At 37.5% G+C, this 72,089-nt stretch overlaps 1 protein-coding gene across 1 annotated transcript; it reads right to left on the bottom strand.

The window, feature by feature from the left end:
- Positions 1-19,952: 19,952 nt before the first annotated feature.
- On the bottom strand, positions 19,953-35,837 carry LOC113227480. The gene is made up of 7 exons (XM_026460417.1): positions 35,491-35,837; positions 34,984-35,116; positions 31,853-31,912; positions 31,106-31,193; positions 30,878-31,000; positions 22,969-23,121; positions 19,953-20,363 (listed from the first exon to the last, which is right to left on the bottom strand). Exons 1-7 carry the CDS (start codon positions 35,729-35,731, stop codon positions 20,211-20,213), a joined length of 951 nt encoding a protein of 316 aa, XP_026316202.1. The 5' UTR covers positions 35,732-35,837; the 3' UTR covers positions 19,953-20,210.
- Between the last annotated feature and the right edge of the window lie 36,252 nt (positions 35,838-72,089).

Here is a 72,089-nt window from a genome sequence, read left to right as displayed (position 1 = left end):
TTAATACATAGAACCCGGGTCGAACAAAAAAGAGGGCACAAAAAAGACTGACTATCAAAGGGTTTTTGAAAAAAGATCTGTCGGTTATTTGAAATTAAATCATGTTCAACAATACGAGGGTTTGATAATAAAAACGGGTCGAATCGCAGACTACAATGATTAATGTACCCATGGAAACGCCAGTTGCGAACGCTGAATCTAAATAATTCATCGATATCATTATTCAATTTAGTTTAAAACATTTAGGAAACATTTACCTTTACACACACGCGCAACTTACATTCGTGATGCATGTTTAGTAATGATTCAACATTAGCGACTGCATCGATACAGTCGCGCGTTTGTATCGCAGTTAAAAATCGTTGTGTGTAACCGCTTTCTAGAATAGGGGCCTATAAAGATGGCGTAATAATTTAATTATTTTAACCAATGAAAATTCTCGGAATCTCAATGGGATTCCATTCACAATAAAATTTAGCTTTTTTTTTATGACCAAGTGACGGGATGGACAAGTCGTGGTCAAAAAAAGATCAATTTTGGATTGGGCCATTATTCGTGCAATAGCAGCGACTTAGTGTAAGTAACAATTGACTTATGCGCTTGTGTTAATATTATTCTAAGTATAGAGACAATGTATAATTTACGGTATCTTCAAATTAGATGCTTGTACAAGCGCTGCAGCTGCTAACTGTGACAGCAAAAGCGGCGCGTGTCACGACAGTGGCGTTGCAACTGCGCTTGTAAATATTGTATGAAAATTATTATTGGCGATACTGCAGCGCCACAGTGGTGCCACTGTCTTCAAGGTAAGATTGGATTGCGGTATGGAGTGGCGAGTCCCTCCGGTCTGAGAATACACGCGAAACGCTGTTGGGGCTTGTCGTAGGCGTCCAAGCGCAGATGCACACCGTTTCATCACGATGGTTATGAAACATCCCCAATACACTACATCCTTGTATCATACCTAAAAATGTGTATTGTGCTAAAATTCTTTGTAAGAAATTTACACCTTACTTTGTTTACATAACATTCAAAGTAGTAGTAGGAAGATCTTTGGAAAACCGCAGATTCAGATATTCTATCTCAAAAAAGGCTTAGCTTCGCCGGCTTCAACTATCAATATACTCGTACAAAGCTATAAAAATACTAGTAAGTAAGATAAGTATTTATATACTTCAACTTACCGCAGCATTATTTACATGGCCGTATCGGTTTTCAATATACATATTTTCATGCAGAGGTTTTTTTTTGGGGAGTTTTTTAATTGCAGCTGCGAAAATATGGGTGTGTTGTGTCGAGGAGAGCTGGTTCCCGTCTTTACGTTGGAAGACCTCTTCTAGGAGTGAAATTAACTCATATCAGTAAAAGTGACAGATTGACAAACGCGGTAAATTATTTTATGGGATAATATTATTTTACCCTCAAAGATATATTTGATATTTGCATCTGAGCCTCCGTGGCCGAACTGTTACCATATCAGACTGCCACGCAGAGGTCCCAGGTTCCATTCCCGGGCCGGGAGAAATATTTGTATGGCCTACATATATTCTCATGAGTTTGGGTGTAATTTGTGGTTGTCTATGTGTACGTCCATGGCACCCGCGATACAAGGTTTCCCTGTGTGTATTATTATTGCGTTATCTATTGTAAATGTGCAGTTTCTTAAGTAAATTATATTTCTTTTTGTTTGATATAATTGTATATTATTATTTAATCTACATTAGTTGGTCTACGGATAAATTATAAATGAATTGCATTCAAGGTAACGGACACTATTATTATGTTTAAACGTACTAAATTAATATTTAGTATCAAAAAATAATAATTGATCCTCTAATTTATTATTGGTCTTTTCTTTTAACGATTGAGGACATTTATAATTATTATATATTTTGATATTGATCTCCAAATAACTCGTTTCTTGGTTGCGCCTTCCATTCAGTAGGTTAGGTTAATATAAGAAAGAACAGTACGAGCCAAAGCGAGTGTGTGGCGGCAGCGGCCGGCGAGTACCAGAAACCAAATTGCTTGCGTTTCCGAATATGTTTTCAGGTCAAATTATATTATATTTAATATAATATTAATATACAAATATTATAAACAATTACTTAGTTTTAAAAATGAGTATCTAAATTTTATTTATAATGCTCATTTGTTGTAATTTTGAGGCCCAACATAGAACTATTAAAGTTAATTTATACAAATAAGACATTTTTTACTTAGCTTAGAACATTAAAATAAAAATATCCATTGATTTTATTTAATTTATGTCTGAGAGAAAGAGGATCAATCATTGAAAAAGATGATGGTTCTGGCCAACGTGGTTCTTAAAACGTTGTATAAAAAATGTCGAAGCAAAACGCGGTTTAAAATTATTACCGTAATAAAACATTTGAAAAAATGATGTGACACGTTTCACTGGACAGACTATAAGGTTAAAATTTAATATGATGCCCAAATATGTACGTGATGAGACTGTAAATTTTCAAGTATTTGAAGAATGAATGCAAATTTTAGACTGGCTTCCTCATGCTATTTTCCTACACCGTTAATATTGACATCCTTCAAACAAATCTGAGTTGTTAGATAAATTACATAAAGTAGCAAAATGCAGCGGACTTTGGTTTCGTATTCTTTATAGGTAAACTTTATATCTTCTACTTCTCAGACAGTTTACTATCAATCCCAGTTGTAAACATTTTAAATAATTCCTGTCCGAAGAACTTTATAAAAATCTATAGAAAATATTAAGTTTATTGAATATAACATACTTATGGGTTATTTTTAACAGGGTGACGGGCGCGGTGGCAATGCCCCTTAGATCTTTGTGATTTAAAGGTCAGAAGGTCATTGCAGCTGTAAACCTGTGTCGCTTACCACCAGGCGCACGACGTGATCGTCCCGTTACTTGGTACCATAAAAAAAGAAAGAAAACTTGTTTATGGCGACTTTTTATGACGTAGCTACATTAAATTTCATTGGTTAATTAAAAGATTTAGGTGTTAGTTTGCGGAAGTCCATGTTAATAAAAACTAGTAACAAATAAATTGATTTGCTATTCCACGAAGGCGCGAACCTACTTGCGTTGAATATCTTTTTCATGCAGTGAATTTTCCCACCTTTCCCCCGCATAAAATTAATAGTACAAAACAGTACAAAGACAGATACCACCGCCAAAGAAATACCCTAATGTAGAGTATGAAAAAGATATTCAACACAAGCGCAGCTATTTTGTACAATTTAACCTCAACTGGATTCGCGGAGTAGCAAATTAATTTACTTCCATTTTTATTAAATCTCATTGTTTATCTTGTGGTGTAATTGTCATTTATTACATTTGTCTGATAATTTTTTATAGAAAATCTGATACCGTTTCCAAATAATTTAAATCAATGTTGTAAGGCTCAGGGTTTTATATGCAAACAGCGTGCACGGATTGTTCCGTCCGTCTGTCCGTTCGTCAGGCGCCGGCTAATTTGTGCTGCCCGCGATGTATGAACGCAGGTACGTGGATTTGGCATTTTATAATTTTTTTATGATACCAAGTGTCGAGACGAACAAGTCGTGCGCCTGGTGGTGAGTGACACACCTATCCATAACAGTGGTAGTGCCGCTCAGAGCTTTAAATCGCAAAGATATGTGAGTGACAATGGTAACGCCACAACAAATCGCGATCAAGGTAGTCGTCGACAGTGCAAGAGGGTAGACAGATATGTCTGTCTGCTCTTAAAGCTGTCATCTGCCGCCGTCCAGTCAACCCGTGACCATGGAGCGTGCAACCGTTCCGAAATATCGGGAAAATAAAAAGAAGTCATACCGTGGTAAGAAACCTGATATTAGTGATAATCATTTAGCGAATAACTACGAAAATCTTAAAATCTATATTGTTAATAATATCGCGTTATTATTAAAACCTCATATGCCCACTATTTTGCAATTTTTTTTGTGTAATTTAGGAGGTAAACGAGCAGACGAGCTACTTGATGAGAGGTGGTCATCGTCGCCCATGGCCATCTGCAATAATAAATGAGCTGCCTATGCGTTGCCAGCCTTTGAGAACCCTGTTGATACGCTTTTTGAAGAACCCCATGTCATAGCGCAAAGGAACTACTTCAAGAGGAAGATCATTCCACATCTTGCAGGAACGAGGAAGGTATGAAGGCACCTACTTCGCGCGCGATTGCACGCCTCAACGACTTACTCACCCAGTATCAAAATTTAGATATATTCTTTGACGGACAGTTTGTTATCGCGGGATACGTCTGACTACCTTTCAAGGACTAACACTGCGTTTTTCAGTTTAATTTTGTAATCTAATTTTTCTTAACTTTATTTTTGTTTTTTATTTTATTTTATTAAATTTAATCAGCTTGATGCGAAAGCGTTTTGGTAGTGTAAATACTTAAATACATAAATGTATTAATATGTATGTATTAATATTATTTATTATATTTATAATATTAAATATACAATAATAATAAATGTAAGCTTTCAAGCGTTTTCAATAAATAAATAAATGAATGAATGATTGAAATTGAAATTTTTCAACTTATAACGTGCAAAAAATTCAATGTTATTACAGAGATATCTGAAACATCTATATACAATTCTAAACCTCACTCTTCATCTGTCAAAAGCCTTTTCAAGATACAGTTTACCTAAGCTGTAAAATTTAAAAAACGTTGAAGTCTTTGTCCCAATCGATGGTTACTTAAGTCACCCATCAACTAAAGTACCCTATCCATTAAGTGGACCGTTCAATGTTCACGTGACACCGTTTTTGTATAAATCCTTAAAAAAACTCGTTATCCCTGGATTTCCGAGCGGTATTAGCAATTCATAACATGGACAGTCCGTCGCTGCTTCGAGGTTTTGTAAAGGACGTCATATAAACACGAATATATTTGTTAATCTCAGGAGCTGGGTGTTTATTGTATAATACTACTATTTTCGTAATATCTCTCGGCAATCCTCGTGTTTCGGCTGTCGTCGATTTCTATCAATTGCCTTTTCGCTCTCGGTGCAGACGAGACGCACTAAATTTGCTGGAAGTAGCTACTACTCATATTTTACTACTCTTTATTTTAACCATATTACGTTTTTTGAATATTAATAACCTGAAAAAGACTTTAATTACGTAAAAAAAGAAATCCAAAACTAAGCCTCACCTGAGAAGAGAGCCGTGTCCAGCAGTGGTACGTACAAATGGGTTGATAATGAAAAGAAGAACACTATAATTAGTTTATAATCTTGTTAACTTGTTTGGTGTATGATGTATAAGCACTTACTTATAAAAAGGGAAATAATTTTATAGCTCATATAGTGTATAACATTTTTTTATGCAGTTCGTTAAAAAAGCGAAATAGCCGACCCAAAGGAAAAGTTAAGGCTAGAAAAAAAAAATATGGTCGTTACAAAATTCCTTCCTTGACTGGATTAATATGACAGCCACATTTGTGAACCAAAATACGGCCCTCGGAAATATGTACACCTGTCCCAAAATGACACCGAAAGCGTTGTTATGGTCAGCATAAAAAATGTTAGATAAATATTTTTAAAAATGTCACGAAAGGCGTTTTTATTTTTGTCATTGCTGTGGCAAGTATATACTTGGCGGGCGAGGGTGACGTTAAACGAGGAACGACCGGAGTCGACGTCCATAAAATTGCGGTCGGCATGTAAGCAAGTCTATTCAAAATACTGACATCCGCACACTGCTACTAAAAACCAGAAAATATGATATGATAGTCAAATTTTCGGGCGTTCTTTTATTGCGATAAAATAGTTGTAGTAAGGATGCCTTCATGGACCGCGGTCAAAGGGAATATTTGCATGCATACAATATTGTGCTTGGAGACGTTAATGTGAATATGCGCACATGATTGGTGAACTTAAATTGATATTAAGTTCATCGAGTACATAACCAGAAATAGAGACGAAATATATTCTGCCAAATCGTTACGGTGACAACTGCGCTACGATTGGCTTGCCCGAATTCGAAACAATTGACGGGTGTCGTCAATTGTTTCACCTCAAATCTACCACTTTACACTAGCTACAATGGACGAAAATTGAAAAATTACATGAGTATGTATTACCGATTAATACTTCATTACCGATGAAATGTGAATCCTTTTGTTTTGTAATTAGATGTTTTGCTGTTTTTCCCACACCATCGAATGGAACAGCATGATATTATCTTTATTACAATAAATACTGAATATTTTTGGAATATACGGACACGTACACACAAGTCAGTTGTTGACGCTGTACTATTTCAGTTTTCTAATTTGTGATTTCAGCGCAAACAAGATTTGATAATTTAAAAGTAATGTAAGGCCCATTTGTCTGATGAGTTGCCAGGGATGAATGGCCCTTATTTCGTCTCCGTTTCTTGTCTCCGTTTCTGGTTACACACTCTATGTTTGATTTATATCGACCTTAGAGGACCGAAAAAAATAAAAGAAATATCGATAGACGTCGGTATGTCTTTTACTCAAACCACCCGACCACGCGCCCGACTCTGTAAAACTTCCTAAGGTTGTTTCGCCAAACAGCCAGGACGTCGACGACGATTCACATTTCAATGTATTTGAGAAACAAGTTTAAATAAATTAACATTTTAACACTGGCACTGAATGTTTACTAGCAGTACAACTCCTTGTAAAAGAGTTCGTCCAAGGAAGTACTGCCACTTTACCTATTTCTGCCGCCAAGCACTAATGTCAGCATTACTGTCTTCCGAATTTTCACCGGCGAGCCGAGACGAGACGAGGCGAGACGATTTTTAATACTTGTATGGTAAAATATCAATTCTCTCCTAGCGCATCTTCGGTGGAAATGGTCGGGATTGACGAGGTCGAAGAGTTGATGTAACATTGAACCATATTGCTGCCTACATAGACTATTTATTAACTCTGCAACGGAAACTCGATTCACGAAGTCTCGCGAGCTCAGATCTAAACAAATCAAATCACATTTCATTTATTCGCTATAAATAGGGTAGGTACATTATAAATATTGGTGTCAACGTTAAATTGATGAACTTAACCCTTTTTAGCCCTGTCGAAAGCAAGCAAATATAATAATAAAATACATTAGATAACTAAATCAAGATTAATATACGCATCGCTACGGATCAGTCTATAAATTTGAAAGATCGCTCGTGCTCGTGTTGAGGTTTTATTATGTATTTGTATAAAGAACAAAGAAAAAAAGAATAATACCACTCAAACATGACGTCTGAAGAATTTATTACTTAACCTTAAACGTAGTGCTTAAATTCTCTTTGCCTTATATTTAATAAACACCTAATAGATTATGGACAAAAAGGAAAAGAATACGATATAATAAAATAAAGGAGAAGAAAAGAAACGAAGAAATAAATAATATAAAAACAAAACCAGTAAAACAAGATAAAAATGGTGTCTAAACGTAGTGCTTAAATTCTCTTTGATGGTGTCGTCAAATTTTCCACAATTGAAAGCAGAAAATTTCAATAACTGATTATTCCGTGTGGAATGTATCATAAGTACCTAAATACTGTGAAGAACTGCAAAACGCCCAATGAAATATTAAACATATTAACAGAAATATTCCAAAGAAAAAGTATTATAACCGTTATACAACTAAGAAGAAAACTAATAAATTTAAAACAATCGCATCAAGAAAAGCTCGAAGACTGTTTTAAAAAATTTGACAATATCACGAGAGATACACTGGACAGCTCCAGGGGCTGCTTAACAGAACGGGATAAGATAGCGTACCTAATAACTGAACTACAAGACAAATATGATACAGTAATAATTATTTGCCATAGAGTACAACACGTATTTTCAGGTAACTCCATTAAAGTTGGAGTTTATAGGAGCAAGACTACTTGATGAGGAGCTTAAGATTCTAGAAAAAAATGTTTCGCCGACAACTGACAACCAAGAAACGACATTCATAACATATTTCAAATGTAACAAACCGGGACATATATCCAAGGACTGTCAGAGATACAACTGGCGCGGATGCAGGAGAACAAGAGGTCGATACCGAGCGTATACACGTCACTCGAAACAATACGGTTATATAGCAATAGATGAAGCAGGACGTGACAATTACACCTTCTTGACCATAGGAAACTAAATTTTCAGAAACAAACTTCCAAAAACGAATAACGAAACCATCGAGTGGGTCATTAATTCAGGATGCACCGAACATTTGATCAATGAAAACTTTGAAAAACATATGACCATCGTAACTACTTTTGAAAATCCTATCAAGATCTATATCGCCAATGGGGATATTATTAAAGATTGTTTTAATAAAAACATGTTTACAATGAGGTATGTTACAACTAACGAGAACGTAGCAGATATATTCATAAAGCCCTTAAGTGTCGCTAAACATAATTATTTCTTAGAAAAACTTAAAGTAATTTAGTAGATACGTAATATTTGTTATGCCTGTTTGACATTGAAGTGTCAATTGTTTAAGTTACTGTTCTATGAAGTCGGGAATAGTTGTGTATTATGTTTGAGAAAGTTTTATTAATCAATTTTATTGTTGGTTGTAGTTCTAATACTTTATATGTGTAATCTTAACTTAAGGAAGTTAACATTGAAAGAGGGTGTTGAGGTTTTATTATGTATTTATAAAAAGAACAAAGAAAAAAGAATAATACCACTTAAACATGACGTCTGAAGAATTTATTACTTCGCCTTGTATTTAATATATATCGTATATACCTAATAGCTCGCGATAGCTATTAATGTAATCGCGAGAATGTGGGATACAGCCGCGTGCATTGAAATGTCAACGTTGACACATTTCCGAAATTATGTAAATATTAGATATTTCAAAAAACACCATTTAAAAAAAGTTATATTATAGTATACTTTTATTTCAGAGAAAAATAAGCAAACTACAGTCAATGGAAAATACATAGCCCTGGTGTGATCCATATCATATCATAGCATGTATCCATATCATTTTCGTAAATATTTATACGATGCATATTATATATTTATAATTGCATTAAAATGTACACGACTAGGATTGTGATTTTATTATAATTATGTAACCACACACAATATAGTTGCAATATAATGTAAACATACCAGCGAAGGCTGTATGTAAACTTTTTAATGTGTATTTTGCTAGTTCGTAATATTCGCCCTGGGATAAAAGATTATATATAAAAAAAGTTATTTTCGAATAAGTTTTTTTTATTTTTATTTATTTATTTATTTTATCTTAGATGGTACAAACAGCTTATATTACAACATGATTATTTCTTCTTACAGTCTCATCTGATTCTTCTACCGTTAACATATTTAATAATAAGAATTTGCGGGACATGGTACATAAGCTGCGTGTTTATCGCTAGACGAATTGAACACAGTGCTGTGTCTTCACTATTCATAAACCTAGCGCGAGCTCGCGAGTGCTCACGCGAGAACGCGCGTACTGGTTAAATTACAGGCATATCGGACTTGTTAACTTATGTCTCAGCGTGACGGGCGCAGTGGCAGTGCTCCTCAGATCTTTATGATTTAAAGCTCTGAGTGGCACTGCAACTGTTATGGACAGGAGTGTCGCTTACAAGCGGCGGTTCGACTTGTTCGTCCCATCACCTGGTATCATAAAAAAAACTGCCCGCTTTTATCTATGCTGCGCAAACAATAGGTAAGGCAGTAAGTACTTCCCTGGATGAACTCATTAACAAGGAGCTCTATTGCTACTAAAGATTTTCCTTCATAAGCTCTGTCATGCACCAGTAGCTTCACCAGGCGTTTTCGCGTCGTCGTTCGACCTCCTTATCTTGCCTAAGAGAATCAAAGAGATTACCTAAATTTTTATAAATTGGCTTAAGTAAATATATTCGTCAACATATCATATTATTTGCACATCTACCATGATCCCACGTTTCGTGCTATTGGTCATGTTTTGGGTTTTTGACCTATTCACTGCTAATCGAACACCAAGGCTTATCGTGCTGAGTTCTTACAGCATTAGCAAGAGTTGTTTGACTATTTGGAAAAAAGGACAATATCATGGATAATATAGAAGGCTAGTTTCGTGTCACTGAGAACCATGCCTTTGTTCTTCCATGCATCTGCCAAGCTTCTAAAGACTTCTTCCGGGGTGCAGGTAATTGGGAGGTAGTGGGTCACCTTGCTTAACGCCTCTTTCTACCGGAAAGGAATGTCCCGAAGATTGTAGTCTAATATCGGTATTATTGAAATAAATAATGGTTTGTATTAGATTGATGTAAGTTGGTTCCATATCCTAATTACGTAGGGAAGCGAGAAATGCAGAGTGAATTAGGACCTGAGACGGAAGCCAGCCAGCTGAACTGGGTTGGTTCTTGGCTAGTTGTCCGCAAATGCGATACTCGATAACTTCAATAAATGCCTTATAAAGATGAGGCTAAATCGGCGATAATTGCTTACTGCGCTTCTGTCGCCTTAATGTATTCTTCAAAATTGTATTAAATAAATTAGTTATATGGCTCAATAGAATTGTAAATATATGAGAAACAAATTAAAATTAGCTCTTCTTAACAGTTATCTTCACGTAGTCACAAATTTACTGAAGAGGCAATGTATACACTTTCAAAATAATATTCCTGTTGGTATTAAAAATTTGCCATTCACAATGGTTATAACTTCTGCGTGCCTGTTTAGGTCATGTACATTATTAGCCTATCGCAGTCCACTGCTGTACGAAGACCTCTCCCACTGTGCGCATTTCGCCCGGTCCTTAGTTCTGCTCTCACCTATCTATATATCTGCTGCCACCAGCCTTTTGCATATCGTCACTTCATCTGGCCAGAGGGCGTCCTACACTGCGTTTGCCGAGCTGTAGTCTCCATTCAAGAATTCGCTAAACTCGTAGGTCACGTACTATGCTGCTAAAATCGTAACTCTACTTTTGGTTTCACCACAGTCTATCAACTAGAATTATTCATAGCTTATGTACTCTTTACTTAAAACTAGTAACTAGCCATTTACTAGTTTTTTTTTCTCTTGACAGAATGAATTTGAACATTCTTTAATTACTTCGACGTTCTTGTTTGACATTGCCTTGCTTTTATAGCTATTTATGTTTGTTTAGAGTTTTGTGAGTTTTTGATAAGATTTTCATCGATCCGCAAGGCAAATAGACAAAATGAAATTAAGGATAAAAATATTTCCCATCAATAAACAGGTTCGTATCCGAATTTGGCTGTTAACGCTTCGTCACACGGAACATGGACGTACGGACGTGAATAAAACTACATTCATGCGACGTCATACTTAAAACGCGATAATTTTATTTTGCGAAATGTCGGTTATAGAAGCCCGTACCCAGGGCCATAACCGACACGCGCCAGTTCGACTTCCGACCCGTGTATAGAATAGAACACCCAATTTATCTCGACACCCAATTTATCCTAAAGGTAGGTACAGTTCAGTGTGTCCTGACAGATGACATTCATTCATGGCTTCTATGTCATTAAAAGAAGTTCACACTGTCGTCCACCAAGACTATTTGCCACACAACCTGGGCACCAAGTCTGCAAATCTTAAATCATATCAGTTGGGTGTCGATAGTGTGTTAACGGCAGGATTTTATGCGTTTGGTATTCTGCTAAAAACGAGTAGTGGCTTCCCAGTGAGCTACTATTTCACTGTTATGCCAATTTTATGGTATTCTGCTTTTCAGTGGCGAGTCGATCGATGTCGTACTCTACTAATTTATTTGACATAAATCATTTGATTTGAGGACTAAATTCCTGTTTACAACGAGATAAAAATTAAGATACGCATAAGTAATTTCCACGGTAGGTTGAGTACGGTAACAGCGATTCGAATAATAGAGGTTTTTTGAAGACCAGAGACAGAAAGTGGAGACTGCCTTACGACAATATTTTTTAGGTTCTGGATCTTTTCGGGAATGGGGAAATCTCTTAAGTACATTAAACATTGACGTTATTTGGGATAGGTAGGTAGGTACTATATTTATCTTAACTTTTCGACGAGTTGTTGCAACACCAATTTTGCGTAATATTTAGGAAAATTCCGACAAAAAATTTTTGACAAATACTCTCTCTCCCAAATAACGTCATTTATTAATGAAGTGTTTTCCCGAATCCCGAAAAAAATCCGGGACATACAAATGTAGTTGTAAGGCAGTCTCCACTTTCTATCTGTGTTTATCGAAGTTTAGGTAAATAAACTACCTATTCCGATCACTGATCATAAGTGATTGTATGAATGAAGGCCATTAGTGACATTATGCTGCAACTGCCATTGCAACTAGATTTTAGCAGAATAACAACATATCATGATTGCAACATAATTTCAATGGGATCTCAATGATATTGCAATGATTAGTAGTTTCAAGAAAATAGCAGACTTGAAGCACTGTGATACTGACGGAAGTTGAAAACTGACCATATAAGTATACAGTATGCTCAAGCGTAGCATAGTAAGTACAGGCGTACTATATGCGACCTTTTTTCTACATTCTTATACAATTACTTTTTCTTGGACTAATGCCAAGCTTTTGTTGCCTGCAATTTCGTCTGTGTTCTGTCGAGGACGCGGACATAAATCCAAAACATTCCGTTGTACGTACACTGGAACAGTTTAAAAAAAATGTAAATCCGGGATAAGTGATTTGACGAATTAAGCAAAAATTTTATAACAAAAATATTCTGATTTGTTTATTTTATTCGTGCATTTAAATCAGGCATCAATGACATAAGCAATATATACCTTAAGGACTGACATGCACATAATTTATTATAAAAACTAAATACGTAATCTACACGAAGTGCACTTGTTGGCGACGTGTGGCGCAATCTGGTGTCAGGTAACCTGCCTCGGAATCGCCGGTATGACACCTGATAGTTTTCCCTTATTTGTTTATTTCGTGACACGAAGCGACTGCAAGATTGTGTGACGAGCTTTTGGAACCAGGTGGCATTGGCATTTCCACATGCTCCTACTGGGTGCTCCCTCCAGGTCGCTTCTTGTAATATCTTTAAATATCCATAAAATTTGAGCAACTTGCTGTCAGCCATGAGTAGGCCTCGGCTTGTATCTTCGTATTTATTCAACTTATGAAATGGTTCGAAAAAATTATTAATTTTTTTCTTAAAGCAGGTACTGAAGTTGCCCTTAATATGGCTGCTCTCGCGAAGTAGAGTAGGCAGAAATTCAAGCCAACGATCGAAAAAGAACGAAAAACAATCAGAAGAATTGCAACAACCAATTCAAGTGAAAACTTAGATTAATGTACATTGTGAAAAAAAATTTAAAACCCAAAAAAAATCTAGATTGCTAAGCTGGACAATGAAAAGTATACGAAAATATTATGTTGTTTTATTATTAAATTGCAAATCGATGCCTTACTTTCTCAAACTCGTATCTTGTAAAGAGTGATTATTCAGGAGATCGCAAAACTTCCTATTTATTTTAATTGTCTTATATCAACAAGGGGGTTAATTTGGATGCATTACTTTAAGAATAGACAAAAGCCAGTGTGTGAATATGAAGGAAATGTGATGTGAAATCAGCCTATGCAAAATTTGTTTATACAACCCATTTTTTGCATTTCTGTAACTTTGCGCTTTGAGATATGAGTTTGAGAAAATAAAGCGACGAAATCTGGTGTCCATTTTTATACTATTATTAAAATTCATTATTAAAAGCGCTAGAAAACAGCAGTAATTGGAATCCAGTTCATTTTCGACGACCACGTACAACAGCTCGAAAAGACGAGTGTTTCCCGTTGGTCAGATTGGTCTAGCCAATGGATTTTTTTTCCATACAAGTTGTAGTTGCCCGCCCAAAATCTTTAAACCCCGAACTATTATTGTTCTCATACTATTCTTCAACACAGCGACACCAAGCGGCACCATTGGTAACCACAACATTAAAATGTCCGAAATTACTTTAAATTTCAGTACTTACAACGGACAACTACAGTATTTATATATCATTACATATCATCAGTGTGTCACAATTGACTTACAAAATAACTATAATTGAATATTATAGATATTAAATTAGTAGAAAGTTCCGGAAAGAACAACTCGCGGCCTTTAGCGGTATACGTTACAACCATGAAGTCTAAATCAGTAAGTAGTAAGAATAAAACCTTGCGAACTCTTGGATCTACTGTTTTTCAAAATATCCAAATTCAAAATAATATTTATTTCATAGGTAAGCATTATTACACTTCACAACGGTTAAACTCGGTAGAGTTATGGGGAATCTGCCTTACGAATGAGCGGTAGCTCATTCGTAAGGCAGATTCCCCTGAGAAGAATGAGCAAGAAACTCTAGGGGTTGCTCTTTGTACATAACATTAGTACACGCTCAACATTTACAATATAATTTTTTTTTTGTTTTGAAACATCAGAGATCGAGACTACCTCCATGAGCTAAACGGGTTACTCTCACGGATTTTTGTCATCCAAGTACGCAGAAGTTGTATAATAACCTTTAGTATAAAGTTTGTGTTTCACTATAGTTTTAAGCCTCGTGAAAAGCAAATTTTGTGTATCAACCAGAATCTTGTTATAGAAGCGTATACATTGCCCCTTAAATGACTTTTTGACTTTGACTTTGTGAAGACGAATATCAAGAACAGCTAGTTTATTTTATTCCTCGTATTAATGTTATGTCTGTCACTGTTTTTCATAAAGAAATTATTATTTCTCTTAACATGAATTACATTTTCATAACTGTACTGTGAGGCTAGTGTAAGAATATTAATTTCCTTAAACTTATCTCTCAAAGATACCAAATTGTAAATTGCCCTAACCACACGTTTCTGCAGAACAAAGATTCTATTGATATCGGCGGCATTACCCCAAAGTAAAATGCCGTATGTCATTAGACTGTGAAAGTAGCTGAAGTAAACCAATCTAGCCTTTCAACGTCTGAAAGTTTCCGTATTTTTTAGTCGCGTACGCTGCAGAGCTAAGCCGTTTTGATAACTTACTTATATAGTGACCCCATTGCAGTTTAGCATCTAACATTATACCTAGAAAGACAACTTTATCCACAAGATTCAATTTTTCGTTTCTAACTACAATGTTTGTAACCATCACTCTAACATAAGGTAATGTAAATTTGACACAATTTGTTTTTTCTCATTAAGGAGTAGGTTATTAACAGCAAACCAATCAATTACTTTACATATAGCATTGTTAACATCGTCGTAGGAACATTGGTGCCTTTTAACTTTAAATAATAATGAAGTATCATCAGCAAACAATACTATCTCATGTTTTATACCTCCACGAGGCTAGGTAAGCCATTAATATAAACTAAAAACAAAAATGGGCCTAGAATTGAACCTTATGGGACACCCATGCTAATTGCAGACCCTAATGATCTCGTATCGTTAACATCGACCCTCTGTACCCTACCACGCAAATACGATTTAAGAGGATCGAAGTCACGTTCCGCCACACCATAATGGCGAAGTTTCCTGATAAGTGTACCATAGTGCACACAATCAAAATCCTTGGAAAGGTCACAGAATACACCAATAGCTTCCCATGCATCAAATATATGATTCATCAACTCAACATCAGCATCGGTTGTAGAGCGACCCCGAGTGAAACCAAATTGTTTAGGAGACATTAAGTTATTACTAATGGGTGTCCCAAATTGAACGCAAGATTTAAATTTGCCGCCATTCATGTAGTGAAGTGTTGACAACCAAAAAAAACAAAAACAAATCGACAGCTGAAGGTTAATATATATACATAGGTATAGCTGAAGGAAGGTTAGTAAAAATGGGCAATTTACGTTAGAAGAACGTGTCTTCATTGTTGAACAATATTTCAAAAATAATGAAAGCTTGGCGGCCGCAGTTCGAAAATTTCATACAAAATATGGTCGGAATAGTGTTTTAACTTCGTCAACTGTGAAGAGATTAGTTGAAAAATTTCGGGAGACAGGATCCGTTGGAGACGCCAAACACACTGGTCGTCCGAAAACAAGTCGTTCAAATGTCAATATCGAAGCAGTGCGTGAGAGTGTCGGTGACAATCCAGGAACCTCAATTCGGCGTCGTGGACAAGAACTGCAAATTTCAAGAAGCTCTCTGCAGCGTATACTCTCGAAAGATCTGTGTCTCCATGCTTACAAAATTCAATGAACACAACAACTGAAGCCTAATGACCATGCACAGCGAAGAGAGTTTGTTGAGTGGATTATTGAGCAGCAACAAATGGATGCTGATTTTTCGAGCAAAATCATCCTAAGCGACGAAGCACATTTTCACCTTGATGGGTTTGTTAATCGCCAAAATTGCCGCTTTTGGGGTTCTGAGAACCCACATGTGATTGTTGAAAAACAAATGCATCCACAACGTGTCACTGCTTGGTGTGGTTTTTGGGCTGGAGGCGTAATTGGACCATACTTTTTTGAAAATGAGGCTGGTCAAGCAGTGACTGTTCCTGGTTCACGATATCACGACATGATAACCCAGTTCTTTTTGCCGAAATTGGATGATATTGATGTGGCCAATATGTGGTTCCAACAAGACGGTGCCACATGCCATACAGCCCGTGAAACACTTCAATTACTCCATGAGACATTTCCAGGTCGTGTGCTCTCTCGTTTCGGTGATCAGAATTGGCCCCCTAGATCGTGTGATTTAACACCATTAGATTTATTTTTATGGGGTTATTTAAAATCACAGGTCTATGTCAACAAACCCACCACCACGTGTGCTTTAAAGGAGGAGATTCAACGTTGCATCAACGAAATTCAGCCACACTTATGCAGAATAGTTATGGAAAATTTCGACAAACGAGTGCGTATGTGTTTGGAAAGCCGCGGAGGCCATTTGCCCGATGTGTTATTCCATAAATAACCCTATCCTATGTACTTTATGATTCAATATAAAAATTACAATCAAAATACTAAAAACTGTGTTTTCTATTAAATTCAAATCTTGCGTTAATTTTGGGACACCCTTCATAAAAATGTGCACACATCTGATTTAGAATAATTTTTTCAAATATTTTACTGAGAGTTGGTACAAGACAAACCACTATCAAAAAGGAAAGATACTTTCTCACCAGATGATGTTGTCAGAGTACCTCTTGAAGCCCGGTGGTCGCATGTGTTGACCTCCTTCACAATCCCCTTTTCACGACACATCGTTGATACATGACCGGGTTTGCCACAAGAAAAGCAAGTCACTGTCGAGGTTTTATCGTTTGCATAACCAAAAGGTTTAGTTTCGGGGACCCCACCAAATTATCGAAATACTAGATCATGATCGCTATGTGTTAAAAAGCACCGAGGGTCTCGACCGCACATTTAAGTTTGCTCATGAAAACCTACGCTTAGTACCTTCTGGTCATGAAGGTTTAATTGAAATAACTTCGAGCATCATGAACAACGACGAGGCCGTGACGGCGCCAGATCATGAGCAATTACAAAATGATTATAACGATAGTTCTGATACTCTGACCGCTGCTTCGGACACTTTAATCGCTAATTCAAACACTCCGACCGTATCTTCTGGCACAGTCACGGTCGACTCTGAAACCCGGGGTCATGATTCCGATGATGAAGGTCATGCAGTTACGTTCGAAGTACAAGCTGAAGTAAATGGCGTGTAGGTGGTATTACGTTGAAAACCTGCTTAATATGTTTGTCTGTGATATTGTATTGTGTTTGTCATGTACCCACCCGATTGATTAAGTATTACGTGTGTTGGTCGAAGGGGCGGTGTTGTCCGGTCCAGTTTCTATAAGACACTGGTCGAAAGGACGCATTTGTCCGGTCCATGATATGTCGCAGATTGGTCGAAAAGACGGTGTTGTCCGGTCCACGCCTCTATAAGGCACTGGTCGAAAGGACGTATTTGTCTGGTCCATTCTGTTGGTTGAAAGGATAATGTTGTCCGGTCCAAACTTTTTATACGATTGGTCGATGGGACGCATTTATCCGGGCCATGGGTTGGTGAATGATTATTGTCTGTTTGATCTGTGCCGTTCAGTTGGCTTGGACGTCGACTTAGAGATATTCTGTGAATTATTTAGGACGTCAGAATGAACGAGCGTAACAGTAATAATCGTTTATTTTGTTGCAGTGAGTTTTCGCTCGAGGACGAGCGATTGTCGGTCCGGCCGGGACGGGGCGGCGCCGCGGCGCGTAGCCAGTGCCATTCAATTTCTTCAATGCGACCACAGACAAGAGTGACTTTTAACTGCCACTCTGGCGGAACGTCATTATTTTTTTGAAAACGGTGGCCATGATCGATCGAGACTCGCTTTCGAACGGACGTGTGTGTCTTACGAAATCTATTTTAATCGCATTAAATTCGTACTATAATTAATTATTATTTGTTGAAAACTGATTAAAGCTCTGTTGATTAAGGCTTCCAGGTCTTATGCCATAGAAATATCTCGCCCTCTTTACTCACACATGATGAACGGATTGGAGAAAGATTCTGGTCACCTATATATAACGTCTGATTTATATGTCAACATAACATGTCCTTTAGTTTCCATAGTCTCAAAGAGAATTTAAGCACTACGTTTACGTTTAATTTAAGCATAGTCTAAGCACTCTTTTTTTGATTACGTTGCAAACGTGGACAAAATGGCGGAAGAAAACATTGTAACTTTTAAAAAACAACTTTTTTTAAATAGGTTAACAAATAATATAATAAGTACATTTCCTATTTTTACATTTCCTATGTATATTTCATATTGAAAAAAGTAGCATGGTCGTTTTTTATTTCATGCTTACTTAGGTTGATTACTTTTCAGCCGCCCTTCGTATTAATTATTTTTCTTAAGGTTATGGGTATTTCAAAATCTATAGAAAATGTTCGAAAGTCGTTAAAAAAAAGCATAAAGTTTTGTGTGAACCACGACAGCATTTCGCCATAAACACAGTCCAGCTCTACACTTTAGTGGATACCGGATCTCGTTCCGTGATAAAATAAAACGAAATTCAAGAGAAAAACAAAACACACTTTAATATGAAAAAGATAGTTCTTACGCTAACATTTAATATTTCATGCACTTTTCTAATATTCCATTCTTTTGTTATTTTTAAAATTTGTTTAACGTTTTTTATAGTACGTTAAATTACTTTACAAATTTTTACTTGTTGCATAAGTAATACTTAATTAATTTATTTTTGGGGTCATTTAGACTGCGAACTGAAAGCTACGATTTGATTCACATTCAACGATATGAAAGATATAAAAAGATTGCACAAAATAGATATAGATAGGTACAAATCAAAACGTTAGTCCTTCGTTGCCAGAAAATGTTCGGAAGATTCTAAACAGTGAAAATTAGTGAATAAAAAATATTAGAAATTTCAAGCAAACAGTCAATTAACAAACATTGTAGGCTCCTATAAAACCCACGTAAACTTTACCTCACTGTGAGATAAGTGTTATTATACTTAATATGACTGCTTAGGTCAAATGGAATAAGCACCCTTGCATTGAGATAATGGTAACGGACCAATCACGTGACTTTAATATCACGTGTGATGCAATACGAAATTCTAACCAAAAAAGAAAACCGAAAACCAGCGAATCACACTGCTTAGATCTGCTTGATATGACAATTACTAAATTGAAAAATGAAGGATGGTAGCGGAGCGATGAATCGCACGTAGATAGTGCAGTCGTAGATAGTGATTTACATAATGGAATATGTAACGACAACTATGTCGGTACATAAATAAATAATATAAATATCAAAATGCAAATATCAATTTGTATAATAATGTAAATTGATACTCGGCTTGAGTTTTCAATACAAAAACATCCCTTGTACAAATTTAATTCTGATGAAAAACATTCTTTAAATATTGGGTGTCCCAAAATTTACTCAAGAAGTAATGTTGATAGAAAACACAGGTTTATAATTAAAAATTGTAATTTTTTTATTGATTCATGAAGTACATGGTATAGGGTTATGTGTGGTAAAGATGTCGGGTAAATGGCCGCACTCTTTTCATGAAATTGTCGATGACCATTTTGCATAACTGTGAATCTCGTTGATACAGCGTTCAATTCCTTCACAGTGTACTTCATGGTCAATTAAAAAAATTAAAATCTTCAATTATAAATCTGTGTTTTCTATCAAAATTACTTCTTGAGTAAATTTTGGGACACCTTTGTAATCGTTGGAGAGATATAAATATTCACGAGCTAAACTTAGGTACGTTTCAATATCTATCGAACCTAATTAGAATTTGCACTATTCGTATAAAAACATCCACTGTGGACATGAATAACATGTATCCACCCAAACAATAATCTTCGTCACTCAAGAGCAACGTTTTCATTTGGGCTATCAGTGTGAGTTCCATAGCAAGGCACTGAAAAAAAAAGACAACAATTATAACATATTAAAACAAGAATAATATATTTTTCTTAAAATTGGGAATGTAATTTTTTTTCGGACATAAATCGAGTATATTTGTTTTTTCAAATAAACCAACGTTTCAGGCCCTTTCCAGGTCCCAAAGTCGCGGTTTACTGAGAGTTAAAGTAAAAGTAACAGACTTATAACCACACTGACGAAAACAGAGTTGATACTCTTATGAGTATTTAATATTTAATACGGGGTAAAATCAGTTTTGGCTACCTCGAAATGAAATAAAATTTTTTAGAACAAAGTTTCAAATTACATACACTCTACTCTTTCAAGTAAGATATTAACGTCTCCAAATTTAAAATACTGGTCTTATTAATTTGTTTTAGTTTTTATTAGCTTAATTCGGTTTGGATTTGCTTAATTTTGCATTTGGTTTTAAGTAAGACATGGCTTCTGCTAAAATATGTTTTGCCGTAATGTGGGCATTGTTGTGTTCCGGTTTTGAAGTGCAAAGTTGAAATTACAGGCACATGGAACTTGTCAACTTATGTCTCAGGATGACGGGCGCAGTGGCAGTGCCTTTCAGATCTTTGTGATTTAAAGCTCCGAGTGGCACTGCAACTGTTATGGACAGGCGCGTTAAGCGACACCGCTTAACACCAGGCCCAAGACTAGTTCGTCCCGTCAGTTGGTAACATAAAAAAAATTCGTGTTATTTTTAAATACGAGTTCCTACGTGGTTTCACGTCGAGTGGTGTAAATTAGTGCTGCATCGAAACCGACCGGAAACATTAACGCAGCTCTAACGACTCGAAACATACGAGTCGTTAATGTGTATGGAGCAGATACAATTTATGAACGCTCTGTGCGTTTGCTTGGTGTGCCCGTGGTGCCAAGTGAAACTTTTAACCTGGTACATATGACAACTTTTCAAGAGCGAGCCTTTTTTACGCCTATAAAATCATTGGCAAATAGCTTTAAGATTGTACGAATGAAATTTGTCGATAACTTTTTTATGCTTAAATAGGAGACTTATAAAATTTCACATATACATAATTTGTTTCACGTGGTTGGCTTATGTTTTATGACTTACATTACATGTGATGAAAGCATTTTTAAGATCATTGATCAGTGCTCGCATGTTTCTTTGTTACACGAAGCGTACAAATTATGTATAGATGCTGAGTGCATATTTTGATTAAACAAAGAGTTATTTTATGAAACATTTTGTAAATTTCAATTCGTCTCTATATAACATTCAATTCTAGCAAGCGGCAATATGAATGCCTTTGAAATTAAAAGACACCCCTTTCAGGAATGACGAATGTGATAAAGGAAGGGAAACATTATCAGCAGTTATCAATATCAAAAATATCAATATCAACTGCCTCCGTGGCCGAACGGTTACCATGCCAGACTGCCATGCAGAGGTCCTGGGTTCGATTCCCAGGCCGGGAGAAATATGTGTATGGCCTACATTTATTTCTCTCATGAGTTTGGGTGTAATTTGTGGTTGTCTATGTGTGTGTCCATGGCACCCGCGACACAGGGTTTCCCTGGTGCAGGGTTATGTTGAGTGTGTGCGTTATTAAATAAAAAAAAGTTATAGAAGCAGTAGAGCTGCTTGTGGAAGAGTTCGTCCGGGGAAGAACTGCCACCTTACGTATTTCTGCCGCCAAGCAGTAGTTAAAGCGTTGCGTTCCGTTTTTGAAGGGTGCTGGTGTGAAATTACTGGGATTTATCAACTTATGTCTCAGGGTGACCACCATAGGCACGACTTGTTTGTCCCGTCACTTTGTCTCATAAAAAAAAGTGAATCAGTCGACATAACAAACCAAAGAATCAGTAAGCCGAACGCAAAAGTTTGTCGAATAACATCTATTTACGCAATTTTATTGAAATCGGTTAACGGAAAGTGGTGAAATTCAATAAGCCGTATTCATCCCACAATTTGCCCCCCTTTGAGGTGGAATATTTTCTTCAAATTTGAATGGGACCACTGAAGTACACTCTTTCCGAAGAAAGTATCATAGAAATCGTTAAAAAAAAGTACAGTTGAATTAAGAACCTCCTCCTTTCTTTGAATTCGTTTAGATATTTATCTTAGCACTAAAAACATCATGATATTAAAATTTTTATTGAATTGATATTCAATTATTTTTTATGTGAAACTACTCCACTAGTTTGTTACAATTATTAATACAAAGACAGAACACTTAGAAAAAATTCCTTCGATCCGGCCGGATTCGAACCGACGTCTTCTAGCAAACCGTGTCAGACGCTATGCCAAGTAAGCCACGGAACGAACCAGCGGACCTCACGAATTTTTCTATGTGCTTGTTGTCGTACTTGGTTTTTCAACGACTTTTTAGCCGTAACGCCATCTATGAGAAATCTGTGAAAGTATTTCGTCACCCAGTTAGACACCTTTACAGCTACCAGGCCCGACTAGAGATGTCACTATTCACTCTATTAAAATTTTTATTGAATTGACATTCAATTATTTTTTATGTGAAATTCCTCTACTAGTTTTTTATAATTATTAATACTAATATCGAATACTTAGAAAAAAATCCTTCGATCCGTCAAAAAAGGAAAACACTTACTATAGACATTGCGTTCCCCAATAGTAACGTCCACATAACTTGCAAAGGTCCGTTGAACCATCTTAATATAAACATTAGGGCTGATAACACAAAGGATCCGATGGTTGCAGCACCAGCAGTTATGAATATCAGGTAGAACCTGCGGAAGTCAAACTGAAAAACGAAATGAGTTCATCAACAAATTTAATACACTTTTTTATTATGCGATTAGCAATAAAAGATCACAATCAAAGTAATCTTTGTTTTATAGGTTACTTGAAATCGTCGCTTTGGTTAAACTCTATCGCTCATTCGTAAGGCAGATTCCTTTGAGAAGAATGAGCTAGAAACTCTTGCAAATTTTGTATACGAACCGAAATGTTGTTACAGAAGCATATACATTGCCTCGTAAATGAATTTATGATTTTGACTTTTGACTATCAAGAACAGCTAGTTTTTTTATTCCTCGTATTATTAATGTTTTTTTTTATTTATGTTAAGAAACAAACAGTCGATATACAAAAATATTTTACATTGTGAACATGTAGTGTAGACTTACAGTTTCCTTAATTCAAAATAGGTACAAATCAAACAAAATCTGCTCTAACTAACATAACTAAAAATGGACTGAAATTACAAAAACTAGAAAAATGAAGTAAATTAAATTCATTGAACATAATTACAATAAGGCTTTAATCTTAGTTTTAAATTTCGCCAACGAATTACAAAAAATATCCACATCCATGAACCTGTTGTTATATGTTCGACATGAACGTCTGATAAAACTATTACCAACAAAACGTTTTCGCGATTTCTTAATTGAGAAAAGTGTATTCCTGCGACAAGATCTTTCAATTTTACGGGGTACTCTAATGTTTATACGATTTAACAGAGATGTTGAATCAAATTTGTTATTTAATATCTTATATAAACTAATAATATCTATATAGTCACGACGACTCCTAAGCAATTCAATTTTGTGCCTGGTAGCAGAGTGCTCATAATCAATATAATCATGACCAGTCCTAATATCTAGAGCCCTAACAAATTTCTTTTGCACCCTTTCAATTTTATCGACATGGATGTTGTAGAATGGATGCCAAACAGTACAAGCGAACTCAATTTGACTACGAACAAAGCTATTGTACAAAAGTTTATATGTGAAAGGACTTTTGAACGGTTTACCCATACGTAATATGAGTCCGAGCTGCTTAAAGGATTTTTTAAGCATATTATCTATATGTGGTATGAACGTGAGCTTTGAGTCCATAATAACGCCCAAGTCACGAATCTGTGCAAGTCGAGAAAGAGGTTTACCACAGAGAATGTAATCATATTTTATTGGGTTCAATTTACGAGTAAAAGTAATAACATTGCATTTGTCAGAATTTAAGAATAAATTATTAACATTACAGAATTCCTCAAAGTTCACAATATCACTTTGCAGTTTATCGCAATCACTGCTGTTACGAATAACCTTAAAAATCTTAGTGTCATCTGCATACATTAGTAAATTAGAGAATGTAGTGATGCTAGTGATGTCGTTGATATAAAGAGTAAATAGCAGTGGCCCGAGATGTGAACCTTGAGGAATTCCGGAGGTGATACACTTATAAACAGAAACAAAACCACCATGTGCAACTGCCTGTTGCCTATTTTTAATGTATGACGTAATCCAACGCAAGAGGTCGCCGTGTATACCGAGTCGCCAGAGCTTCGCAAGTAACGTATTATGACAAATTTTGTCAAAAGCTTTAGCGAAATCGGTATACACCGCGTCCACCTGGCAGTCGTCGTCTAATGCATTCAAAATAAATTCCAAAAAGTTTAATAAATTAGTATCAACACTACGCCCTTTATAAAAACCGTGTTATTCAGGAGCAATAAAGCGATGGACTGCTGCAAATATTTGAGTTGTGACCATTTTTTCCAATATTTTACCAAACTGGCAAAGCTTTGAGATAGGACGATATTTTTCAATGTCACCACTGACACTACCTTTTGGAACAGGAGTGATCCACGCTTGCTTCCAAACATCAGGGAATATGCCTTCATTAAGAGACTGTTTGAAGATTAATGTTAAGGGCACAGAAAGAGCTGTCGCGCAATTGCGAATAAGAATAGGATGGATCTCGTCAGGGCCGGCACCTTTAGTCGTATCAATAGATTTCAAAATTTTTAAAACGGCATCTTTAGTAATATTTATACTATGTAAATTAAAAAAGCTAATCATTATTTGTGTTCAACTGAAGGGTGGGATTGGAGCTAGATTGCTCAAAAACAGAATGGAAATGGTCATTAAAACGATCACAGACATCTTGCCCATTACCGAGAGTAACACCTTTATATGTCATTGTCTGCGGAAGACGATTGTTTGAATATAATGATTTTATGTATGTCCAGAAATACTTTGGGTGTTCTTTAATACTTCCCTCAGAATATTGAATGTAATTTCTATAACACTCGGCTTCCAATTTCACGGCGCGTTTTCTGAGTAAATTAAATGTGTTGTAGTCGAGAGGATTACCGTACAGTTTCCAGAGTTTATGGTATTTTTTCTTTTCATTTAATATTTTTTTAATGGATCTACTAAACCATACAGGCAAAGTACCTGATAAAGGGAGCTGCCTAAGAGGAACAAATTTAATCATAAGTGATTTCAGCACAGAATAAAATTTACAGACACATTCTTCAACTGTTAAGCCACTAAATAATACCAACCAGTCAAATTTCTGAAGCTCACAGTTAATCGAGTCAAAATCTGCAGAACGGTAGCTATAAACTAATTTTGTTTTTGATTTTCGGGGAGGGCTATAGTCTGAAATCAAATCAATCTTAAGAGATGGGTGATAATTATCTTCAACCGTAAGCGGAGCATGGCAACGAGTGACACAACAGTCAACATTACTTAAAACATGGTCTAATATTCGATGACTACTATTACGACATGAATTTAATTGTGTAAGGTTAGATAATGCCATAAATTCGCTCAATAATTGAGACTCATAATTACTACTGTAAATCTGTTCAATTTTGTTCGCATCGGATACCGTCCACTCGGCGTGAGGTATATTGTAATCACCTAAAAATAGAAATAAATCACACGGTCGATCATTAATCAATTGACTAGCAATATCAAAGAATGCGCTTAGGTCGTCGCGATGATCGGGGCCGCTCGGAGAGTAAAAACACGCAACGTTCAGGTGCCTCTGGCGGTGGCGCGCGGCCGAGGGGCGGCGCGCTCCCGCCATCGTCATCGAGTCGTGATCGTGAAGCGGCAGAGAGACCCATATGCACTCGGTACTCGCAGCGGGCGGACATGGCCAATCACGGCGCACGGGCTGACAACTCGCGCGCACTGCGATTAGCACACCTCCGCCGGCTACGCACCCGCTGGCTGCAGCCGATCGATCGCAACGAAATACCGTATACCTACTATCAAAATATTCGTGGTCGTAGAAGTCTGACGTTAACCAGCTTTCTGAGATGCAAAGCATAATTATTTATAATTACATTAGATAAGAAACCGTGACTTTTAGTACGAAGACCCCGAACGTTCTGATAATATCCACGCAACTTAGCAAGCATTTTTAACTAATATGTAACACATCGTATGTGAATAAATGAACGGTCTGTCGCAGGTAGTACGTAAAATAATTTAAGAATAAATTATAAGTAATTTTATTGGTTGGCATCGACAACAACAGGCACAAAGTATGCGGATAGATACAGACGGATGGCGAGAAAAAGCAATTAAAACTAAACAATTTATAACGTTGCAAATACGTAGGTGTTAAACTTTCAAATAAAAGTAGGCAAAGAAACAAAAACAGAAACAGAACATGAGCGCATGTTTGTGTAAGCTTATTACATCTATAGGTTAGTATTAATAAGAAATTAAATATATACAGTCACTTTAGTTTTTCGAAGTCCTCATTTTTTATGATAAGGATCACTCTCGATTTCTTTTCATTTCTCGATTTCTCGATCACTTTTACGCATCAATATTTTTCCATCTCTAATCCAGAGATATTATTATACGTCTATCACTATTTTTCATAAAGAAATCACCATTCTTCTTAACACAAATTACATTTTCATAAATGTACTGTGACGCTAGTGTAAGAATGTTAATCTTTTTAAACTTATCTCTCAAAGACACTCTGGGGCCATATTGTAAATTTCCTAACCGCCCGTTTCTGCAGGACAAAGGTTCTATTGATGTCATTACACTGTGAAAGTAGCTGAAGTAAACCAATCGAGCGGTTTTGACGTCTGAAAGTTAAAAGTCAGTTCTCATGTGTTATATTTTCCCATTAATTTCTCGCAATTCTAAGACAGTAATATTTCTTTCTAAAGTCGAGTTAGCCTAATGGTTCGATCTACTTACTTACCTTTCAAACAGAAGCCGCAGGTTCGAACTCGCACCTCTGAGTTTCTCCGAATTCATGTGCGAAATTTAAATTGAAATTTACCATTTACCATGATGACACTTGTACTTCGAAGAAGGTTTACAGCTCTCGGAAAATGTGTGACGTCCCTAAGCCGCATTGCGCCACACGAAGAATACAATGGAGAAAAAAAATCTTCAGACCTAATCAGTACCGTAGACGGGGTGTCTATCTCCTAATTCTAACAAAGATTATTTTCTTTGTTACAAATTACTTTAAATTATTACGCACGAAATTAGTCGATGTGGTTATGTATGATGTTCTAAAATGTAAAATGATATGGTGTTTACATTTGAACAATAATGTTTTTGGTTTCTGCTTACTATAGTTTATTAACAGCCTCCGTGGCCAAACGGTTGCCACGCCGAACTGTCACGCACCGGGAGACATATTTGTATGATCTATATTTTTTTCTGTCGTGAGTTTGTGTCTGTCCATGGCACCCGCGACACAGGGTTTCCTTAGTGCGGGGCCACGAGTGTGTGCGTGTTATTGTTATTATTATTAAAATGAGTGACCTAGTAATTGGCTGCTCTCTTTTGCAATACTTCATGAAATTGACAAGGACATAAGATAGAGGAATATGGGCAAGTACTCCCACTTATAAAATAAATAAAATATTTATTCATTTTTGTACATTTCTGTATATTTTAATTTCTTTAAACGATCTCACATTTGACGTCAATCAATATCATAAATAAGTAATACAGTGGTATTATTTAAATCACCAACGCAGCGATAAATATTGATAAAACATTATTTATCCTAAAAATCGTTTTCACTTCCCGTAGTGTCAGTGTCTTCTCCTACGTTAATAATTAAACGTTTACCCCCCATTCACACGGCATTGTACTGCACGTTTTTTACAGTATAAATCTTACCGAATAAACAGTGGCGCATGTATTAGATATAGAACCGTTCTCACGGTGTTTGTCCTGCAAAAAAACGCACACAGCTCTATACGTTTATCGAATACGCAACGGACTTGTCAAGCAAATCGAAGGATCTTTAACGTATTCGGTGTGCAGTGGCGCATAGTATTAATGCAGCTCTGTCACACGGCGCGAAGTCACGTTTTTTATCGAATAGTCATCGAACAAGCGGCTTCTTCTAGTATTGAAGAATTCGTATTTAATTTTGGTAACCTCGAATTCTCCATACGTGTTAAAAAATTGTCAAAACTATCTACTGACATCCGAAAGTAATTGAAAATTTTGTTTCATCATTTCTCATAATTTCGTACAATATTTCAAAGCGTACAAACATACGCACTGCTTCTTAATTTGTTGGATAAACGCAATACCTTCTGGTCTTCCGCCGGCAAAGCCGTTGACGGCATCTACGCCAATATAAAAGTGCAAAAAAGCGTGGATCCATCAGAGACGTATTCAGGGCGATTGCTGTGTGAATACTGGGGCTGTCCGTCTTTTAAACGCATGACTGTTCATCACCCCGCTATCTATCCGTTTATAATCGAATACGTTCAGGATAATGCCGTGTGAACCAAAGCTTACGCGTAATAAGCCGAGTCACAGACTAAGAAAGTACCAGTCCATAGAAAGCCAAAGTTGCAGGTAAAGAGTCACAGATAAGTAGCAAATAGAGAAAACCACACGCGTCCGCACCGCACGGATTTGAAAGCCGACTAATTTATTTTGCCATTATGAATGCGGCTTTAGTGGCTTATTTCTACCCTACGACGCTAACTTAAATAGACTTTAAAACTTTAAAAAAAAACTGACAAAAAAGAGTGCTAAAAAAACCGACGTCAAAAGTCATTCATCCCCTAGTTTGCACTCTTAGAGGTGGAATATTTTCTTCAAATTGAATTGGGATTACTACTGAGGTACCCTCTTTCCAACAAAAAAAATCATCATCAAACGGTTCACAAACCGGAGTCATCGCGTAACATACATACATAAAGAGTAACCTTTAAAATTTCTTGCTCATTCTTCTCAGGGGAATCTTTAGTATTGTTTAGTAGCAGTAGAGCTCCTTGTGAGAGTTCGTCCAGGGTAGTACTGCCACCTTACCTATTTCTGCCGCCAAACAGTAATTTCCGCATTACTATGTTCTGGTTTTAAAAGGTAAGGGTGCTGGTGAAATTATAGGCACATGGGACTTGTCAACTTACGTCTCAGAGTGCGGGCGAAAAAATAATAAACCTTATTATTATAGCAAAGATAAGTGTTTTGATCATCAACCAAGTCTCATCCGTAACGTTCATGAAAAACGAAATGTCTGGTGTCGACTGTAGACCAATATGTGGCGACCCCGTTTTTGAAGAAATAAGCGTTGTTTATACTTATTTCCTATTTATTTAGATTTCTGAGCTGATCCCCAACTGACCATTTGGTTCTTAGTAGATAAGCGTGAAGAAAGTGTTAAACAAAGTTAACCCTTAACTTGTGAACTTATTATTATTTTGATATGATTTCCTCATTCTATCATTAGTGAATGACATTTTAAGAAACTTATAAGTAAATTTGAAATTTTGACGTATAAGCTGGAATTCCTTTCTGTTGAATGCTTAAAATGGCTCCCAAAACCAAAAGGTTGGCTAGAGGGTCAGGTATATTAAGGAAGCGATTGCACTTATTTAAAGTTAAATATGCCTGTTTCACATCTTGTGAAAGTATCAGTTATGGCTATGTCTGTAAAGCACAAGCACAACGTAATTATGCAGAGGACGAGTTCTTTGACGTTTGGATGAAGTCATCAAATGCAGTAAAAATTTGCAAGTCCGCTGTTGCTTTAAGTATATTTAAAAGTTTACAGTGTCCAGTTAAAGTGCAACCGGCGGCGTTACTACTATAGTACAATACAAAAACGGTTAAGTAAATTTATCAGACAGGTCTAAGCAGCCGTTCTCACCAGAACTCAACTCTTAGAAATAAGTTGATGGTACCGATGTTTGTCTCACAAACTAAAAAATGGTCGAGGTAGTCATTATTCGAGAGCAACTCTTATCGCGATGCAGAATTTAAATAAAATGGATCAATGCCATCTAGCGGATGTTTAGGGAACTACAGTATGCGCAATGTCGCTTAGGATGCGTACAGATCTGGCGAATGCGTCCGCAGCCGCACCACGAATGCGCCTGATGGCGAAAAGCTCGCGAGCTGCACACGTGCATTACGTAGTGCGATCTATTCGCGAGCAGTTCGCGCGCCGCTCGCGCACGATGGATGGTGCGCGACAGATGTGTTTTTGCCTTGCGAGAGATGTGATTGATTACCAATGGTCGGAAAAGGTATAGATACATATATAGATATAGCTACAAGGAGCAACATAGATTTGTTAAAACCACTAAATATTAAAAAAATATATGTGGCACACCTTTTTCCGACCATTGGTGATTGCACAAGTACAGCGCGCAGCGCGCTTGCAGCGCATTTGCCAGATTTGTACGCATCCATAGAGAAGACCATTGTCCACGTTTACTAAATATAATATATTTAATAACTAAATAACCTTACCCTGGAAGTGGCGAGGAACACATGTACAGTACCAGAAACGCAAACAATTGTTAAGATACACATAATAATGTACGTCTTGAATTTTGCTGTCAAAAATGATGTCATAATGCTTGCCAGCATCGACTGAAACAAAATCAAATGTGTAAATATTTGCTCACCGTTTCAGCATTGGAGTTTCGCATAGTGCGGTCTACCCATTATTTAAAAAGATTAAAAATAGCAACTTACAATAATAAGTAAACATATGAAATTTACTGGGATTTTTCGAGTACGTGGTATTAGGAACATCGCAAAGTGCATACCCAACATTGCTCCGCTGTGAATAAATAGAAACATGTTATACGTTATATCAGTTACCTGTACGCCGATAAGTTGAATGCTATTTATCTTTTAAATGTGTATACCACGACTATACAACCTAACGTAGATAAGTATTAATAATATAAAAATTATAAGTCCACTGAGGGTGTGTTATTTCTGCCCAGGCTTAATGTCTTCGAAAAATTTGGAGTCTTCTTCGATATGTAGGTTTCCTGACGTAATATGTCGTCATCGTCAAAGGAAGTGATAAGTCATAATCAAACTTAACTGTCTCCGTGGCTAAACGATTACCACGTTGGTTTGCCACGCAGAGATCCCAGGTTCGATTTCCGGGCCAAGAGTTATATTCCTAAGGCAAAAGGAGTAATATTCCAAGGCCTACATTTATTTCTCTCGTGAGTTTGGATGTAATTTGTGGTTGTCTATGTGTGTATATACATGGCATCCCCGATACAGAGTTTCCCTAGTGCGGGGCCATGAGTGTGTGTCTTATTGTTATTATTATTATTATTATCTAAACTGCACTATCCGAAAATATACAGTAAGTGTCATGTCTCCAACTTATATCTCCACCTTGAGAGATAAAGCATTCTTCGTTGTTTTCTATTGTAATATTTAAATTAGTCATTTCAAAGAGATAAAATGGAATCTTACAATACTATGAAGAATGTGAACATGCCCGCTGCTGACTCAAAATATTTTAAGTATTGTTCCCTGTTAACAAACGAAATTAATGTTGTTAATATTTTTTAAACTTAAACCATATTACGAAGGGTAGCACTTTCAAAAGACAAATTACACACAAAGAGGAGGTAGATAGAGAGATGCTTAGTATAATAAATAGTGCCACTCCATACAAACGTAGCAGCGTGGCTTGTACATATGTGAGCATGCCCGCCCCGCGTCGTCGAGTACGGACGCGTATATTCATTATGCGAGTCCACCGCGAGATTATTCACGCTCTCACGCGCACTCGAGTTGCAGAGCGCCGGGTCGCATGCGCCATTCATTGTAGAATTGAAGAGTTTGCTCCGTGTTTAAAGTAATTTACCGTATTAAATGAATTTATTAGTGTTAAAATGATTTATTTATTTATAAACGCATCGTAATGTATAAATATAAATTCTATTTATCATCATGATCATTTCTTTAGGTTATTTTAGATTATTCTTTCTATTGATCATGATTTTAGGAGCAGTTAGTAGTAGAATTCCTTATGAAAGAGTTCGTCCAGGAAAGTACTGCTACCTAGCGCATTTCTGCCGTTAAGCAGTCATGTGAGCATTATTGTGTTCCAGTTCCAGACACATGAGACTCAACTTATGCCTCAAGGTGACGGGCGTAGTGGCAGTGCCCCTAAGATGATTGCAATTTAAAGCTTTGAGTGACACTGCAACTGTTATGGATAGGTGTGTGGTGTTACCAGGCCCATGACTTGTTCGTCCCATCTCTTCGTATGATAGCAGTGGAAGATTTTAGGGGAGATCTTTGCGCGGTAGTGGGACACAACAGGTTAAGAAAAAACCACTATAATCGAGACAGATATAAAAATGTGTTTATGTAAGTAAGTAAATACTACATTTATCGAGTTCTTAGGTTTTCGCGATTGTTACACATAGGAAATGAAACTATTTTTCCGGATTTAAATCGCGTATATTTGTTTTTTTCAAACAAACCGACGTTTCGGGCCCTTTACAGGTCCCATGGTCACGGTTGACTGGTTTGAAAAAACAAATATATGCGATTTAAATCCGGAAAAATAGTTTCATTTCCTAAATACTACATTTAACAAAGGTTATTTCGATATGGCGCGAGAATACTGTGTTGAACACCTTAATTTTTTTTCAAATTATGTTCTGCGACCCAAAATGACAATGTGACAACCCTACGCTCCGAGGTAGGAATCGTGGCGCCGAACACAGGCATTGGACTAGTCTTATTTGATTATGGACGAGCGGAGTTCTCTGATGGGAGTGGCGGTCGTATGCTCATTAGTTGCGTGGCTTGGTGGGTGCTGAGAGGACCATGACCCCTAGCGGCACAGCAAAGGGGGCGGCGGCGAGCCCTAATCAGTCAAAATTATTTTTTTTACCTAAAATTTGAAAATAAATTTGAGAAAACAATATCCTGAACAACACAAAGATGGCGACGGTAGGTAAACATAAAAACGTAATAGAACCCGAGTAAATATAACAAACTAGTGGAGTAATTGATTATCACTAATTTCAGGTTTCTTACCACGGCATGATTTCTTTTGGTATGTTACATATTTGTATGTCATGCCATCCTCCAGTGAAGTTTTTATTTTGCGGTCGTATTGTTCAACGTCCATAATCACAGTGGCGTTTCCCTTCTCTGCCTTCAGTACTATAATTGTTGTATCAGCCCTAAGTTGTTTTACAGCCATCAATTCCTGAGTACTCATGTATTTTGGTGGTAGACGAGCGTGTCGCAAGGCTACGGCCACGTCAAGACGTAGGTTTTCAGCATCACTAGATGGCACCCCATTACACACTATGGCTTCTTCAACACCACATATGACGTTTTCATATGGAATGCGTGTGAGGATAGGAGCAAAATTTAATCCTTTTTCCAGGGCTTTTATTGTTGGTTTATTCAGTACCTTGTTAGACAGGTTTATAACTGTTTGAGTGCAAATGGTAACGCCACAACAAATCGCGATGAAGTTAGTAGTCGTCGACAGCGCAAGAACCCTCTTGCCTACCCAGACAGATATGTCTGCTCTTAAAGCTGTCATCTGCCGCCGTCCAGTCAACCCGTGACCATGGAGCGTGCAACCGTTCCGAAATATCGGGAAAATAAAAAGAAGTCATACCGTGGTAAGAAACCTGAAATTAGTGATAATCATTTAGCGAATAACTACGAAAGCCTTAAAATCTATATGTATAGTGGAGTAATTTCACACAAAATAATAATTGAATATCAATTCAATAAAAATTTTAATACAATGAATAGCGACATCTCTAGCCAGGGCTGGTAGCTGTAAAGGTATCTAACTGGGTGACGAAATACTTAAGATTTCTCGTAGATGGCGCTACGGCTAAAAAGTTGTTGAAAGACCAAATACAAAGACACGACAACAAATACATAGAAAAATCCGTGAGGTGCTCTGGTTCGTTCCGCGGCTTAGTTAGTATAGCGTCTGGCACGGTATACAAGAAGACGTCGGTTCGAATCCGGCCGGATCGAAGGAATTTTTTCTGAGTGTTCGATCTTTGTGTTAATAATTAGAACCCGAATACTTTTGTATGTAATTGTGAAAATAGAGGGGGCAGCAAATGTGGGGTTGGCCCCGGGTGGCAGAAATGGACGCTACGCCACTGATGCTCGTTGGTACCTACTAGCGACGCCGCTACTCACAGTATGCAGCTTACCTATGCTATCTTCCATCTGATGAAGTGACCCTGACCGTCACAACACAACACAAGACATTTCTTATTATACATAACTTAATAGATAACACAACAGTATTCGCGTAAGTGATTATTTGGCTATTTACAATACATCCCTTTAGGAGAAAAGAGAGTTTATGTACTTTGCATTTTGGCGATTAAGGCACATATCACATTGCGCAGCAGCGGCACGCGGCATGATAGAGAATGTTTGGCAGCGTGCCTACAGAGCCGTAACAATGTAGTATGAAAAGAGCATATTAATATTAATTGCAAAAATTATGATGATGTTACAAAGGAATAAAAGTGGACATGTACAGGTACATTACATAATATTTTTTTTATCTCTCCGTTTTAAAAATACATACTTACGAGCGCTTAGCGAAAAAATTGATGACTATGGTAATTACGAACATAGTAATGGCAATGACCAAATTCGTTCTTATCGATTCGTTTTTAGTGTATGGATCATACTCATCCAAAACTGTTATTTTATGTCCTGCGCCTGTAAAAATATGTTTTGGAATTATTTGTCTATGACTATCACAATATTATTATTAAATTTATAATGGAATTACTTTAATAATACTGTAGACATAGATATAAAAATTATCAACAAACTGACGAAGGTGGGCGACATGTAGCTATAATTATAATCTTATAAAAATGCAACTTAACACTTACAATTTGGTTGTTCGTTTGCATTAATAAATCAACACGCGTGTAACATTCTGGCATTTAATTTCATCATTTCAGTATTATCTAATATCGTAGAATAATACTGCAAACGATGTATTTTTTTATGATTAACTATTAAAACCATTTTGAATGGTTCCAATTATAACTAACAAATAATGGCACAAGAAGACTTAAACTTACCAGGAGCAGCATAAAAAACCCAATAACAGCCTTTTGCATATGATTGTACATTATCAGATGAGTGTTCCCAAAACAACTTAAATTGAGTAGCATTTATTATTGCTTTTAAAGCAGACTTAAAAAAAGGTTTCCTATTTTCAAATTTAAGAACATTGCCATCACTAGGTGATTCTGGAGCTTGTTCATCTAGCTCTACAATTGGATTCAACGGCATAGTTCCAGGGGGATACATAATTGACATTTGCAACTTTTCCACATCTTGTTGAAGATTATGGCTTGGCGACAGCAGTTTAAAAAACCCTTTCTGTATTCGATCTCTTGCCCTTAACTTTGGTGGAGCTGAATGTGGCGGTTGTTCAGTATCAAAAGTGTTTATAATGTGATCGTCTCCATCACCTACATCAAATGCCTCCTGTATTTTTTCTTCTTCTTCGATATTTGGGCAGTTTACATTCGATGATTCTAAAGGCATTACAGACGTTTCTTCGTTCTGTTGATTAGTACTAGCGCGTTGCCACGTTAAGTGCCCACGCAGACTGCACAGAGCTGTGTGGATCCGGTACATTATATCCATTTTTATACTTTTCAAATATATAGATTCTCCTCAGTCATAACCACATATTTTTAGTAATTAATATTTTTAGAAGAAACTTACAAAAATTGTTATCAAAAAATTCATCAGCGTTTTTCTTCGGACATAAACATCAAATTTTGTCAATTTTGAGTAGTTGAAATTGACATTCCACGTTTTTGAAGATACATTGAAAACTTATAGCACATCTATGGTTGAGAGAGTTATTAGTTAAAATATTTGAAACCCTTGAAGATTCTCAAATTTTTGACAAAAATTGGGGTAATAAAAAATTTATTCACTGCTAAAAAATCATGTATATAATAGAATAAATACGAAGAAACAATCGGAGTTTTTTGTCTATTTTTGAAGCTGATTCGTTCGTAGTCAAAGCTTAAATTAAAAATAGTCAATGAATGCTAAAATGAAAACAGGCCCTTACCCTTTAGAAACGGAACCTTCCTTTATTTTTTTCCATCCTACTAAGGTTTTTATAGAACGGAATAATTAGTCTTGTAAAAGGAAATAATAATAATAATAATAACGCACACACTGAACATAGCCCCGCACTAGGGAAACCCTGTGTCGCGGGTGCTATGGACACACACATAGACAACCACAAATTACACCCAAACTCACGAGAGAAATAAAAGTAGGCCATATAAATATTTCTCCCGGCCCGGGAATCGAACCTGGGACCTCTGCGTGGCAGTTCGGCATAGTTTTTACTGTTATGGGTTAATTGTTTTTAGAGGTTTAAGTTGGTCTACTTGTCTACGCCTTAGTCGTAGAATGCGTCGCTTTGTAATTCTACGATCACATAGTAATGTCACTTTGTGAAAACAATGTTGCCTCGTTTATAATATGGTAAATACAATTACTTAGAGCGGTTACACACAGCGACTTTTAGCAGCGGTGCAAACGCGATACAAACGTGATGCAGTATTGATGCAGTCGCTAATCGTCTACCTTTATACACGCGCGCGATTTTAAGCAGAGATGCAAACGCGACGCAAGCGCGCCACTGTATCGACACAAAATTACAAAATATGCAGCAGCAATATTTTATATCCAATCATTTTACGCGGTTGCTAGTGATAACTGTCATGTAATCTCATGGTAGAGGCACTGCGGGCCTACCACAACCTCTTAAAACAATATCACTTTAACCTTACATTGACTTTTCGTACCATGACGCGCTTAAAGTAAGCTTATTATAATGTTAAAACTATGATGTTTTATTGGCAGCTTTGTGAGTATTCATTCACTCAGTACGTACTATAACGCGACTTTAACATTATAGTAATATTGTTCATATGTCAAACTTACCAATCTTAAAATAGTAGCTCGGACCCAGTGGAAACAATGTTTTTTCGAATTTATTGTCCAAGTATTGATTTGCAATGATAAAAAGTTATTTTTTAACCGACTTCAAAAAAGGAGGAGGTTCTCAATTCGACTGTATGTTCTTTTTTTCTTTTTTTTTTGTATGTATGTTACGCGATAACTCCGGTATTTGTGAACCGATTTTCATGATTCTTTTTTTGTTGGAAAGGGGGTACTTCCATAGTGGTCCCATTTCATTTTGAAGGAAATCATCCAACTCTAAGGGTGGTTGTTCACACATGAAGATTCATTTTTATAAATAGCGCCTAACTTTAATTTAGGAGCAATTGCTTTTAGCAACTATTTAGTTGATTTTGCTACTTCTCCAATTCAAGGCGTTTTTCCCTGAATATACTTTGAGTAGTGTCGTAGTGAGAACCTATTTTTATTATCTCCAGTATCGAGTCCTGTATAGTGGCGAACTAGGGGATATTTCAATCAAACTTAGCAAATAGACGTAATTCCACGTACTTTTGAGGTCGGTTTTTTTAGTACTCTGTACTGAGATTATTAAATATATTGTTGAATATATTTATTTACATATATCTCTTCAATATTTTGTCTATTTTTTATGTATAGTATACATAGGGAATAATTTCTCGTTAAAAAAAAATACGCGATGTTTATTTCGTAAAATTATAACAGCGACATCTATATGCTCTTTGGCGACACTAACAGTTAGCACTAGACTATAATACCGAATTCCATAGATTTAGTATATAATTCACAACGTAACTGTCAAGACTCAGCTTGTTTTATTTATTTTTCTTCATGAAAATGCGGGAAAATAATTGAAAACAATGTAATTTTAATCATAGATTTGGGTACCTATATACTAAATCTATGATTTTAATAGTAAAGTACTTACACGTTATCTACGATAAGTCGATTCGGTGCATAAAAAAAGAAAGCGATGGCATTATACAGTTCATATAGCGTTATTTCTTTCCTATTTTTAATAACGTATAGACACTATTGTGAAATCATTCGTCCTTTCAATCACTTTAGCAATAATAGGTTACTTGTTTGACAGGTTTGTCATGGTACGAATATGAGTAAGATTATAATAAGCTTACTTTATTCTTACATTGAAGTAAGATTGTTTTTGGAAAGTTTATGGTAAACCCCCAGAACCACATTGTGATATACTAAGGATATACCAAGTGATTTTATACCTAAGTTATGTTAAGTTTATATCTGTCGCGCAACTATAAACTTTTCAAAACATCGCGCGTCATTTGCATTGACGGGGCATAGATGAATATGATAATGATTTTGTAGAACAGAATGAACATTCCAAATCTGTATAAATAAGTTTCCCGTCTACAATACAGTCAGTCACCTATGAAATGAATAAATAAATAAATAAATAAATAATAATAAACAAATTGATGATTTCACTGCATACAATGCACATATCTGCACTTATAATCTATGACTGCAGTTCATGCGTCCTTATCGCACTCGTTACAGGAATAATTTGTTATGTCTATCTTCAATTAACTACTGTTATTTATTAAAATAAACAGAAAAATTAATAAAATAAAATATATTTAGCAATAATGTAAATATTTTTGCTAACTAATATCGGGTGGGTGATTCCTTGTGTTTTATTTAATTTAACATGGTAATTAGTGCATTTTCTAAGTAAATACGACGGCATTTTTCTGAAAATGACTGATGTGATATGAATTTTACAAATGTCATATTCGTCTCTTTGCTCTTAGACTATTTTTTGTCTTTGCTCCAAGCGGATTGATTGCAAAACCGGTCAATTGACTAGTTTTCGAATCTTCACTACACGGACATTACATAATAACCTTTTTTTTCCATCCTCTAAGATAAGATCACTGGATATACTAAAAAAATATTACATTATTTTATTTCGTCAAAAATTGGCAACACAATATATCATTTCTGTTTAACTAATTGAAACTTTATGGTTTTCATCCTTTGTCTGTTCTGAGAAATAATTTATTTAGCGACAACAAAAATCCGACTTTACTTCAAGTTTTGACGTGCTAGAAAAAACGTAGATTCTCCGTCGAAGAGATTCATTTAAAAATAAATATCTTGCTGCTACCGGAACGTTGAATTATTAAACGTTATTGACTAATATTAACTGACAACATTAATGGAAACTGACATTGGCCCAAGCCTAGTGGCCGCCATTAAGGAAATAGAATAGAATAAACGTAGATTCAGCGAAGCAGTCTTTGCAGCGAAGTTATTTTCTATCCTTTTGGCTTCAGGTGTTTAACTGCGTCTAGTGACATGGATTCCCTATAAAACCTAAATTTAAGTGCAATACAAGTTAATAATGATATATATTTCTTGCCTGCATCTAAATGTAGATACGAGTACGGTATCCTGTACTATACCTTTATGCATGAAAACAATTTATTTTTATGTGAAACATGGTATGTGAATAAGCGATTGTAGTACTTGTAAGGATTAGATAGAAAGGCCACGTTTAGGCCTAACAACACGCAATTATGTTATTTAGTATTAGGATGCAATAGTTACTAATACAAGTTGATTAAACCTGCATAAGAAATCGAAAACGAAAATGACTATATCTTCACATGGCAACCTAAGACAGGAAACAGGCATTGAAAATGATTTTGAATTAAATAATGTAAAGTCGGAAAAGGTCGAAGAAGATCACTCAAGTAAGTATTCGAGCATTTGTCTACGAGCAATGGTACAATTTTATGAATATTGCGCATGGCTAGTTTAGCGAAAGAGCAAATTTTAAGACGTTATTGTACTTATGAACACATTCAACTTTTGCTGCAGGACTCTCAAATTGTGAAAATAAAATTATTAAAAAAAATTAAACCGTGGCCTCTGCTTGAGAGATGTTAGGTCAAACCTAACATCTCTCAAGCAGAGGCCGTAGTTTCCGTTCCGGGCTCGCATTTCTGAATTTGTGTGCAAAATTTATTTTGACATTTACCGTGACCTTTTCGACGAAGGAAAACATTTAACGGGACCGCACGTCGAAGAAGGTTTACAAACCTCGTAAAATTTGAAAAGTCACCGTCCCACCTTGGGTCAGCGTGGCGGTCTATGGCCTAAACCGTCGCGTCCGAGGAGACCCATACCCAACAGTAGAACGTATAAATTGATATGAAATTTTATTTTATCTTTAGTTCAGACAATAATGTCCATAAACAGGTTATTTACAATTTTCATAGGAACTACACTACGTAAGTGAAAAGATTATATGTTTATGAAGAATGTACAAGAATAATGGTATTTGTCAATAAAATGTTTCAAATGAAATGGCGCATAAGAGTGGAATCGTACCATCCAACTACGGTCTTTAGGATTTTGTTGCGCTGGCCCAAAATCTGCAGAGCAGCGAGGTCGTCTTTTTGAACATGATGGCATATTAGTCATCAGTACCCGCCAGCACAAACATTCCCGATGCGCTGCAGAAGCAAGGCAGTTCCATCATCATAATGAAGCCGTTATTGTATTGGACGCGAAATATTCATGTCAACTCAAATTTAGCAAAAGTTGTGTGTTTTCAGACGTATAAACTTTAATAACCTCTTTAAAATGTTTCGAGTCTAAAGAAAAACCCTGTTTGTTTAGTAGCAGTAGAACTCCTTGTGAAACAGTTCATCCAGGGAAGTTCTGTCACCTTACCTATTTCTGCCGCCATGCAGTAATATCAGCATTACTGCGTTCCTGTTTTGAAAGGTCAGGGAGCTCAGAGCAGGGTCAACTTATGTCTCAAGGTGCTGGCGCAGTGCTCCTAAGATCTTTGCCATTTAAAGCTCTGAGTGGCATTGCAACTGTCATGGACAGACGTGTCACTTACCACCAGACGCACGACTTGTTCGTCCCGTTACTTGGTATCATAAAAAAATTATTGAATGTCGTTTCTTAAGATTTTTTGTCATGTTCTAGTAAGTGATGAATAAACTATTCGTATCAATCCATTTGTGTTCTACTGTTATTTTCTCAAGGAAGAGGATTGACTTGACTAATTTGAGGCGCGTTCAAATTACACGCTTTATTTATTTATAAAAAACTCTTGTAAACTTCAGGCTTCTAGAAGCGTTGCAGTGTGCGGTAGCCGCGCGTCTGTAGCGCTTCAGTAGTTTTTAGTTCACTAATTGTGACTGCAAAAGAGGCACACGCCAGTCACGACAATAGTACTGGAACTGCGCTTCTAAATATTATATGAAAATGAGTAGTGCAGCGCAATTGCTGCGCTTCTATAATCGTCTAATTTGAATGGGTCTTTAAGTTGGTCCGTAGTGGTTAGAGGACTTGACAATTCGGTTTGGAGTCTTTGTAAAATGTTTTGATAAGCTCTGATTTTGTAGGCAAACGACGCCTTAACACGTAAAAGCAAGTGCTATGCAATTAGTAACTAATGCAGTTTCAAGGGTGAATCGTGTCGTGTTCCTAACTAGACTACTGCTGCTGGTGTAAATTAAAAGTATAAGCGGAAAACGATGCTCATGTCACGTTAATTTGGTTACATTAACAATACCAAGCGTCCACGCGCGTCGCCTTACGGCGCCCAAGTGACGCGCGTCGACGCGCGTCGCCAGGCGTTGTAGTTCAAAAACAGGACGCGACGCGACGCTTCGACTCTGCGCCAGTGTGACTTGAGCCTAAGGGAAACCAAAATAAACTTAAAAATTGGAAATGCTTTTGTTTTTTATAATATCATGCAACACGTCGTGGGCCTGGTGGTAAGCTACACACCTGTCCATAACAGTTGCAGTGCCACACAGAGCTTTGAATCGCAAAGATTTTTCAGGTTAGTTTTCTGTACCTGATTTCGATTAATTGAGTATTAGAGTATTTATCGTGAAATATTAGATAGTATTTCTTGATCATATTCTAGTATATTCAAATAATAAAAATTGCCACCGACGTTAGGTAAAGAAAACTAACCTGAAAATTACCCATAAACACGATAATCGATTTAATAGGTATTTTTTCACCTCTACTAGTTTGGTGTTTAGTCAAATGCATCGAGTATATAACCAGAAATAGAGACGAAATGCCATTTAATTTGTTTGAAGACTATTCTGCCGTATCATTACTGTGACAACTGCGCTCCGATTGGCTAGCTCGAGTTCGAAACAATTGACGGGTGTCGTCAATGGGTGTCGTCAACTGTTTCACTTCAAATCGACCAGTTAACTTGAGCTTTGCTATAATGGACGAAAATTGCAAAATTACATATTTAATATTTAATTACCGATGAAATGTGATTCCGTTTGTTTTGTAAAAATGTGATTCCGTTTGTTTTGTAATTAGACGTATTGCTGTTTTTCCCACACCACCGAATAGAACAGCACAGCATTGTTAGAGATATTATCTTTATTACAATAAATACAGAATATTTTTTGGAATATACGGAGACGTACACACAGGTCAGTAGTTGGCCTGTCTATATTTCAGTGCAAACGAGAGTTGATATTTATAAGAGCTGTATCGCCAATGTATTACCAGGAACATATGGCCCTTATTTCGTATCTATTTCTGGTTATATACTCGATGGTCAAATGACATAAAACGACAAACGACATGCCGCAACCAGGTCAATAGACTATAAGGTTTATATTACCTCTGTATTGCATTTTATAAACTAAGTCCGGTGCAGCTCGACGCCGCGCCGCCTAGCTCCGCTTGCTGCATGTTTTGTTTAAACAAATGTACCGTAATCTTGTAGCAGATAAAGTTTATATTGCATTGCTCATTTCAATGCATTGCAGCGTCGCATCTCCTGGCAACGACTATTTGAAGCGACCACGCCTTCATGTACATTAATGGCGAATCTGAATTCTAAATATTTACTAGGCAACAACATTAACATTCAAATTCCTCTGCATAATAGAACCGCGCGGCCGCTGCGTGAGCCGCTGCGTAGACCAAATTCAAGTCAGTCTCGCCCGCGTGTCCGGGACGCTCATTTAAGTTAAAATGTAAAAGCTAAACAAATAGAGCATATTTAGCTATAAGAGTTAGACGCACGCGGTCGCCGCGCGGCGGCAACGCGGACTCCGCTCTTCGTCCGCTCGTACATCCGCGGCAGTCACGTGGGGCAGCGCGATGAAATTCGTGTCGAATAAATGCGTCCAAATGCAAAACGAAAATTTAAACATTTTTTTTCTTCTAATTTTTTAGACGCCAAATCAGACAAGTCGATCAGAAACTTTTTGTATGAACCTGGCATTCCTCAAGTTTTTTTACTGATCATTTTAACATATGCGCAATCCATGGTTACCATAACTGCTATCGTCAATATTGTAACACACAACACGTAAGTTCGAACGATTTTGATTATTCTATACTAGCAATATTTTAATATGTGGTACTGTACTAGGTTTTAAAGACATTAGAGTGTTATATCTAATGGTGGTTTTACCACGGTTCGTGGTGTTAGCGATTGTCTCGTGCAGCCGACATAGTCATGTATCGGCCCGGTACGTTTATTATCATAATTAACAAATTAAAGAATAACCTATCCATCTCTACGCAACGGCTCCACCTATATTTATTCATATCATAACTGCGGCATTACTATCACCGAACAGTAAATACAGTAGAAGTGATTAGTTTGCGTGACACGCGTGCCAACTGTTCGCGTATTTCCACAAACTTGGGCTCAGCCCGTTATTTTCGCTTTGTACCTACGTTATGGTCGTATCATTTATCTCGCTCTTCTTCTTAACTTCGAAAAATGATAGTAGCACTTCTAATATTATGTACGAAACGTCATCGACATCAAGTCTTATTTCATTTAATTTTAATAAATTTTCAATTTTCTGTTTGTCGTAATATTTTTATATTACAAGAAGTGAAAGTAAACCTTATATCGCTGCAAGTGCAATATGGACGCTTCTTTCTTTGGACGACTAAATAAACATCTGAATTCGTCGTCGTTAAGTTATCAACCGCTAGAGGCAGCACATTCATTGAAATTTCAGTATAAAATCCAAACGTCGTAACTTGCAATAGGTATTGATGGTATTGAACTGTTAGCGATATGCCAACAGGGTAAAGTTTAAATTATATTAACGGTCCAAATTTGTAATTTCTTTTTAAATTTGAAACTTTGACGTATCAATTTCAAAAATTCATAGTGTTTAAAATTATGACTGTATGAGTATTGATTCTGATAGTGATCGAACTGCCCTTTCATTGTTTTTTCTATCACTGTTGCAAGTTTACAGTGTCACATGTTAGGTGATCTGTAAAATCACGTACTGTGGGAAACCGCTTTAAAGAGCACGATGTAGAAGAAAAATCACCTATGCCCGGTTTAAGTTGGGCAAAGTATGCAAATGCCTGATACAATTCAACATTGATCGTCGTTGCAGTGTTGACCCTGTCCACTGTAAACTGACAAGTCCTAGTAGAGAAAATCTTTCGTTGCGAACTACGTCCAGGTGTGCGGTCCGGGTGAAATGAACTTCACTGAGCCAAGAGTCGCATCTTAGTGAATTAAGGGACTTAGAGACGACTCTTGGTGAACCGTTTAGTAGTTCCTTGTGTTAGAGTTCGTCTAGAGAAGTGCCTTATCTATTTCTGGCGCCAAGCAGTAATGTCAGCATTACTGTGTTCCGATTTTGAAGGGTAAGGGTGCTGATGACATTACAGGCACATGGGACTTGTCAATTTATGTCTCAGGGTGACGGGCGCAGTGGCAGTTCGCCACAGATCTTTGCGATTTAAAGAGCTGAGTGGCACTGCAACTGTTATGGACAGGCGTGTAGCTTATCATCCAGCGAACGACTTGTTCGTCCCGTCGTGATATTATAAAAAAAACCTCGCACAGACTCTGTGCACTAATGCAGCAATGATTAAGCACATTCGGACTTTGCTCACTTTCAGGAGGGTAAAGCAATACGAAAATACAAGACGTCAGCTAAATTCGTAACCTCGTAACTCCTCCACTCTATTAATGTAAACTTTTGAGTAGGCACAAGAAATCGTAGAAGTAATTATATGACAATCTATTATTATACCTATATTTTATGATTACGTCGCACGTCCAGGTAGTCGATTGTCAAATCGAAAAACTTTCAATCTGCCGCTCTATAGAACAAATGTCGGCCAGCATTCTTCTTTATATATATCACTTTCGTATTACAATGGGATCAGACTAAAATTAGGTACATTTTTGGGTTCTTTTGCCCCAGCAAGGTATTGTGTACAAAGTACTTGATGAGTTGTGAGTTTTCATTTGTAATCCTGTTTTTTTTCTTTTATGTCGTTGTATTCGTATTTTTTAATCGAACGTTGGTAATTTATGTTATGTTCACTATTATAAGGAACTACACAATGTACTGTATACTTAAAGAGCTTGTTAAGTGTATAATATTGTGTAATTCAAGTTGTGAACCAAGTAAAAAAAATGACTTAGAGAAAGTGTGCCAATTATTTTTTAAGCTTTATTCATTTGATATTGCGCTTGAAGAGTAAAAAAGGATTTCGTCGAGAAACGGAGTTAAGATGTTTTTGAAATTTAGCCCACGACGATGAATTTTCTGTAACTGGGTAACTTAAGGGAATGTAGTTGTCATTTTTTTAATTTATTAGAATTCAACGGTGAATAACTCAATACTAATAAGTGACACAGAGCTAATTTTATAAGAAGGATAAAATGCTAATTTTTTTTTTCATCTGGATCACCTTGATCTTGTGTTCTAACAGTTTATTTTCCATATTAGGTAAGTTTCTTTTACACTATTCATTCTATTGTATGAATGTATTTAGTGATGTTAGAAGATGTTTCTGTAACCGAGTTTTGCTTAAAATATTCATTCCTAATGCTCTTTCTTTTTTATTATATTCTGTATATCTATTTTATTTTACAATCACTATAAACGTGTATAAGAAATGTAACTTTATTTATGCGGTAAATTATTATAGAAATCGTGACAGTCTTGGTAAGACAGCCTTTAACTGCTGAAGGTGATTGAATTTTGTCAATGTTATGGCAATTTTGCTGTCACGAAGCTGGGAGTAAGCTGGCGGCATAGCTCTTCGTTTATGCCGCTGAGGCAACGCAGTTTTTTCTATGTCAAAATCCAGTTTAAATGAAATTCCACTTTTTATTAATTTCCACTTTTTTAATTTTGTAATATGGGTACTTGTAACGGGGGCCGCTCCATGGTGACCGACCTCTCGTAATATTGGCATTATTTAGCATCCTCTCTCGTTCGTCATGAACTTGGCTTTCCTCACGCATCGCGTTCAGTGTCCCTATCAGACGTGAGACTGCAGCGGAAGGATATATATAGGATAAGTGTGTGCTCTCGCGTAAATAGAAGATATTGGGAACCAAAAAAAGACGATAGAAATGTCATCTATGTGTTGGACATGGACGATGTTTCTATCAAAATATTTAGCTAATTTGAAATGTGTGTCGAGATATTTGTACACGTAAATAAATCTTTTAAAATTAGAGAATCCGCTTATGTGTTCTCTCCAGAACGTGTAGATTTCAATTGCCTCCGTGGCCGAACGGTTACCATGCCGGACTGCCACGCAGAGGTCCCAGGTTCGATTCCCGGGCCGGGAGAAATATTTGTATGGCCTACATTTATTTATCTTGTGAGTTTGAGTGTAATTTGTGGTTGTCTATGTGCGTGTCCATGGCACCCGTGACACAGGGTTTCCCTAGTGCGGGGCTATGTTGATTGTGAGCGTTATTATTTATTTAAATGTTGCATCTAACTACATCAAAAAGTGAATTTGGCCAAAAATATAAGACAGGAGTATTTAGTTATTTGCCGTCGAGGTAGCGTATCGTTCCATCTTCCACAAAACTGGTTACCTAAGTAAAAAAAAAGAAAATATTATAATTAAATTTTTACATACTTATAGATGAAAAAAAAAAACTATTTTATTTTTATTCCATAAGTTATACTTATCGGGGAAATAGCTTTACGAATAAATAGTTGTAGTTTTTTTATCAATGTGATGATTTCAAGCGTAATTTACCTACCCATGAAATAAAGATTTTTTTGATTTTGATTTCATTTAAACATATCGTAATTGGATGCTGACAAGCAGTTGTTGTGAGCGTTTGGTAAACCGCAAAGTTTGAAAACAAAGGTTTTCAATCAGTGCGTTCTACTTGTTAAGTTACACGAAGCCCAGACGTGGACACTCAGGATACCGTTAGTTCACCAGTTGAAAGTCCCTCAGCGAGCTATGGAACGAGCTACGCTCGGAGTTTCTTTGAAGGACAAGGTACGGAATGAGGTTATCCGACAGAAAAGTAAGTTAATCGACATAGCTGGTAGAATAAGCAAGCTGAAGTGGCAGTGGGCTGGCCATATCTGCCGAAGAAACGATAACCGGTGGGGAAGCGAGTTCTTGACTGGAGACCACGGCTCGGCAAACGTAGTGTACGACGCCCTATGGCCAGATGGAGTGACGCTTTGCGAAGCGCTGCTGGCAGCAGATGGATGCAACGAGCTGAGCACCGGGCGAAATGGCGCGCATTGGGAGAGGGCTATGTCCAGTAGTGAACTACGATAGGCTGTTGATGTTATTGGTGATGTTGAAGCAGTTATTGGGGAATTATGGTAATGAGGTGACAACAGCAAAAGTTTTTATTTTACAAGTAAATTTTGGAATAATCTACCAAAAACAACAAAAAATTGTTTAGTCATTTTCGCAAAGCTATGATCATGTTGGTTGACATATTATTGCTTATTAGCATCCAATTGTACACTGTTTTATCTCTTTGGTGAACTCTAATTGGTGTCATAAGTTAGAAATTACTTGTTGCTTGTTAAGAGCGGTTTTATTTAAAAATTTGTTTATTTTGTGCAGTGTTATGGTGAAGAAGTATTTTCATACGGTAACTGCATTCGCTTTGTCGATTTTGTCGGCGTAAGTTTTGCTTCTTTATTTTTAACCAGCACTATTCCACTACGATATTGTATAAAGGCAGCAATGCACGAGCCATAAAAATCTATGCAGTACTCTGGGGCTAGGTATACGCTCGACGCTTGCGAGGTACAGAAATCATCCGTACTTTGTGGTAGTTTGGTTAGACTAGCAAGATATATGAGTTAATATTTCAGACGACCTCGGTGGCCCAACTTTTTTTTAGTGCGGCATTGCATGCATTGGGTGGGAAGGCCCCGGGTTCGATTCCCGGTAGCATCAAATAAGGAAATGAACTTGTCTAAATTCTAATATGTTGACGTTTATTGAATATCACAATGTTTTACTACTATGATGTTAAATTATTTTTTGTTACTTCACTAGTTTGTTATAACTTATTATTCTAAAGATCGAATACTAAGAAAAATTCCATCGATCCGGCTGTATTCAAACCAGTCTTCACTTCATTGTGCTGACGCTCCCCCAACTGAGCTACTGAACAAACCAGCAGACCTTACGAATTTTTCTATGTGCTTGTTGCAGATCTTTATTTTTGGGTTATAACAATTTTCTTTCGAAGCGCCATCTGTCAGAAATGTATAATCTGGGTATTCAAGTGCCCCAGAGCAAAGTCCATCGCTATGGTGCTTATATTGCAGTGAATTCCTTAGTTTGAGACCAGGCGACCTACCATAACCTTCCCAAAAACAATCTTACTTCATTGTAAGCATAAAATAAGCTTAGATATTGCTCATACATTCGTACCATGACAAACCTGCCAACCAAGTAATACATTAATGCTAAAATGATTGAAAGAACGAATGCTTTCCTAATATTGTCTATTCCTTAATAATGTTATATGAAGTACATAATGCCATCTCTTTCTTTTTTGATGTTCCGAATCGTCATATCGTAGTATTATAATTAAGTACTTAATGTTATTTACATTCAGAGAATATTAACTGTTAAAAAAAATAAAAGTATGTAATAATAAAACTATTAAAATTACGTTGTTTTCAATTACTTTTCCGCATTTTCATGAAGAAAAATAAATAAAACAAGCTGAGTCTTGTTGTTGTGAGTTACGTTGTGAATTCGGAATTATAGCCTAGTGTCAACTGTTAGTGTCTCCAAGGAGCATATAGATGTCGCTGTCATACTCGTAATTTTACGAAATAAACATCGCGTATTTTTATTTACCGAGAAAAAATTTCTTATGTACTATTAAATAAAAAAATAAACGAAATATTGAAGAGATTTATGTAAATAAATAAGTTCAACATATCTTTTAATCATTACAAATCAATACTTAGATAATCAATTCCGAAATAACATTGTTTCCACTGGGTCCGAGTAACTATTTTATGATTGCTAAATTTGACATATAAACAATATTACTTTAATGTTAAAGTTGTGTCATAGTACGAACTGAGTGAATGAATAGTCACAAAGCTGTCAATAAAACATCGTAGTTTTAACATTATAGTAAGCTTATTATAAGCACGTCATAGTACGAAAAGTCAATGTAAGATTAAAGTAATATTGTTTTAAGAGGTTGTGGTAGGCCCCCAGGCCATTCGTGTAATTGTCAGGCATATTATTACTATAACATTAATATTATCCGTTTCAGGATCGGTATGGTGATCATTATAATATGCGTTATGATTTGGTCTCCCCGTTTTTGCAGGAAACCCTGGCATTGCCCGTTGATGTTTCTTACTGTATGTATTTATTACGGTCTATACTATTAATTTAACTGCCTCGGTGGCCGAACGGTTACCACACTGAACTGCCACACAGAGGTCCCAGGTTCCATTCCCGGTCCGGGAGAAATTGTTGTATGGCCTACGCTTATTTCTTTCGTGAATTTGGGTGTAATTTGTGGTTGTCTATGTGCGTGTCCATGGCACCCGCGACAAAGGGTTTGCCTCGTGCGGGCTTATTATCCGGTGGCGCAGTCTAGGCCATCAGCGGCCAACTGTAAAATATCCTTAAAAAAAAATGCTTTGTGTCGAATCGTAGGGCCTATGAGTGGCGCTCCAGTATGTGCACCAGGTTATACGGTTATATTACCGGGGATACTTGGATGAAAGCTTATAGAATCGTCGGTCCTTATCATCGATCGCCGGCTGCCGCTTCCACCGGGTGGGACGGTAATCTGACACCGATGATGGGTGCGATTACGTCTCTTATGTCGATCATAAACTACGTTAGTAAACACCGTTGAACATTTGGAGATTCCAAGCGTCTTTCTTCGCCGTCTCTCGCTTCGTAAACCTATTATAACAGTGATGTTCCTATAAGCTCATTTTTAATTTATCGTTTCGATGGCATATACGATAAATGCAGTTCATTAATCACGTGAAAGGATTTACCAATTCGCGTAAGTTGCATGTCGATTGTTGCCCAGGTTGCGTTTGACGTAGAGGAAAGAATGGTATGTCGAGCAGGGAGGCTCCTTTCGTGCACCTCTAGGAAATTACTACCCTCAAAGAACTCCATTATGTCTTTTCCATTTTCATTTCAGCTAGTGTTTACGACCCATATGACTTCGCATATAACGTGTGTCACGAGCTGTTTGGTGATGACGACTATAATAATAATTAAAGATTTAGTCCTAATATTCTGCATGATACTAGCCTGTACCAAAGTAAGATTTTCCATTTTTATTCTATACTGTGATAATGCGTTAGGTCCGGCCAAGTTGCTGATTTCATCTGAGTCGATACAACCTCAAATGGCTTTGGTTGATTCCACATGACAGTGAAGTGTTGAATCTATCACTTTGGAGAAAATACTAAAATTAATGATTTACATTGATTAGTATACGACATTAGTATACAAGAAAACCTCTATATTCAATAGGTACTTTACATACACACATCAAAAAAAGTTTGCGATCAGTTTGAAAACTTAACATATTTTTAATATGTGGAAATATTATTAAGAAATATGTAATAAATAGTTTTTTTGTTAAAAGTACAACATTAAATAAATAATTAAAATTAAAAACAAATAATAGTATCACTAAAGAGGTTTTTGAAATATTTTTAGAAATTAAAAAAGATTTCAAGTTTTAAAAGTGATCGCAAACTTTTTTTGTTGTGTGTATACCAATGATTTCTTTTTTATATCAACTGAACTAAACAGAACACGCATAGTGTGCGATACACATTTTACAAACGGCTTTAATTTCGTTTGTAAAATAATAAATTCTTTCATTCATCATGCATTTTGTGTCCATATGGCAAATAAGCGTAAAGTGTATATGTAATATTGACTTATGCAATGCTATAATGGTTTTCTTTATCGGTCGGAATTTTTTTACTATTAAACGTAATATCGACCAAATTTTTCGTCATAACTTATTTTAGGATCAAAGTAACATGACGAATATGTCATGCTCGCTTTAATTCACAAAGATCTGAGCAGTACTGCCACTGTGCCCGTCACCGCTAGACATAAGTTGGCAAGTCCCATGTGCCTGTAATTTCTAGCACTACTAGCTACTAGCACCCTTACCCTTCCAAATCGAAATTCTGTGAGAGAGTCTGTGCGAGGTTTTTTTTATAATATCATGTGACGAGACGAACAACTCGTGCGCTGGCACGCCTGTCCATAACAGTTGCAGTGCCACTCAGCTCTTTAAATCGCAAAGATCTGTGGCGAACTGCCACTGCGCTCGTCACCCTGAGACATAAGTTAACAAGTCCCATGTGCCTGTAATGTCATCAGCACCCTTACCCTTCAAAATCGGAACACAGTAATGCTGACATTACTGCTTGACGGCCGAAATAGGTAACGTGGCAGTACTTACTTGGACGAACTCTTTCACAAAGAGCTCTACTGCTTACTATATAACACTAGTATACGCAAAGATTTCATGGCGAGCATAAGGTCACTATTAAATGTGCAATCAGTTTGTAATTTGTTACCATCGAGTATATAACCAGAAATAACAGACGAAATGTCATTTAATTTGTTTGAAAACTATTCTGTCATATCATTACTACAAATGACGGGTGTCGTCGATTGTTTCACTTCAAATCGACCGGTTAACTAGAGGTTTGCTATAATGGACGAAAATTGCAAAATTACATATTTAATATTTAATTACCGATGATTTTGATTCCGTTTGTTTTATAATTAGATGTTTTGCTGTTTTTCCCCACACCACCGAACGAAACAGCACGTCACTGTTAGAGATATTATTCTTATTACAATTAATACCAAATATTTTTGGAATATACGGAAACGTATACACAGGTCAGTTGTTGGCGCTGTCTATATTCAGTGCAAACGAGATTTGATATTTATAAGTGATGTATCACTGATAAGTTGTAAGAACATATGGCCGTTATTTCGTCTCTATTTCTGGTTGTATACTTGATGTTTCTTACAATTATTTACTAACCTATGTTTTTAATATTATTTTTGTTATTTTCAGACTGATTTCAGAAAATCACATTTGTACTCATATGTGTTAATTTTCTACATCGGGATGGTCACAGCGTTAATATTCTTTTCTTACGTTATATTTCATATAGCATACGGGCTGATCGAGATTGTCATTTTATTAACGGTATCTTTTATCGTGTCTATGGTAATTTGTGTTTTATCTCGGAGCCATGGAGTATATAACCAAAAATAGAGACTAAATGTCATTCGATTTGTTTGAAAATTATTCTGCCATTTCATTACGGTGACTTCCGATTGGCCAGCCCGAATTCGAAACAATTGACGCGTGTCGTCAATTGTTTCACTTCAAACTGACCGAAACGAGTTTAACTTGAGCTTTTGCTATAATGGACGAAAATTGCAAAACTACAAATTTAATATTTAATTATCGATGAAATGTGATTCCGTTGGTTTTGTAATTAGATGTTTTGCTGTTTTTCCCACATCACCGAATGGAACAGTACCCCATAGTTAGAGATATTATCTTTATTACAACAAATGCAGAATATTTTTGGAATATACGGAGACGTACTATTTCAAGCTTTCTAATTTGTGATTTCAGTGCAACCAAGAGTTGATATTTAAAAGTGATATTTGCCTGATGAGTTGCCAGGGATGGATGGCACTTATTTCGTCTCCATTTCCGGTTATATTTAACTTTATTTTTAACTGCCTCTGTGGCCGAACGGTTACCATGCCACGCAGAGGTCCCAGGTTCGATTCCCGGGCCGGGAGAAATATTTGTATGGCCTACATTTATTTCTCTCGTGAGTTTGGGTGTAATTTGTGGTTGTCTATGTGTGTCCATGGCACCCGCGACACAGGGTTTCCCTAGTGCGGGGCTATGTTGAGTGTGTGCGTTATTATTATGTTATTATTATATACTCGATGCTCGAACCTTACAACTTAATTCTTTGAAGGTCTCTTCGTTGCCACAGAGATATTGTTGTTTCGCAAGTAGTAAATAAGAAATCATGGTCGCCCAAGGAATTTTTAGGAGCCTATTGTGTAGCTGCTGGTAGGCAAATAAAACGCTGGTTGTTCAGGAGTCGAAGGCTATTGCTGTGGCTTGCTAGCTTGGTGTGGCTTGGTGTAGCTCGACATTTAATCAACGAATGTTACTACTTATATACTTTTGTATATCTTAGAAATAGTACAAGTCTGATTGAGTAAGTAGTACATAGAGATGTTACGGCGCGGGTGCGCGCGAAGGCATAAATAGGACCCGCCGCGCGCTCGCCGTTCAGTGCACGCCGACGCGTTGAGCGCGGCGGATGCGTGGATGACTTGCAGCTACAGGGCTCCCCTCTAAGCGAAGCGTACCGGTGGTCTCACGGCGCGTCCCGACCTTGTTGTGGTTTCTCTGGCGGGACTCTGTGGCGCTTTGGTGATTGCAGGTGCTGTGACAGTGTCGGTCGTACAATCCGCGGGCGTGAAAGCAGGTTTTAGGCGGTCAATTGATACGGTTGCCTGTCGATCTGGTAGTTGCAGCACGAACACCTTGTCCTTTTTTTTCAGTACGCGGTAGGGCCCGTCATATGGTGGTTGCAGTGGTTTTTTGACGGCGTCGACTCTCAGGAACACTTGCTGGCAGTCTCGCAAAGCAGGGTGAACAAATATCGCTCGTTTATTGTTGTGTGGTGGTAATGACGATGATGGTTTGAGCGCGTTGATGGATTCTTTTATTTTTGTGACGTAATTGTGATCCCTAGTGACGTCACATGGCGATTCGACGAAAAAATCGCCAGGCAGTCGCAGGTTGCGGCCGAAGGTCAGCTGTGCAGCGCTTACGCCGGTATCGCTGCGCACGGCGGCGCGCAGGCCAAGTAGTACAGTCGGTAGCACGTCTATCCAGTGTGATGTTGATTGTAGGCGTGCGGTGAGCGCTGTCTTCATTGTGCGGTGCCATCGTTCCACCAAACCATTGCTCTGTGGGTGGTATGGTGTAGTGCGTATTTTTTCTATGCCGGCTAGCCTTGTTAGTGCAATAAATAGTTTGCTTTCAAATTGCCTCCCTTGGTCTGACGTTATTTTCGCTGGGCAGCCGTAACGTGCAATCCACTGTTCGTAGAAGGCTTTGGCTACCGTTTCAGCTGTCATCTCTTCCGATGGTATAGCTTCAGGCCATCTCGTTGTGCGGTCCACCATAGTGATAAGGTAGCGGTGACCGTGCGGGGATGTTGGGAGTGGTCCGACGATGTCGATGTGCACGTGAGAGAATCGATCGTGTGACGGCGGGAATGGTGCAACTTCGCTGGCTGTGTGCCGTTGAATTTTTGCACGTTGACAAGCGACGCAGGTTTTCGTCCACTTGCCGATGTCCGCGTTGAGTGAAGGCCAAAAGAATCTTTCCTTCATGAGCTTGCGGGTGGTTCGAGTACCGGGGTGTGAAAGTCCGTGTACCGCGTTAAATGCAGAATACCGGAGATCTGGTGGTACGTACGGGCGTGCGTTAGGTGTCGAACATTCTGTGAGGATAAGCTTCGGCGATGATGGTAGTGGCATTAGCTTAAAGCGTAGGTTTTGATTCGACAGTAGCGTAGGTATATCGCTGTCCTTTTCTTGCGCATGGGCGAGTTGCTCGTAGTCGAACGTGGAAGGGGCAGTGATTGCATCGATTCTTGACAGGGCATCAGCCACTACGTTATCGTTGCCACTGATGCTCCTTATGTCCGATGTGAATTCACTAATGAACAGGATTTGGCGCGTGCGTCTTGGTGTTTCATTGTTGTGATTGACCTGTGTGAACATGTAGGTTAACGGCTTGTGGTCTGTATAGATTATCAGATGTCGTCCCTCGAATGTTTTGCGGAAATGCTTAACCGCCATATATATGGCTAAAAGCTCTCGGTCGTAGGTACTGTACTTAGTTTGTGCGTCGGAAAATTTCTTTGAAAAATAGCCAAGTGGTTGCCACGTCCCCTTGACGTATTGTTGAAGTACGGCGCCTGCACTGTAGTTCGATGCGTCACACATGAGTGCGAGTGGGACGGCGTGATGCGGGTGAGCGAGAAGTGCTGCTTCTTGAATACTTTGTTTACATTTTTCGAATGCTTCCGAGGCTTCTGTATTCCATTGTAGTGGAGTTTTATCTTTCTTCTTTGAGTGATGTAAATATAAGTTGAGTGGAGCTTGTAGTGTTGCGGCGTTTGGAATATTTTCTCGGTAATAATTCACCATGCCGAGAAAACGTCGGAGCTCTTCTACAGTGGTCGGTTTTGGATATTGTACTATGGCAGCTATTTTTTCTTCCGGCGGTTTAATTCCTTGTTCATTCACTAGGTAGCCCAAGAACTTCACTTCTGGCTGGCCGAAGACACATTTGGAAGGGTTTATGGTAATACCATATTCTTGAAATTGCTGCAGCACTGCTCGTAGATGCTGCCGGTGTTGTTCTTCGTTTTCAGAAGCGATGAGAACATCGTCGACGAATGGGAAAGTAAAATCGAGTCCTCGTAGTACTTGATGAATGAACCGTTGAAATGTTTGTCCTGCGTTGCGGAGGCCGGGGCACATGCGGGGAAACTCGAAGAGACCGAACGGTGTGATGATTGCAGTCTTCTCAATGTCTGATTTGGCCACTGGAATTTGTTGGTAGGCACGGTTGAGATCCAGCGTAGAAAATATTTTTTTTGCGCTGAGTTGATGTGTGAAGTCGCGTAGTCGTGGTATGGGATAGCGGTCAGGCTTAGTTACCGTGTTGAGTTTACGGTAATCGCCACAAACTCGTATATCACCATTTTTCTTTGCAACGACGTGTAGAGGGCTTGCCCATGGGCTCTTGCTTGGCTGGCACAATCCTTGTTGCATCATGCTCTCGAACTCTTTCCTAGCCGAGGCGTAGCGGTGCGGTGGTAGTGGTCGTGCACGAGCATATAGCGGTGCTCCGGTCGTCTCGATGTAGTGTTCAACGGTGTGATTTGGGTTCAACTGCATTGATGACAATCGTGTCGTACCGGGGAATTCGGCTAATATGTCGTGGAAGGCTTGCCGATGGTCGATGCTCCTTATTGTAGGCATATTGGTGAGGCGTGAAGGTACGTTGACGGCTAAAGTGGTCACGCTGTCAATTAGGCGTCTCCTTTTCAAGTCCACGATGAGATTGTGGTACTGTAGGAAATCGGCTCCAATGATTGGTTTGTTTACTGCGGCGACGATAAATTTCCACTTGTATGGTCTTCTCAAACTGAGGTCTAACTCGAGCGTCTTCTCTCCGTATGTGGGAATCTCGGTGTTGTTGGCGGCAAACAGCTTGAATGGCAGTGATTGTGCATGGGATCCTTTTGTTTTTGGTATGACGGATATGTTTGCGCCCGTGTCAACCAAAAATGTGAGCCCTGTTTTCTTATCAGTGACGAATAGGCGGTAGGATTTGCTTAATACGCTGGATTCCGCCGCAGCCAACGTATTGTTTAGTTTTCCGACTTCATGTTATCACTGGAGAATGTGCACGGCAGTGTACATCTTCGCGCTTCACTTCCGAAACGTCTGTGATAATAGCATACTGCGAGTGATAGCGCTGCTCTGCGGCCGCGTGAGTTGGAGCGAGACGGTGAGCCATGCCTGTCGCGCGAGCGGCGTCGGCGAAACCGGTCGTAGTGCGGCTGTCGCTCGTTGCCTGCGCGGTTGCGTTGCGACGATTTTAACTCGGCGATTTCTAGTGATAGTTTCCGAATTTCTTCTACTAGGAATTGAGAATCGGCGTATTGATGTGGAGCGGGCGCTGCTGATGATGTGGGTGGGGGTGCTGCGGATACGGCAGAGATCTCGTGGCTTTGTTCTAGCATTTTATCTGCGAGTAATGCTAATTCGTCCAGCGCAGCGGTCTTGCTGATAGTGTCGCTGACGACGAGAACGGAGCGGACGTGCGGTGGGAGATGGTTCATCCACATTAGCCTTAATGTGGAATCAGGAACTTTATCGCGTGCCAGGTTACGCATACGGCGGAGTAGTTGGGTAGGCTTTTGGTCACCTAGTTCCATCTCTTGAAGTAGCTTTTGAAATTGACGTCCCTCACTTTCTTCATACACGGAGATAAGCCGTTCCTTCAGAACAGTATACTGACTTTCGGATGGTGGGTTGTACAGTAAGTCAGATATTTGCTCGACGTCCATTTTGTCGAGTTGCGCGATGACCATCTGCGATAACTGCGCTTGACTTTTCTTAAGGTCGTGGGTCGCTGCTTCGAAACTGATGAACCACAGTCTGGGGCGGTCGCGCCAAAACGGCGGCACCCTGAGAGATAAGGAAATTCCTCCAACTTCCTGCGGTGGCACGGTCTCGTGTGGCGGTGTGTTCTTGCCTACACTCATACTGCTGGTAAGTAGTATCACGTCGGGGTCACCAATTTAGGAGCCTATTGTGTAGCTGCTGGTAGGCAAATAAAACGCTGGTTGTTCAGGAGTCGAAGGCTATTGCTGTGGCTTGCTAGCTTGGTGTGGCTTGGTGTAGCTCGACATTTAATCAACGAATGTTACTACTTATATACTTTTGTATATCTTAGAAATAGTACAAGTCTGATTGAGTAAGTAGTACATAGAGATGTTACGGCGCGGGTGCGCGCGAAGGCATAAATAGGACCCGCCGCGCGCTCGCCGTTCAGTGCACGCCGACGCGTTGAGCGCGGCGGATGCGTGGATGACTTGCAGCTACAAATTTATCAAAAAAAAAAAATCAATTCGACTGTATTTTTTGTGTGTATTTTGCGCGATTACTCCAACATTTGCGAATCGATTTCAACGATTTTTTTTTGTTGGAATGGGGTTGGGGTTAGTAGAAGTCCCATTTATTATAGTTAACTGCCTCCGTGGCCGAACAGTTACTATGCTGGACTGCCACGCAGAGGGCCCGGGTTTGATTCCCGGGCCGGGGGAAACATTTGTATGGCTTACATTTATTTCTCTCGTGAGTTTGGGTGTAATTTGTGGTTGTCTATATGTGTGTCCATGGCACCCGCGTTACAGGGTTTCCCTAGTGCGGGGCTACGAGTGTGTGCGTTATTATTATTATTTAAATTGACAAAAATATTCAATGTCTAAGAGTAGCAAATTAGGGGATGAATCCGGTTTTTTGGATTAAACCGCTGACAGCTAACCGATTTCAATAAAAATATGTATTATTCATGTCCCAACCGTAAACTCAGTACAGAATACTGAAGTACTAGAATCTGTTACCGGATATTGCGCAAAACCGGATTCATCCCCAATTTTGCCATCCTTAGAGGTGGAATAGGTTGGCAGCAGAAGCAATCATTGCGAGAAGAGTAAAGAATCACTCCATTCGAATACACTCCGACAGTATGCCAGTATTTCAAGCACTGAACAACTATGACATAAACACAGGGCTCATTTACGAATAGTATCAAACACTCATGGATAAGTATACACAACCACGTAACTCTACAGTGGATTAAAGGACACAGCGGCTCACGTGGCAATCACGCGGCAGATGAACTAGCCTGAAAAGGGACGGAGACGAACGCTGTAGGACCAGAACCCACAGTGTTGAGTGCAGTTTGGTGCGTATTCGGAAACGGACGCGTTCCACTACGCAGTGAGAATTATTATTATAATTCGAGTTTCGCGCGGCTTATTAGGCCGCTGCGCGTAAGTGGCAATGGGCTTCCAACAACTCAGCCAATGAGCTTTTATATACCATGTACCAATACCATGGACGTCAGCATCGTGCAGATCTGCAAATCCAACTTCAACGAGGATGAGATTTGCAGTGGCAAGATGCTGCTGTTGCAGAGCCTCGGCAAAGCTGAAAAGATGTCATCTCGCCGGATATTATCACACTCCTGAAGGAGACTGACCCGGACGACGTGCCTACATTCGTGGCGAAGGAGCTGTACAAACTGTCTCCAGTCACGTCGATGTCACCAGGCTGCTGAAGGATATTACTTCCCTGAAGTCAAGCATGGGCGAGTTGCAGTTTAAATTGGAGGCTTCAGATAACACCATAAGTGAACTGCGTGCCGAAGAAGCAACGCTGCTACAGTATGTAGGTCACCAGAAGCCTCTAATATAAACACGCGACGTGGGGCGCAAAATGCATTCATCAGCAGTGTCGAGTCGATACGCCGCGCCCTGCTACCCGCACCTCCGTCTCGGTGGAAACGTCACGCGTTTACATGTCAGCCTCTGCACGTGCATACGCCGCTGTAGTCGCTTGTACCAGCCCACCCACCACTTCGAAACTCGAGCGGCGGCAATCGGCTAAGAGCAGAAACAATCACCGTGTGACTGTCTTTGAAGTTGCAAAACCACAGAGGCAGACGGACCGGTGCGATGAGGACGGCTTCACAAAAGTGGTGAAGAGGAAGAGGAAACCCACCGGCCGTAACCACTGTGGTACAGCACCGACAGGAACGAACTTCCTGCTGCGTCCGGCCATACCGACGAGGCTGCTGTACCTGTCACGAGTGCATTACTCCACGAAGTCTGAGGAGATAGTGGAGTACATCAGACATAAAACCAAGTACACCCTGAGGATCGAGCGGTTGGAGTCCCGCCACAACGTAAATTTTAATTCGTTTGTAGTGAGAGTACCGACCAAACATCTATCGACCTTCTTGAAGGAGGAGTTTTGGCCGAAGGGTGTCATGAATCGTCGATTCCGCGGCCGATTAACTGACACCTGATTGCGTCACACGTCGCCTACAAGTGCAATTCGTGTAGATTAGATAGAAACAGTGTTTTATTATATTGTATGTATATTAGTCTATAAGGTACGTATTTATGGGTCTTTGTAACCTGAACACAAATATAAAAATAAATAAAAATAAATAAATAGAGTCCCTCCCCTACCAATAGTCAAGAACAACTATACACAAAGGTACAAAATCTTCTCATAATAACACATGGACAACCCTTACGGTTTATATACAGGCGAAGGAAGCACTCCCGATGCTCAACGCCAGTCTTTCTCGAAAATTAATCAAACTTAAAAGGTAAGAGCTTCGCACTCTATCTGCCGCCCTAACGGGTCGTCGTCTTGGAGTGCCGAGGTCGCTTCCCGAAATCTTCAGCAAACAAGTCAAATAAATAAATAATAGTAGAGAAAGAAGAAAAAAAAACTTTCATATATTTGTCACAAATGGCGCTACGGCAAAAAAGTCGTTAATAACCAAGAACAATGTTCGTTCGTTCCGTAGCTCAGTTGGCAGTCAGCATAGATATAGAAAAAAAGGGGAGATATGTAATGACGCTGTGTAAGATCGGGTACCGATGACGCCACTTTTTAGCTTGTGTGCAATTCAGACTTTACGCTCTATTATCTACTACCATAACTTAAAGGTTTTGATTGGGTAGGGCTTAAAACGTGAAAACGATGCAACACAATTTTAAAATTTAACAAAATTAAACACAGTCATTTGAGTAACAGTTATATTTCAATATTTCAGTATTTTATCGTGCGGGTTCGGCTATTAACCATCAGGTGGCGTTTTAGTAAAATGCTACTAGTATATAAAAGCTAACTATTACACGTTGGATGGCGCTGAAACTCATTTTTCGTTACACTAAGAACTTACGGAGCGGTTTTCGCCCGCGCCTGCCGCGGGATTGCAGCATCTGTAGAATGTGATAGTTAAGTATGTAAAATTAGTAGCACATTTAACGACGTGTTTTACGCCTGTAGTGGTGACGGTTGCTCGCGGTTAGCGCGGCGGGGTACTAGTAGAACCGCGCAGGATGCGATCACCTGCGCGCTTGGCGGCCGTCGTCGCCCGCGCACTTTGGCGGTCGGTTCAGGCGCAATGTGGTGCAGGCGGTATGAGTTCCCTATTAACCGCGCTATTATCTTCCACTAAGTTCGCGGTCCGTTCTGCAATCGCAGCGGCTTCGTGCCCGCATAAACTGCAGGGTTGTGAGTATTGAAATAAAACCGCTGTCCTGCAGCACCGGCGGACAGAAACCGCTCCGTGAATTGCCAGTGTCAGTTTTCCATTATACGTTACCATGGGTTGGTGGAGCTGTCACTGTAAACTCGATCCATCAATGAATTTAATAAATTAAATTGTTGTTTTTTTATGAAGGGTTTATGTAATTTTCTATTATTTTTTCTAATTGATTTTGCATGCACATGTAAAATAAAGCTGATTTTATTATTTTTATTTTTTAAATGCATTTGCTAAACAAAATCAGAAATAATAAGAAAACCAATATTTCGATTTTCCTGCAGCTTCAATTGAACCTTCTCTTATTTTGAACTCATTGGAAAAACTTAAAAATTGAAAATACTCTACGTTTAATCTACGAGTATAATGTAATTTAAATATGTAATTGTCTAAAACAATAATACACATACATTTTTCTTCAAGCAACAGTAACATACAAATTGACATGAAATTGAAACGGTTGTAGCGCGCGGCGCGCGTACCAATACTGAACTTGAAAATGCTTACAATGCTAAATGTGTCCCTACAATATTCCTCCTCTACAACATTTTCGAAAATAAAATTCACACAAAACTTTTAAATTACAAAACAGAACTAAAAGTACATTAACAACAAACTGCAAATTTAAGTTAGCAAATACCGATAACAATTAATGTTCCTAGATACTCAAATTACATTTCATTTACAAAGTACGAACTTATCGCTAGACGGTTACATGATTCGTTCACTCGCAAGTTGCTATGCTTCGATATGCAATCGTGCAAGATAATTTCTGATAACCGTAGTAGTCTGTGCACATGTTGCGAAGTTGATGGTAATGATTTCGTCGCCTCTTCATCAGCCCAGTACGTAAAGTATAAGTGCTTGTATCCTCCCGAGAGAGCTTTTTGGAGCAGGTGCTGCCATTCATCTCCAGCTTCTTGTCGAGAGTCACGTTACTTTCTCTTGGCCATAGTTCATAGTCTGCGTCAAACTTCCTTCTCCTTGTAGCAGTGCTCCATCCAAGGCAAGAAGGTGAATCCTTGAAACATCGTGCCTTCGTGGAAAGTGGGTAAAATCCAAAAACCAGATGCATCCCCTGATTTGCCACCTCTAAAGTTGGCATATTTTTTTTAAATTTTAATGTGATTTCTACATTGAGGTACCCCCTTTTCGACAAAAAAGAATAATCTAAATCGGATCACAAATGTCTGAGTAATCGCGTAACGAGAACCTCCTTCTTTATATGAAGTCGGTTAAAAATTACAAGTAATTCACTCTATTTGTATTTCATCATCTAAAACCTTAGCGCAAGCTTGCGCTAGTTTGCGACTATATAGTATATTAATACTAGTATATTAATAGCCGTAATATATATATAGCGACAAATATTAATTGTTTAGAGAAAATAGGCAGGCGAGATTTCAATTCTCATCTCGCCCGGTGCCCGTCTGATTTTTAATTTAAAAGACAAATTTTCGGCAAAGTACAGAAGGGCCGTCATTAATATTGTAGCTCTTTGAAACTGTAGTCATAGTTTAGGTTTTCGCGATTGCTAATACATTGGGATTAAGACTATTATATTTGCGCTGTAAAGAGCCAGAAAAGTTGGTTTGTTGGAAAAAGCAATTATACGCGATGTAGATAAAAAAAAATAGTTTCATTTCCATCAGCATCATCAACCTATTTGTGCGTCCCACTGCTGGGCGAGTCTCGTCTCTGGCAAGGGTCCCCAACTGGGGACTTCCCACGTCTGTCGAGAGTTGTGAACCTTCTTCGACGTGCAGGTTTCACCACGATGTTCTCCTTCTCGGTGAATTTCAAATTAAATATAGCACATAAATTCCGAGAAACTCAGAGCTGTGAGTCCAACGAACCCACGGCCTCTTTATGAAAGTCAGTAGGTTGAACCATTAGGCTATCACAGCTAATACATTTTCGAAAATAGAAAACATTAATTACATATTTTTCTTTGCAGTTAGCGGTAATAGAACTTCAAATGATAGTAAATGGAATCGGTATTCAGCTCAGCATATCAGATTTTGCAATGGGAGCGTTCGTGTTGTACACGTGTTCAATAATGGTCACAATTAAAACTATACAACTTATATATAAATTTTTCTCGATATACATTTGTCGATCTAAAAAAGGCTCTGGTCTCTAAAACCAAAGTTTGTTTGCGAATTTACGAGTTTGCGCTTGCGCGTCCTGTCTTGTACGGTCTCCTCTCAGTTCTCTGCGAGCAGGGGGCAGAGGTCTGTCAAGAAATCTCCACCCTAGACACATGGGTTAGCTATCGCAGCAAAGAATAGTGTTTTGTGGACTTTGGTCTTAACGCGTGTGTACATAATATGTGGATATTGTTTTTGTTTCTGTGATATTTGAGCTGGCAGCTCCCATGCCGTTCGCATCCACGTCGAGGCCATGTTTTGTTTTAATTTCTATTTTGTAAAAAAAGGCTATTAACGATGTTATACATCGTTAATAGCCAAGTGGGTGAATGTTACGCTTGCGTTGTACGTATGTATGTATACAAATATATATAGCGTATATATTATGTGAGGCAAAATCCGTGCAGTTTAGGAAAAGTTTTTTTGAAATATGCACACATAATATACCTTAATATAAATAATATATAGGTTTTATTTTACTCTTAATAAAGTACAATTTCAGTAAGAGTATCTTTAAAATACGCATACCTATTACACCTTAAAGTAAATGTGTGTCTAGACGGTATATGTATAGTGTAAAGACTTAATAAAATTAAACCTTAGTAAAGGTAAATTTAAAATATGTAGGTAGACATAATACATTATAAAATAAATATGTGTATATAATATATGCGAATTAGTTTTTATGTAACGTAAAAAATGAATTGTAATCTAACAAACTTTGTAATTGGCTATGTAAGTAGATTATTCAGAATTGTAAACCAAATTTAAAATCTGTAAAGTTTGCATATAAATAAATAAATAAAAATATACATATCATGTATACATTTATTTTCAAATTAATGAAGTTAAACTTTATTAAAAGCAATTTTAAATTGTTTATACATAATATGCCTTGAAAGAAATATTATATTATGTGTAAATATATGTACATATCGAAAGTGTCTAGGGATCTAGCACGTTTTTGCCATTTACTGAAAATTGGGTTTTTTGATTAAACTTTTTAACATCAATGGTTTTTTTGGTCAGTTTCATAATTTTAAAAATAAGTAGCTAAATAAATAATGTAACAAATATTATACAGATATTTTTATTTTAACTTTAATAGTGTAATCAAATATTGAAAAAAAGTACCTTGATCCCTAGACGCTTTTGATGTGTGTATATAGGTGTACACTTAATAAAGGGTATATTCCTAAGTTTAGTGTTTAATATTTATTGAAATTAGAATAATATACATAGTGATTGAGGCTTAAAAACCTGACTTTCTGGTTATAAAAATGTGTGAAATAAAAATTTATTTCTTAAATTATTTCGTTTTATTCGATTATGGTGTCGATTCGGGCAAACTTAGAAACGAATTTTTGTAACCATATTATACATAGCATAATGAACTTTATGGTCAATTAAGTAACGTACATGTAAATGCATTTGTGTAGACTGGAGACTCTGGAGCTTTGATACTACACTGAACAAAACGAGTAAATCATGCCTCGCTCAGATTTATGACTTTCTTTTTATATGATGCTAAATGGTGGGACGAACAAGTCGTGCACCTGTTGGTAAGCGACATGCCTGTCCATAACAGTTGCAGTACCACTCAGAGCTTTAAATCACAAAAATCTTAGGGGCACTGCCATTGCGCCCGACACACTGAGGCATAAGTTGACAAGTCTCATGTGCCTATAATTTTGCCAGCTCCCATACCCTTTGAAACCGGAACGCTATAATGCTCACGTTACTGCTTGGCGGCAAAAATAGGTAAGCTTTCTAAATAGGGTCGCTCTACTGCTACAAAAATTAAATGTTGGTAAACATTGAATAAATAAATAAGTAATAACCTAGAATTTTATGTAATTATCATTTAGGTAAGTATTTAAGGTAGCTTTCTAAGCGGAGAGTTTAGTGTTGTTTATTTATATTACTAATGGTGATATTATCTCTTGTCTCGTCTGTTACATTTTTGTTTACGTTATTCTGTGACAAAAGGTAAAAAAGGACGCTTGTTCCTCTTTCACAAAAAGACATTACAAAGGATTGCTATTACCAGTAATTCCAAGAAATGTCTTTGAATATCGTTACAGAGACAGTTGCTCCTTTCCCAGCCTAATTTCCATTTTGTACAATTTAACCCGCATTGTTTTTAAAGAGGCAAGGTTAAAATTTGTCGGGCTTAAGATTTCATTGGTGTTCAAGAAATATTCTAGCGTTGAACACTGGTGTTTGTCATACTTACGATTATACAGGGTTAATTTGTAAATTACTAACAAGCTCGAATATTAATTATAAACATCATAAACAACAGAATATACTTTTAAGTTTTGTTTTAACCATCTGACACTTATCAAATCTGTATTTAGTAATAAGGTAGTTAGTTTAAATGTGCAAGCGTCCTTCTTTTGTGTGCTAGGGAAAAGTTAGTTTTCTGTACCTAACTTAGGCAATTTAAGTATTTGAGTGTATTATCTTGAAATATTAAATAATATTTCCAGATACTACACTCCAATACTTCGTGACAATATTCTAGAATATTTAAACAATAAAAACTGCCACCGAAATTAGATAGAGAAAACCACGCGCAAAATAGGCGCCTCGAGGTCGAGTTGCGGACACCAGCCCGTTACACCAAGTAGATAGAGAACACTAACCACAAAATTACCCGCTTGCACTTTCTTTTGTTTCCGCAGAGAGCTATTGCCGCGACGTTAGAGCTATCTATATAAATATTTAAATTTTTGTACGAAAGTAAATCGGATGAATTATTAAAAGTAAAGCTAAAATGTGGAGCTGAGCAGGACATAATGCGAGAAATCTTAAAGCCCCTACAAAAACCCTTAGGTTTAATTCACTTCTGTGCGTACATCTGGCCTCTTTGAATTTTCGACAGAATGCACATCTCTTACGTGCGAGTAATAGCTTCAATGTATTGTCCAAGCAGGTTGATATTAACCTTTTTAACACTAGTGTTGCATCGGTGAAGTGTCTTATAGTTTGTTTATGGGTGAGTAAGTACATTACTAAGTGTTGCGAATACTTATACAGTATAGTTACTAGTTATATAGTTATAATTTAATGCTCATTAATCAACTTAATGTGTGTCTGTCGGCGAGGACCTATAATTGGCTCTCCATTATGAATATAATAATAATAATAACGCACACACTCAACATAGCCCGCACTAGGGCGACATGTCGAGGGTGCCATGGACACACACATAGACAACAATAAATTACAACCAAACTCACGAGAGAAATAAATGTAGACCATACAAATATTTATCCCGGCCCGGGAGTCGAACCTGGGACCTCGGCGTGGCAGTCCGGCATGGTAGCCGTTTAGCCACGGAGGCAGTTTATATATAGAGATAGTTTATTATTTACTCTGTAAGATAGCCGTTGGTCTTCGAATAAGTTGAAATAAACTAAAATACTGGTTTTAAATGGAGAAAAACAATAACCGACAGTGGTCAAGAAATGATTATAGAAACGTGTGATGTCCTGTAGCGAGATGGTTGGACGACATTTTTAAAGTTGTGGGCCGTAGATGAGCGAGACTAGCATAGGACCGTGGTAGACGGCAAAAACTCCGGGAGGCCTATATTCAGCAGTGGATGTTGATGACGATAATTAAAACTTTTGAAATAAGTTTTGTTTATGATGTTTTTAACATAGTCCTGGGAGGTTGTTTGTATTTTACAAACAACCGTGAGTGAAATCTCAAGTTTATTTGGACATAGTTATGCAAACAAGAACCAACCCATGTAAAATAAAAGACCTTCAGGGTACCAACCATAAATAAGTAACTTTTTAATAGCTAAAAAGAACCATGCTGCTTAACTTCATATAATGTATCTTTTTAAATATGCTAAATTGATCCATGTCACATGTACTAAAGTAATGTAGATCTTCAGCGTTTTCATTACGAAAACTAGAACATGGTTCTCGTTAACTAAATAAAAAGTACGTAATGTTTTCTATTTATTGCTATATAATATAATAGTTTTCCTATATCATTCCCAACGCTACACATGACTCACGTGTTTGTCTCAAATAAGTTACCTATTTATTTCTTCACACTGTTTTTACAAAAATCTAATTATCTCGAAAGTGACATTTTGTGGGTTGGTTCTAGTTTGCATAACTATGTTCATTTATTCTCGGGTTTACGCATCTAGTAGCCGAAAATTTGACAAATGTTTAAAATACGCAAAAGATAGTCTCATCTGGCCCTTAATAGGAAGCAGTTCACGGTCCGCAATTTCTCTAAACTTTTTCAAGACCCGACAAAAGGAGGCTGTATACAAAATTTACAAGATAATAAGAACAATAAAACCCAACAATTATTCCTACCAACTTCAAGGGTGCGTCCACATTTGACAATACGGACGTTCGGCACCGAGCGTTCTTTAGAAAACATTTAAAAGAACTTGACATTTTTACCAGTCTTATTTTGAGTCGCAATGTAACTATATGTAAAGTTGTATGAAATTTATAACTTTTTATATACATTACTATTGAAACAAAGATCGAATAAATACAGAAAAATAACTGCCAAAATTTGAATTATTTAGGGGCTTTAATTGTTGTTGAACAAGTCAGTCCCATTGGAAAAACAATTCACCAAGAAAACCCGTAATAGAATCTAAACAGATAAATCTAAATACTACCTACCCAAACATGTATATAATATCGTCCCGGCACTATTTGGTGGCTCAATAAAAAGCGTATAAAAACCACCTAATATTAAATACGCCAAAACCAAGTATCAATAATAATAAGATACTAGAAAATTAACAAAAAAAAATATAAACAATAAAAATAAATATTTTTATATAATTAATACCTGCTTTGAGCCCGTCGGTTTACGCTATCTTTGTTAATGTAAAATAATTCTCTGTGAAAATTCGGACGAAGTGTAAGTACCAACATTGGTTCGATTTAATTGCACTCTAGTGTAGTTGTAGTGTTTCCGATGTCGATTGCTCGTTTGTTTTTGAGCATTTTTTGTTTATTCTCCCAACAGTGGGTAAACATCTTTATAGGAATATTTTAACACACAGTTCCGAGTAAACTTCGCAAAAGATTTTAAGTGGTTTCTCGAATAAAAGCTTTCTTATAAAGCAATACATTTGAAGACAAGAAAACCGACAGCCTCTCTTGCTGGTTTTGTTGTTTTATAATTATAAATTTAAATGTTGTTGCATAATATTTGAAAATTGAGAGATAGAGAGGGATTGAGAGAGAAAGATAATTATGTATGTTATATGTGATGTTAGACATTGAAATTTAAATTTTATGACAGTGTCAACAAAACTTTAAATTCGTACGAGGTGGGAATTGAAAACCAAAATAATGAGAGCTAGACCCGTACATTTATTTTTTATTACCAAATGACGGGGCGAACAAGTCGTGCGCCTCTTCTTAAGTGACACGCCTGTCCGTAGATTACTACGGACTGCAGCGCCACTCAGAGCTTTAAATCGCAAAGATCTGAGGGGTATGGCCACTGAGCCAGTTTTGGATAAAGATGTACGAAAAGATACTTTTTTATGATAATAAGTGACGGAACAAACATGTTGTGCGCCTGGTGTTAAGCGACACGCCTGTCCATAGCAGTTTGCAGTGTAACAGCTCTCGCAGCTTTAAATCGCAAAGATTTAAGGGACACTGCCACTGCGCCTGTCACCCTGAGACATAAGTTCGCAAGTCCCATGTGCCTGCAATTTCACCAGAACCTTTACCCTTCAAATATTACAGCTTCAGACATTACTGATTGGCGACAGAAATAGGTAAGGTGGCAGAAATTGCCTGAATGAACTTTTTCACAAGGCGCTCCACTGCTGCTAAAATATGTACCTGTAAGTTTGATTATAATACTATGAACTATTTCTAATTATGAAATTGTTGAGAAAAATATTTTTTATTTATATTAGAACCCATAAAGTCGTTATCGTAAAAGGTGTGTAAAGTCATAAATTCATAACGCATTTATTTGTGAAAACACAGATCGTATGGAAATTGACATGTAACAAAATGTACCCTTGGTATAAAGCCGCATGTGTTAAAAGTTTTTTATCACATGAATATATAATTGTAAGTCAATGCATGAATATGATAAAAATAATACGAACTACATGAAAGAAATTATGTTTATGTGCAATTTTATTGCTCTTCTATTTGCATAAAAAGTTGTCTTCTAATTTTGTTCGTAGTATCTTGAAACCTCTCTCCGGAAAAGTAGTCATTTCGAATTTGGCCTTATTACCTACACCAGGGGTGCAATGACGTGCCAAAAAAGTATAGTGTCATATTGTCAGCCTTATCAACATCCTAAACGCAATATTGTTTATCACACGCGGTATTCATTTATTTTTTTAATTGAATTTTAATTTAAGCAAAATTAATAAAATAAATAACACAAACGCAACTATAGTATAGTTAAACGCAACACAACGCATCTAACAAACTTCATCAAAAATATACTCGATACATGTTTCGCCTCTCTATGAAGCATCCTCAGGGGTTGTTGATTGTTCGATGCTCAAAATCCAGTACGTGTGATTCTGCTCTTTTAATAAATGATGGCCACTAAAAATATAAATAACTTTTACTAATCAATTGTGTGTATTTTTTCGTATCAAACTTACTTAACACGCCACCTAGTTATCGGTTCTAGTTTGCGCTCAAAAATGCAAACCCCAAGTGTATCTTTCAAAAGAAAACAAATCGATAAACTGTCGTTTTACTTTAAAGATAAAGTTGGTTAAAAAACATCCCCTCGGATATATTGTTACACGAGCGAAGTCAGCGACTGCTTTTCTACCTGCACTATCACTGCACACAAAGAGATCAATTTGATACTTAAAGGACAGAAACAGGACTGGAGTAGATGTTCTTCTTTTCAGAAAAAGTGAGTGATTTTTGTTAACTCAAATTTTAAAAAAATGTAGTATTTTGATCCGATATAATGTTAACAGGATCTCGTTAATTCTTTCATTCTTTATTCTAATCAGTTAGATTAATGTAGCTGTAACCATAAAAGTTAAAAATATTGTTACAATTATTATAAGTCTTGTGCAAATTACCAAAATTCATCAACTGAACTTCAGGCATATGGGTCTTCTCCACTTATGTCTTAGAGTGACAGGCGCCGTGGCACTGCCTCTTAGATCGTTGCGATTTAAAGCTTTGAGTGATACTGCAACTATTATGGACAGACATGCTTAACACGAGGCGCACGACTTATTCATGCTGTCACTTGATATTATAAAAAAATGGATTTTTTTATTACGTATGCACTATACACTATCAGTCTAAATATTTACTTTATACATAGTACAATTATTTACTTATTTCTAAGTATTGTGATCCATTTTAGCTTGGACCAGTGATGGCTTCGTGTGTTAGTTTACACGAAATGTTATACGAGTGTATTATATAACTGATGTTGCGGTTTTGCGTACTAACCTTCAATTCTATGGAATTACCGTTTATTCAAGAAGAATATTGAGTCTACACAAGTAAAGTGTGGTTTTGCGCTGGTAAAAATCAATTGGAGTGACTCGTCTATCTATTTAGTTTACGCGTACGCGCATTAAATCATGACTTTCTTTTTGTGTTCGTCATCATTATTTCAGCGAAAGTCGTCCACTTCTGGACACAGGCGACTTACCATGAACTCTTATTACAGTTCAGTGTAGGTTCGCAACGCCAACGAAGCGGGACGGTGATATACATTTCATGTAGCGCTGTCTCACAACGGTTCATTTTAGGTCCTAAACTGAATCGTAATAAGAGTTCATGGTAAGGTCCCAGGCCTACCTTAAAGATCGCCACAACATCTGGCAAACTTCACCAGATTATTGTCTCACCGTATGAGTGGACTGCCCACGCTGCATCCTCGGGTATGTCATCGCCACTCCTTGTAGCGGGCTTTGAGGGAGGCCGGCTAGACCGTGCACGCTGTCGGCTGATATTAACAATGACGATCATGATAATGAAGAAAATTTCCCATGTTTCTTTCGATTAGTCTTTACTTACAATTGAAGTGCTTGTATGGATTATAGGATTTTATTTTACAAAAACTACATTTACTTTGAAGACTAAATTGCTGATTTAACGAGATAAAAATTAAGGTATGTATAGTAATTTTCACGGTTATTTTAATCAGACAAAGTCGATAGTTAGTATTGAATGGATTAAACTACTAAAGGAAAGACTATATGTACTTCTTTTTATTTAACATTTTTTTT

This window comes from Hyposmocoma kahamanoa, unplaced genomic scaffold (genome assembly GCF_003589595.1).
Source record: "Hyposmocoma kahamanoa isolate Upper Pololo Valley unplaced genomic scaffold, ASM358959v1 210, whole genome shotgun sequence".
NCBI classification, from domain to species: domain Eukaryota; kingdom Metazoa; phylum Arthropoda; class Insecta; order Lepidoptera; family Cosmopterigidae; genus Hyposmocoma; species Hyposmocoma kahamanoa.
The sequence above is the reverse complement of the archived record's forward strand: the minus strand, read 5'-3'. Positions and strand labels throughout refer to the sequence as shown.

What these genes read in the sequence shown, in the direction of transcription:
- LOC113227480 (XM_026460417.1), bottom strand. Translation starts at nt 35,731, where the DNA reads ATGTCAATTATGTATCCCCCTGGAACTATGCCGTTGAATCCAATTGTA. An exon ending in AATTTTTTCGCTAAGCGCTC is followed by an intron (nt 31,913 to 34,983) that starts GTAAGTATGTAT and finishes GTTTGTTAACAG; the next exon opens with GGAACAATACTTAAAATATT. An exon ending in TGGGGAACGCAATGTCTATA is followed by an intron (nt 20,364 to 22,968) that starts GTAAGTGTTTTC and finishes TTTTTTTTTCAG; the next exon opens with TGCCTTGCTATGGAACTCAC.